The following is a 72,089-nucleotide window of genomic DNA, read 5'->3' on the forward strand; positions in this document are numbered from 1 at the left end:
ATTCAGGAGTGCGTGTTTTATTGAGTGCACTTTCTTCAGGGAAAATCTGTGAGATGGTGAGGAAGGTCAGCTGGATGAAGAGATAGAGCAAAGGTGTGGGCTCAGGTCCCAGGCAAAGTGTAGCCTGTCCCTGAACCACAGGCCACTCTGGAGCACTGATTATCCTCACAGAATTAACCACCCCTCCCAACCCTCCTCTGCAACTCTGGGCAAGGGAGAAAGGCTTGCTTTCTTGTGTGTGTGTCTGTGTGCATTTTTAACAGCCTTATCAGTACATCATAGGATTAGGCTGGCTACCTGGTCCAGGAGCAGAGTCTGCAACCTCCCACACAACTCTCTTGAGAGTGTGGGCAGTGAGTTTTTACTACCCAGTGCTCATGGCACGTGGAAGAAGGGGATCTGGGTGGACTCCCATTGTATCTAATGCATGATGGTTACTCAATAAACAGTCATGTGCTACAGAGCAACACCTTGATAAACAGATCTCATGTACATTGGTGTTTCAAAAGACTATAAAGAAGCTGCCCTATACAGGTCTACTACTTTTATCTTTTATATGGTACCTTTACTGTAACTTGTCTATATCTAGATACTCCAATACTTACCATCTTGTTCAAATTGTCTGCAGTATTCAGCTCAGTTACATGCTATAAAGGATTGTAGCCTAGTAGAAACAGGCTACACCATGTAGTCCAGGTGTGTGGCAGGCTGTACTGTCTAGGTGTGTCTAAGTACACACTATGAAGTTCCCACAACAAAATTGCCAAATGATGCATTTCTCATAACTCATCTCCATTGTTAAGTGACATATGACTGTATTTGGTATCATTTATTGGTCATATTTGTTAAAGAGTAAAAGGAGAAGCAAAATCCTATGCTTTCAATGTTGGCTGAATGTGTTACAATGTCGAATAAACACAGAGATTAATCAAATTAAGGATTTTAGCAGATATTGAGTGGAGAGTGCTACGCATGATATGTTCCCAAAGATATTAAGATGTACAAATTACAGTGGGTATTCTGGCTGCCTAAACATAGGATGTACACTAATGATCTTAATGCATAGATTTTGGAGTTTGTGTAGTTTATCCTCTACCAGTTCACTGCATTTAAATAAGGTGATAAAAGCACTATTGCTTTCGTATAAAACATCCTAGATATGCTTTAGTTACAACACAAAATAAAGCAGTAGGTGATTTCGGTTCATAAACTAGGAAAGAAGGAAGAGATAATAGTTTACCAAATATCTGTTCACCAATCAGTCAAAAAAGTAAATTGGACAGAGCTTTGAGTCTCCTAAAGAACAGATTGTCTTAGGCATTTTTTTTAGAGTGACATAAATACTTCTGACTACAGAGTAAGACTCCCCCAAGCTCTGTTGAGGCTGATACATTCTCTAGTGTATCCAAGAGATGTAGCTATTATACATAAAAGAGTGGGTACAGGGTAAGACATATTCTTATGTCTCTACCTAGGACAAAGAGTCAAGGGAAATCAAACTGATGAGTAGTTAGTGGACATAGAAAAGACTCAAAGGCAATGCTTAGATGTGGTAACTCCAACTAACAGAGCGCTGGCATTTGCAGCTTGCCATTTGAGGAACCTGTGGGTGGTCCTGGACAGCAGTTGATAGGAAAGGTAGGGAGAATATTACCCACTGCTCTCATGATAACAGCCCAGGTTTTCTGATGCACAAGACCATAATCCAATAACTACAGTACTTGAAACGACAGGAAAATTGCAAACTATCAGCTCTAATGACCAAACGAGTATAAAAACAAATTAATCAGATCTTTCTAGTTGAAATTCAGGTCAGGGGTAAACTTGTTTTTTAAGTGTTGAATTCATAAACTATCCATTTTTATGCTATTTCACTTCTTAAAAGCATACTAATTGATAACTCACTGATTGCAATTTTTATAACTTAAACACCTCATGCATTCAGAATGGGCACAGACTCAGTGGAATTACTCACTCCCACTCAATAGAATATTCTGTCAAAGTTTCAGAATATTTTACAACAGAATTAAAACAAAAACCCAGCATACGACTCACCCTTCACATTTTAGAGTTAACCTAATTAGTACCAGGGGGAGCACCTTACTTTTTTGACTGATAGGCAAACAGATATTTGGTGAACTATTATCTCTTCCTTCCTAGGACCAGGGGGAACACCCTAAAAGCCAGACCACTTTCAATGTTTCGTTTTTAGAAATTGATTTATGTCTGTATGAAACCAGAATATTAGTTAATGGAAAAAGTATAACCGAATTACATTTAATAGGGAATCTTCCTTTTTAATATTTTTTTTAACCTACTGGAATAAAGATTATGTCCAGACATTTTCAGGAGATCCCACAATAAATTCAAAATATTGGGTTATTTACATATCACCAAATCCATCTTCCTGTTGAATATTACCAATAATTAAAGATTCAATTGAATTCTGAGAAGTTAAAAAATAACGAATGCCAACCTATACGTAATAGTTAATCTTGGGTGAATGCGTTTGTTAAGAGGAAAACCTTGGACAAATTAAATTGAACAGTTTAATTGAGCAAAGAACGATTTGCTAATCAGGCAGCCCCTGAACCAGAATAGGGTCAGAGGCTCTAGTGCTACCACATGGTAGAAGAAAATTTAGGACAGAAAAAGGGAAGTGACATCCAGAAAACAGAAGTGAGGTTCAGAAAGAACCAGACTGACTACAGCCTGGCATTTGCCTTCTTTAAAGATTATTTTAACATTTGACCACCTTTGGCTAAAACTCGGTGATTGGCACAAGGTTATGTACAGCCTGTTTACACATCCAGTTAGGTTAGAGTTCACTACATACAAAGAAACCTTTAAAATATGCAAAGAGACCAAACTTAATGTAACACATCTGAATAAATATATATGGTTTGGTAAACCACTAGAACTCTCGTTTTATGTCCTTGCAACTCAAGAGGCCATGTAGCTTTCAAATGTTAATATTCCTCAGTGTTGACTAAGGGAATCTTAATTCTGTGCATTCAGAAGCTATAATACGCTGAGCATTTGCTATGTGTTTCGCCTTCTGGTAGGCATGGGATATTAAAAAAAAAAAAATATCCAGGCACTTGAAATAAGTAATCTATAAATTTATTGGAGAGAAAAACACATGGTGTGAACAAAAGACCATGTGATCTGCAGAAGAAAAAGGGAGAGCTTTCTTTTAATTCCTTTTTTTTTTTTGTCTTTTTTTTTTGAGACAGTCTCACTTTGTCGCCAGGCTAGAGTGTAGTGGTGTAATCTCCATTCACTGCAACTTCTGCCTCCCTGGTTCAAGCTTTTCTCCTGCCTCAGTCTCCAGAGGAGCTGGGATTACAGGCACGCGCCACCACGCTAATTTTTGTATTTTTAGTAGAGATGGGGTTTCAACATGTTGGCCAGGATAGTCTCCATCTCCTGACCTCGTGATCTGCCCGCCTCAGCCTCCCAAAGTGCTGGGATTACAGGCGTGAGCATGAGCCACCACGCCCTGTCAGAGAGCTTTATTTTCTATAAGCAATCTTCAGACTGGGGAAACAAAGCCTTCTGCACAAACCAAAACTGTGCTCCAAGGAGGGGTCAGGCAGAGTTAGGGATTAGAAAGGCAAAAACTTTAGGGCGGGGCGGGGAATCAGAAGACAGAGGAAGAGAGATTTTTGTGGGTTTTCTTGTTGTTGTTGTTGTTTGTTTGTTTTTGAGGCAGGGTCTCGCTCTGTCACACAGACTGGAGTGCAGTGGCACAATCACAGCTCACTGCAGCCTCGACCTCTTTGGACTCGAGCGATCCTCCCTTTCCTTTTTTTTTTTTTTTTTGTAGAGATGAGATTTCACTATGTTGCCTGGGCCGGTCTCCATCCCCTGTGCTCAAGCAATTATCCCACCTTGGACTCCCAAAGGGCTTGATTATAAGCATGAGCCACTGTGCCTCTGGTCCACATTCTTGATTAGATTATTTTTAAGCCCCCAAATCGCCTGTCTCTTTTAATTGGCTGGTTTCAGGTAGTTGGTGGTTTGACACAAGGCTGCCCATTGGTGGTCAGTAGGGGCATTTCCACCTGCAGTCTATTTCAGCACTGACAACAGGAACTGGTTTGGCTTGATTGTAGAAAGGGAGGTGCTGTGACACTTTTAGAACATCTTTTCGAGAACGTAGAGTACGTGACTGCTCCCTCATCCAGTCATGGCCGCCTGGTCCAGTTTAACCTCGAGCACCTCAGCTAGCCATGGGGAGTTCATTTTTTCTGTTGGCTAGGGTCATACTTTTAACAATGAAATTACTCAGCAGCTTGAAACAAATAATAAAGTGTGTCACAAAGAGAAAAACTCTGTAAATTAAGAAGATGTGGGGAAAAATGAAGGAATGGTCAAGATGATTTATTGAAATAAGTAAGATTTAAGGTACGACTGAAGGATTAATTCTTAGTAAGAGTAACTGGTGACTGTTGATGTAATCATTTAAGGGAGGTGGTACCAACAAGGTCAAAATTCCCACGGATTAATTTCAGTACAAAATGAGTGCCAGTAACAAATATTTCAAAAGCAAGATTAAAAAAAAAAAAAAAACAGCTAAAAGAGCAATTATATTTGTAATCAAGTAGTTTTCAATACAAATTGAGAATTTATAAAAACTCGGATTAATATTTCTTAAAACAAAACCCTATGTATTGACAAATAATGTTAAGTAATTTCCTTTTTAAGAAATACTTTTTATGATATTACGCATTATATGTATCAGAGGTCATGCCTCACTCTACTACAATTAAATTCATGAGTCCTAGGATTTCTCTACATTCCACACTATGTGGCAGATGGTTATTTCTTGACATATATCTGTTAAGTAGATAACTTAATGAACAATACAGTACAATTTTGGTTTGCAGACAAGGCTTTTTTTATAAGACTATCCATCAAGTAAATCCTCCATTGATTTTCTGTCCTTGAATTGTATGGTAATTATATAAGAAATGCACTAACATATTCTTTTTGCCTAATTTGAATAATAAATGATTTTTCAAAAGTGCATAAATATCAATGCAATACATTTGTGTGCAAATGCATATATACACATATATGTATACATAAAACTATCATGTCTCCATGATCACTGCACTAAAATCAAGTTCTTCAGAGAAGCGGAACCAACAGGATACCTGCCAAAGCACACACACACTATATATAATATAGTATATAATATATATTATATAATATATGTAATATATTAATATATTATGTTAATATATTATATATTATATTATATTAATGTAATATATATTACATTAATAATAAATATAATTTTTATGTATTATATATAATATATATAATATATAATATTAATTATATATAAATATATAAAAATATATAATAAATATAAAAATATAAAATATATATAAAATATATAAAAATATAATAAAATATATATAAATATATAAAAAATATTAAAAATTATAAAAAATATATAAAAATATATTTTAAAAATATATAAAAATATATTTTAAAAATATATAAAAATATATAAAATATAAATAAAATAAATAAATAAAAATAAATAAAATAAATAATTTAAAAATATTAAAAAATATTTAAAAATATAAAAAATATATTAAAAAATATAAAAATATATATAAAAGTATATAAAATATATATAATATAAAATATAAATATGATTATATTATATAATATATATAATATATATTATATATTATATAAATGTAATATATAATATATATTATATAATATACGTAATATATGTAATTATATAATTATATATACTGAGGGATTGGCTCATGTGATAAGGGAGGCTGAGAAATATCATGGTCTATGATATGCTGCCTGCAAGCTGAAGACCCAGGAAACCCAGTGCTGCGTTCCAGCTCAAATCAGAAGGCCTGAGGACCAGGGGACCAATAGTTGCAAATCCCAATTCAAGGAAAGAGAAGACCAATTTTCTAGTTTAAGCAAGAGTCAGGAAGAAAATGTCATGAATTCATCCTTTCTCTGTCTTTGCTTCTATCCAGGCCCTCAGTGAATTGGATGAGGCCATCCGCAATGAGGACCACGATGTGCTTTCCTGAGTCCACCAACTGAAATGCTAGTCTCATCCAGAAACACCCTCAGACACGGGTAGAAATAATGTTTTATGTGGGCATCCTCTAGCACAGTGAAATTGACAAACTGAAATGACACAAATTCAGCCCTTTTCAACTTGGCAACCATAACTATCTCCTTAAATTATACTTAATCTTCACATGAAGAAAACAAAAAGGTCAAAATTTCTCCTAATATTTTGTTCCATGTACAACAGAAAATGCGTTGTCTTCCCCAGAAGGTGTTATGAAGTACTTGAGTGATGTTTACTGCTCTTCTTGATATTCTGTACTTAATTTCTATGATGTAAAATTAACAGTATTTGAATACTGACGTAAAGTCAATATACCTAATACTGGGTGATAACATAAGTAAAGGAATAAGAGAGAAAACACACATGCGCACACACACACACACACACACAATTTCCAGAAAAATAAGGAAGTACTCATGACAGTTACAGATAATTCACCCCAGCCATCACAGTAACTCCCTTGTTTGATGCAGAGGTTGCAGAGAGCCAAAATCGTGCCTCGGCACTCCAGCCTGCACGACAGAGTGAGACTCCATCTCATAAACAAAAACAAAACAAAAAAAACAATACCTCCCTTGTTTGCCTGTTGATTCAGAGGCATAAGGAGCCCAAATGGTTGGGAGATAGTCTTAACTTCTAGTTTAATAGAATCACTGCTCTGTCTCTTTATGGAAATATTTCATTCTCTAGAAACAAGACCTCTAGGCCAGCAGACCATAAGAGCATGGGAACAGGAAGCAAAAATTTTGTTCGTGGGTACTGGAGATAATTCTGGGTAGAGCGACTCCCATTTTCACTTCCTGATTTCTGGACAAATGAATCTTGGCTGTGGGAGGAACAGTAACATATGTTGGATACCAATTCAGAGCATATAAAGCCTCTCGAGAACTTCCCCCAGCTCTGCAAAGTATTGTCACCTAGCTGGCACTGTAACTGAATCTTCAAAAGGCCACTGTACTGTTCTATTAGGTTGGTCAAGAATATGGTAAGGCCAGCGAACTCTGTGAGCACAGCTTCATTGATACACTCTTTTGCTGTGGTGTGAGTTCTCTGGCAGAAGCAATATTGTGTGGAGTAACCTGATCTTGCATGAGGCATTCTGTAAGTCCACAGATGGTTGTTTTAACAGAAGCAATGCATTCAGAGAAGGTAAATCTGCATCCAGAGTAAGTGTTTATGCCAGTATAAGGACAAAGCATTGCACATTCCATGATGGAAGATGCTCATGGTATCCAACCTGCCTCCGGAGAGCTGGCTGATTGCCCCGGAAATAGTATCTTTTCAAGGGCTCAGTGTTTCTCTCTGCTGCTGGAAGACTGGACACTCAGCAGTGGCTTTAGCCAGGTCAGCTTTGGCCAGTGGAAGTCCATGTTGCTAAGCCCATGTAAAAAGCTTCATCCCTGCCACAGTGGCCACACTGTTCATCAGCCCACCGTGCAATGCCTGGGTGGCTATGCAAGGAGGCTGGCTGGTATCCCCAGAACTGGGCATCCTAGTCACTTTATGGTAAAATTCCACCTCTGCTAAGGTCACTCCATGGGACACACATATCTATGTGTTTTCTGTCTAGTCAGTTTTTTGGTCCATCCACATGTCTCTCCCCCAAATTTCCTTGTCAACAATTTTCTGCTCATGTTCCTTCCAAGTCTCTGACTATCCAGCTAAATGATTGGCCTCAGGCCACCGACTGGTAATTATCCACATTTGGCCATTTCTCCTTTCAAGCAAAGTGAACACTCAGCTGCGCTTCTTGTATTTTTGCATCCAGGGAGTATTTCTCTTTATCCATGTTCTTTAGGGATGTCCCAGCAAGGGGCTGTGGTGTTGCAGCTGTCCACTTTTGGCTGGGGAACCGCATCTAATGCAGTGCCATCTGGAAGCCAGTCCCAAGTCTTTCCTTTCCCTGTAAACTGATCATAGGAAGATCCCAGGAGGCTGTGGGTGCAGCTGGGAGAGATAAGACAGTGCAGCAGGGGAAAAGGAGCTCTGGGCATTTGGGCCACTTCTTCTTTATGTAATTTCTTTGAGCTTCTAGGGCCTGCTTGGACCCAATCACATCCATACCACTTCCATTTAATAGCAGAGTGCCGCTGTGCATACCCAACTTTATGGCTCAATGTGTCAGATAATATCCAGTTGATAATGGATAATTTAGTGTCCCATAGTTAAGTACTAGTCTCCACTGAGGCTCAGAAGCAGGTCAAGAGACCCTTCTCGATAGGGGAGTAGTTATTGTCGTGGCTTTACTAAAAAATCCTAATCCTAAAATCTGTTTTGTGGTATGATGACAGCTCACTGCAACCTCGAAACTTCTGGGCTTTAGTGATCCTCTCACTTCAGCCTCCCAAGTAGCAAAGGCTACAGGTGCAAACCACCATGCCCAGCTAATTTTGTAAATCTTTTCAAGATACGGGATCTTCCTTTTTTCTCAGGCTAGTCTCACACTCCTGGCTTCAAGTTATCTTCCACTCCTGGCCTCCCAAGTCTCTGGGAGTAGCAGTATGAACCACCACACCCAGCCTCTGTGTCAGCACTCTTTCTAACTCTGCAATCTGTAACATTAAATGCAGAATCTCTACCTAGTGTGCCTCCTTTCAATAAATCAACCTGATTCAACTCTGTGCTCCTTCCACCATGATCCTACACCCTTCATGTTGGTTCCCAAACATGTTTCCTGGATTTCTGTCTGTATAAACTAGAAAACTCAAGCAATTCTTTTGTAGTGTAACACACCTCTTTACGTGTCACACATTGTATCTCATCTTAAGAAGCCTGATGAGACTTGAGTCTAGTTATAGATCGAGAAGCAAAAAGGACTGGTTGGGGTGGGACCTAAAGAGAATCAGCTTTGTCTTGCATGGCAACTTCCTCAGGCAATGCGGGGTTAATCCCTCAGATGGAAACAGAATGTCTGATACCACTCTGGATGTAAAAGCTGATATCACCGGAGGTAGGGAGACCTGGCAAAGAAGACTCATTCGAATTTAAGCATTCAACAGTTCCCAACTTCATCAGGGTCTTCCCAAATTTCCTTAGTCCAATTGTCAAGATCTTGTGCATGTGTGTGTGTGTTTTCCTAATCAATACACTCACTTTAACAGTAGGCACCCTCCAAAGCTAGAAGTTCAACTTGCATTTTAATTCAGCCAATCACAGATGAAATTTGGTGTTTAATTTTCTGCAATTTGAGTATTGTGCTACAGGAAATAAAAGTCTCTTTCAGGACACACATAGAAGAGCTTAGGTTATTTATATGGTGGGAAATCACATGGGTTATTTAAGCTGGGAAATCAAATCCCTGAGTTGATCCTTTTCTTGCACCATTCAGTCCAGGGACATTAACAGCAACAAACCCATGTCATTACATTCATTAATTTTCCAAGAATGTTAAAGATGTCATATATGGAGGCAACCAACTCCTTATTCCATGTAAGGATTTGAATAGGAGTAACAAATATAGATCTTTTGTGTGTCTCTATTGCCAGATCATGTCATGGACTATTAGTTAGTATCTTGAAATCTAATCAGACTGAAGACCCAATTTCAGAAACCCAGGAACAAATTCAGAAAACTTGTCTTTGAACTTCTATTGTTCTAAAACTACTCTCAGTGCCAAAATCTGTATTAGTCAGTATTCTCCAAAAAAACAGAGCCAATAGGATATCTATAAATCCATGTATCCAGACATATTTTTATATGTATAATATTTACACAGAGAGAGAGAGAGAGAGAGAGCAAGATTGAGAGAGATGCTGAGAAACTGGCCCACATGGTGATGGAGTCTGAGACATCCTACCATCTTCTGTCTTCAAAGTAGAGAATCAGGAAAGCCAACGGTGTAATTCCAGTCTGAGTTTGAGCACCTGAAAACCAGAGGAGAGGACAGTGTAAATCCCAGTTCAGGGGAAAGGCTATCATTTCAGCTTAAGCAGGAAGGCAGAAGAAAAAGGGACAAGTTTGCCCTTCCTGTGTCTTTTGATCTATTCAGGCTTTCAACATACTGGTTGACACCCACCTGTATTGAGGAGGGCTATCTGCTTTAGTGCGCTCACCAATTCAAACGATGAATTCATTTGAAAACACTCTCACAGACACAGGAAAAACAATGCTTAATCTGGGCACCCTGTGGTGCAGTCAAGTTGACACATAAAATCAGCTATCACTTATGCCTGTGATCCCAGCCCTTTGGGAGGCTGAGGTGGGCAGATCACAAGGTCAGGAGATCGAGATCATCCTGGCTAACATGGTGAAACCCTGACTCTGCTAAAAAAAAAAAAAAAAAAAAATACAAAAAAAGTAGCCAGGCATGGTGGCAGGGGCTTCTCAGGAGTCTGAGGTTCTCAGCTTCTCAGGAGGCTGAGGCAGGAGAATGGCGTGAACCCGGGAGGCAGAGCTTGCAGCGAGCCGAGATCATGCTACTGCACTCCAGCCTGGGTGACAGAGCAAGATTCCGTCTCAAAAAAACCCCCAACCAATCAAACAAAAAATCAGCTCTCATTCACCTGTGTAGGTCAAATAAGAATATGGACACAAATCAGTCTAATGAGCCCACACAGACGGGAGATCAACAACCTTGGGAGTTCAGCAACCTCTTCTGGCAGACAAGGTGGCACAGGCTTCCCATTTTCCCAGATCCTCACTCGAAGATTACATGATTCAGATGACAAAGTCTGAATGAGTGAGACTCGCATCAGACCCAAGAATCTGATTGTGGGTTCCTCATCCTCATCTGAACCAGGAAGTACTTTATAAATTCAGCCTTACAAACATAGTATATGACTATGGAAGGGCAAACAATACAGAACATGCAGACACAAATACGGCCCTCCCTTATCACTCTCCATCTCTCCAGATTAACACAGTCTGGTTCGAGTGCTTTCCTGAACCCAGAGCTGCTGAACAGAACAAAGGCCAGTTACCCAGAGGTCTCGGAGCATCATGCTAACCAGCCTTAGCACAGCTGTAAGATTTAACCTGCACTATTGAAACAAATTAAATAGCACAAGGGACAATTTCAGGGCATTGTTGGAGCAACAATGATGGCATAAACATTCTTAAACTCGCTTCTTTGGAGACAAACTGTAAATTAGAGCTAATTCCAAGAACTGTGACATAATTCCACATTGGGAATTAGAGCAAATGATATATAGCTCCCTCCTAATAAACTATTTCTGAAAAATAAATAACAAAGTCAGCAGGCATTCTAAGTGTATATAGGAACCACAAAATACAGTACTTGCTTATATCAACATCAGCTATTAAGGAGATTAAAAAATACAAATCCTTGAACCCATGTATATTTGTTCATATTAAAATTTGCATTTCTAAAGAAAAATATAAATTTAATGGGCAAAACAAAAACAAAACAAAATTTGAAAACAACAAAATTTCAAAACTATGGAAGAAATTTAAAAAGAGTTTAATTCCCAATCATACAGTTATCGTTGTGAACATGAGACTGAGACTATGTCAGTGCCTCTGAAAATGTAGTCAGCAGCCTGTTGCTGTTGTGCTCCAACATATGGACAGAAATTGAGAATGATCATGGGAAACTTTCAATGCAATTTGACCTTTTGGTGACCTCTGAGCATGTGATTTCATACATTACCAAAATATTAGGCTGCGAAGAATTGGAAAAAAAAATGCCTTATCACAGATATTTTGAGAAACACTGCTCAAGATTACTTCTTAGAAAGAAATTTGTTCTCATGTACTTAGAAAAATCTTTCTTTTGTTGGAAACACACATAATGATCATGTGTATCTACACATTACCTCTCTGAAGATTTTATACATCTGAAGATATTGATATGGGAATCATCAAGAGGATGATCTTTGTCAGCTTATCATCCTTCTAGGCATAAACAATAAAATTTAAGCAGGAAATAAAATTGTCTCCCATAACAAGACTTTCAAAAGCGAGGTAGTATGAGCAGTTAAATCAGGGGCACCATCGAGGTTCTTTTTTCCATTCACTATGATATCCACAAGAATCCAGTTCTTGAGATGGTTGCAGCTCTCGTCATGACTTGCTGACACAAAAGTAGGGAAGTCTCCTTCCATATGACCTTTTTAAAGAAAAGAAAAAACCTAATCAGGAAATTTTTAAGCAAACTTCCCTCATTTTGCATTACCGGAATTGGGTTATGTGTCCATAACCAAGGCAATTGGTGGCAAGAAGACTGGAATTATCGTGCTTGTTTTATGCTAATAAAAATTCACCCACCTTTTGGTTTGGAAAAAGGCCATCCATTCATGAATGATGCTAACATCTAATTTATTTTAAAGTAAAATGAGGAATGGTAGTGAAACAGACAACCCATATATCTCCAAGAAAGCAATTTAAATATTGACCATAGATAATATTTCTTCAGGGAGTATGTGATAACAACTGAAGACGGCCCAAGAACAAGTCCTGAGAATATTGAATATGTTGATATTGGGAGAAGAGAAAGATCCAGCAATAGAATATGAAAAGCCACCTCCCCAGGGGCACTAGTGTTACAGAAATAGCGGAAGAATTTGTTTAAACGTATGAGTAGTTCAATGTGACAAAAGATAATATGAAATCCAATAGAATGATCATAGACGTTCTAAAAATCACATTTAGTGAGAGAAAGTCCCTAGGGATTTTAGAATAACAAGTCAGGGGAATGGTGGGCACAAACCCAAAATGGAATGATCAGATTTGTGAATACAAAGGGGAAAAAGAGAAACCAAAAGGTGCTCAATACACAGAGAAAACCTGCTGGGAATTTGTGGTGGTCAGAATATGGGCCCCTCAAAGATGACCATGTGTCAATTGTTAAAACCTGTAAATATGTTACCTTACATGGTAAAAGGGTGTTTGCAGTTAATAATTTAGTATCTTGAGATACAAATATAATTCTAGATGATTTCAGTGGACTCAATACAATTGTAAGAGTTCTTTAAAAAAAAATTTTTTTTGATGAGTTTGGGTATATATATACACCCAGGAAACCATCATCACAGTCAAGGTAATAAAATATGCATCACCTCCAAAAGTTTTATTCCTTTTTCCTTCTTTCCTTTCCCCTTCCCTCCTTCCCTTTCCCTTCCTTTCCGTTTCCCATTTCCTTCCCTTACCCTTCCCTTCCCTTCCTTCCCCTTCCCTTCCCTTCCCCTTCCCTTCCATTCCCTTCCTTCCCCTTCTCTTCCCTTCCCCTTCCTTTCCCTCCCCTCCCCTCCCATTCCCCTTCCCTTCCTTCCCCTTCCCTTCCGTTCACTTCCTTCCCCTGCTTCCCTTCCTTCCCCTTCCCTTCCTTCCCCTTCTCTTCCTTCCCCTTCCCTTCCCTTCCTTCCCCTTCCCTTCCTTCCCCTTTCCTTCCTTTCCTTCACTTTCCCTTCCTTCCCCTTCCCTTCCCTTCCCTTCCTTCCCCTTCCCTTCCTTCCCCTTTCCTTCCCTTCCTTCACTTCCCCTTCCTTCCCCTTCCTTTCCCTTCCCTTCCCTTCCCTTCCCTTCCCTTCCCTTCCCTTCCCTTCCCTTCCCTTCCCTTCCCTTCCCTTCCCTTCCCTTCCCTTCCCTTCCCTTCCTTCCCCTTCCCCTTCCCTTCCCTTCCTTCCCCTTCCCTTCCTTTCCCTTCCCTTTCCTTTCCCTTTCCCTTTGACTTTCTTTTCCCTTCCTTTCCCTTCTTCTTTCCTTTCCCTTCCTTTCCCTTCTCTTTCTCTCTCTACCTCCTTTCCATCCTTCCTTTCTTGTAGTAGGAACAACATAAGAAAAATCACGAGGGTTCTCAAGAGTGAGACAGGAGTGAAAGTCAGAGAGCTTTGCCAATGGCAACCTGCTGACTTGAAGATGAAGGGATGGGCACCTAGCCCAGCAATGCTTGGCAGCTTCTAGAAGCTGAAAAGGCAAGGAAACAGATTCTCCCCTAAAGCTTCTAGAAGGAATCAGCCCTGTAGAAACTTAATTTCAGCTCAGTGAAGCTTATTTCAGACTCCTGACTTCAGAGGTGTAGCAAAACAAATCTGTTTTTGTAAACCATTAAGTGTATCATAAGTTGTTACAGTAGCAATAGGAGACTAATTCAAAATGCTTTCATTGTAAGGAGATATTTTCTGATGAAGATTTGATTTAAAACAATATGTTCTATTTCTCCAAAGGCACTTGCCAAAACTCTTCAAGCAGCAACAACAACAGAGTAGACCATTATGCCAATATGGAATAACGTCTGATATATTTGTATGGATCATTTAAATATTTATAAAATAAAGTATGTATGTTATGAATTTAAATAGATGCATACTTATGACAGAGAATATATTTATAAACATGTATTTTACTTTTATAAATATAACCTGACATGAAAATGAGTCAAGTACAAAATTCATATATATATAAAAGACTCCTAGACATACCCACTTTGAATGTTTAATTGTGTCTCAAAATCAGTATGTTAAATTGAAATTGCAATCCTTCCCCTTACGTAGTCCGACCTATTTTCTCTATCTTAAATATCACTGGTATTGTCCCCCAGTAAGCTTGCCCAAAACCCGAGAAAATTATCTTTGATTTCCTCTTATTCTTTCCCACTTCACAGTCAAATGTCACCAAATCCTAACAGATAGGTTTCCAAATATATGCCAAATATAACTGCTCCTTCTACCTCCAAACTACCACCATAGTATAAGTTAAGATAATTTACTACCTGCGCTACTATTATTCTCTCACCATTATTGTTTCTCTCCTTGGCCTCTACATTTTAGTTTTACAGTAGTTGGAATATAGACTGACTGCTGTTTTTAAATTTATATATTACTATTCTGGTTAAAATCCTCTGATGCCTTATGTTAGAATAAAAGATAGTTTACCACTGTGGCTTTCATTCAAAATTGTAATGTTTGAATAATGAATTTTTTTTATCTCTCCCACTAGGATTGAGCTCTCTGAGGGAAGAAATACTATATCTTTATTTTTTTTCATTATTTTATCAATAACAGTATAAGACAAGGACATAGAGGTTTCAATAAATAATAGTAATTAATAAATATTTGTTGAATATTGAATACATTGTTAAGAGGAAAATGAAAGTGTAGAAAATGTGTATAACTTGGGTTCAATAAACTGTTTATCTGTACATGCACACACACATAGAGATTTTGAGTGATTAAAATAAATACATGCTTAAAATTTATTTACTTATACCTTTGCTAAAATTTTAATCCTATGAAAGTAGGGATATATTTCTGTTTTGCCTGATGTATCTCAAATTCTAAAAATAAATCTAGAACCTAGTGGATGCTCAATAATAATTTTGCCAAATGAATAAACGAATGAATGAATGTATGTATACACATCCACATTTTTTGTACATAGACATTGTATGAGTTACATCTAGCTGCTGTAACTAATTACGAAAACCTTAGTGACTTAAAACAACACAAATATATGTTGTTATCATTGAGGAGATCAAAAGTCAATAATTGGTTCCATTGGGCTAAAATCAAGGAGTTGGCCAGGCTCCATCTTTTCTGGAAGCTCCAGGGAAGAATAATTGCCTTTTCCAACTTCTAGATGCCACCTATATTCCATTGCCTTTGCCATCAAAGCAGCATCATAACATCTTACAGTTCTCTCTCTTTTTTTTTTTTTTCTTTCTTTTTTTTGAGATGGAGTCTCGCTCTGTCACCAGGCTGGAGTGCAGTGGCGCGATCTCGGCTCACTGCAACGTTTCCCTCCCGGGTTCAAGCGATTCTCCTGCTTCAGCCTCCCGAGTAGCTGGGACTACAGGCGCAGGCCACCATGCCCAGCTAATTTTTGTATTTTTAGTAGAGATGGGGGTTCACCATATTGGTCGGGATGGTGTCCATCTCTTGACCTCACAAAACGCCCACTTGGGCCTCCCAAAGTGCTGGGATTACAGGCATGAGGCACCGCACCCAGCCCTTAATGGTTCTCTTGACTTTGACCACAATGCCTCCCTTTTCTCCATGTAATGTAGTTGTCCCTTCAAATAAAATACACCCACGTGGAAAGTCCAGGATAATCTCTTTATTTTAAGATCAACTGATTAGTAATCTGAATTTCATCTCTAATTTTTTTTTTTTTTTTTTGAGACGGAGTCTTGCTCTGTCGCCCAGGCTGGAGTGTAGTGACGCGATCTCGGCTCACTGCAAGCTCCGCCTCCCGGGTTCACGCCATTCTCCTGCCTCAGCCTCCCAAGTAGCTGGGACTACAGGCGCCCGCCACCTCGCCCGGCTAATTTTTTTGTATTTTTAGCAGAGACGGGGTTTCACCACGTTAGGCAGGATGGTCTCAATCTCCTGACCTCGTGATCCACCCACCTCGGCCTCCCAAAGTGCTGGGATTACAGGCGTGAGCCACCGCACCTGGCCTTCATCTCTAATCTTAATTGCCCCTTTCCAGGTAACATAATGTATTCATAGGTTCTGGACACTAGCACACCGACATTTTGGAAAGAATGTTAATCTGTGCGCTGCAGACATTTTCTGAAAATATAAACTGAAAGTTACCTACAGAGTTTGACTATGGGAAAAGTGATGAATATCCATGCTGGAAGGTAATTTAGTTAATGGTACAGACTTCAAAACATGGTGCCTAGAGCAGCAGTCGCATTGTCAGCAGAGAACTTAGGAAAAGTGCAGATTCTTAGACCCCACCCATACCTACTGAATTAAACATTCTTGTGTTTGGGCTCAGCAATCTGTTTTTTAAAAGCTCTCCAAATGATATGGATTCTTGCTAAAGTTTAAGAATCATTGGATCATACCACTCCATACCTGTTTTTTATACTAATGACGTATCTTTATTTACATTTAAAGTGTTTTAGTAAGATGGCATTCATTCAATTTACACAGCATATGCTTTTTAAAGAAGTATTACACTTTTGTAGGTCCAAGTAACATTAATAGTATAAACAGGTATAAAAGAATATGCTTGCCCAATATTAGTAATTACAAAAGTTATTTCAAATAGATATAAACTGAGGTAATTTAAAATCACTGATCTTTAGCCTTAGTAAAACTTGATTATTTATAGTTGCAATTTAAAATATATTAAAGTTCATTTCATAAGGCCTAAATTAATTACCCAATCTTAATTTCTGTATTTGAAGATCTATGAAAAATTTTTAAGCATATTTTAAAAAATAATATAAGCAACATTGAAATTTTAATTATTCTTAGCAAATGTGGCCATCTCATTTTATATACTTATTTTAATTCCCATAAATTTACTGGGGAACATAACTATAAGGCTTTAATGCCTTAAATGCCTTAAAACGGAACATAAAATCCATAAATCCATTACCTCTTTAGATATGACTCTGGATCATGGCCACATTAACCATGGTAAGGCAGAAAGAAATGCTGTGGGTTCAGGAAAAAGAGGAAATAGTTCAATGATTAGCTGTCGTCTCTTCCACCATCTACCAAATATCAGCTTCGGCAATCTTTTCACCTATTCAAGTCAGTGACTTATCCCAAGAGGACATAACCTTAGGTCCAATACAAAAATGTCATCCAATCCTAAATTGAGAATCAGTCACCAATGACCACTTCTCTCCACTATGCCTTTTTATGTCTCTGTAGCATCTGAAGACCTAAGGAGAAAAATATATCTACCCCACTGTCTGTTCTCACACTGCTATGAAGAAATACTCAAGACTGGGTAATTCATAAAGAAAAGAGGTTTGATTGACTCATGGTTCTGCTTGGCTGGGAAGGCCTCAAGAAACTTCCAATCACGGCAGAAGGTGAAGGGGAAGAAAGACACTTTCTTCACAGGGTGGCAGGAAGAAGTGCTGAGCAAAGGGGGAAAAGCCCCTTATAAAGCTGTCATATCTCATGAGAACTCATTCACTATCATGAGAAGAGCATGGGGATAACTGTCCCATGATTCAGTTACCTCCCACCGGGTCCCTCCCATGACACATGAGGATTATGGGAACTACAGTTCAAGATGAGATTTGGGTGGGGACACAGCCAAACCATATCACCCACCTCCATACCTGAACACTCTCTCTCTCTCTTTCTCACTTTTCAATGATGGACAGAAACCAAATAGAAGAAGAAGAGGAAGGCAAAGGAAGAGGAGAAGGAAGAGAAAAGGAGGAAAAGGGAAAGGAGAAAGAGGAGGAGGTGGGGAGCAGGAGAATTGGAACCACACAATACTCATGATGAATAACAATGACGAAATCCTGCTGAGTGAGGATTGAGAGATCCTTCTACCAAGCAGGTAAGGAGAGGTGCAGGGAGGGGATTGAGGGGGTATGCTTCATGATTAGACCCTAATGCTGATTTCTGGGAAGAAAACTCTTGTTCATTGATTTCCAGGAATCCTGATTCAGCAACCTATAGGATATTCTTATCTGATATTCCTCATGACTCTGCTTGAAGTAAGCTGCACAGTTTACACTCTTCCTCCTTCTGCAAAAGGGAGGACACAAAAAATCTCTTGAACAGCAAAAGTCTTTTGGAAGTGATGTTTTCTAGACAATAGAATTGCCTCAACTAAACAGCACTCATTTCTTACTTACAAAATTCTTTCTTGCGATAATCATACCCAAAGTCTCTCCCCTGACCCTGACATATATATAATGCCTCAGTCTGCTTTATTTTATTCTTCCATGACCTAGGCTTATCTTTCAACTTAATGCTTTAAAACTTAGGGTCATTTGAAAAATAAGCTTATGTGTAATCCTATCTTTGTTGCAGGGCTGAATACTGTGAAAGAGTTAATAAAGAAAAAAAAAAGGCAGGGAGCAGTAGCTCACACCTGTAATCCCAGCACTTTGGGAGGCCAAGGCAGGCAGATCACCTGAGGTCAGGAGTCTGAGACCAGCCTGGACAACATGAAGAAACCCTGTTTCTACTAAACATACAAAAATTAGCCAGGCACCTGTAATCCCAGCTACTCAGGAGGCTGAGGTCGGAGAATTGCTTGATCCCGGAAGGCAGAGGTTGCAGTGAGCTGAGATCGCACCACTTCACTCCAGCCTGGGTGAAAGAGCGAAACTCCATCTCAAAAATAAATAAATAAACAAGCAAACAAACAAATAAATAAATAAATCACAATTCTTTACCTAAATCTTATTCACATACTTGGCAATATAACTTAGAATTTCCTCCCATTAAGAGATGTGCATTCCGTGGGATCTGAACTGGCCTCGTGAATTGCTTTGGCTGGTGGAATGCAGTGGAAGAGTAAACATGTCAATTCCGAGCTTAAGTCTCAGAGGCTTTGTCTGTCTCTCCCTCCTGTTTTTCTCCCTCTCTATCTCTATCCATCTCTTCCTTTCTTTCTCTCTCCTTCAAAACCCTATTGCCATCATGTGTGAACAAACTTGGGTTCATCTGCTAAATATTTTAAAATACATGTTCCAGGCTTGACCTTTGTCCCAACTGTTGGCTAGTCAACCACCAAAATATGGGGCCGTTCTAGACTAGCCAAGCCCCGGTCAATGTGTCAGTCAACTTCAGATTCATAAGATAACCCTGCTGAGATAACCCACACCTTACCCAGATCAACAGGCTCACATAGTTGACCTACAGACTTATCAGCCATTAAAAGGGTAAATTATTTTAAGTCACTACATTTTGAGGTGGCTTGCTATGTAGTCAGTAAGTAATTGATACGGTTCTTTAAGAATTAGCAATGGGTGTATACCTTCAGGTTTCGTATCAGATTTATTTCTTGTGCTTTGGACTCACATTTTGGACTTTGGAATCTGCTTCATCAGAGTTGACCAGAAAAATAAAACGCCACTCCAGCTTTAGGTTTTTTGAGCAGGAGGGGTTTTTCATATTAATGAAAAGGTACTTACAAAAGCATGGATTTTCTGAAAGAAGTAAGACAGAAAATGATGTTTCAGTTTTACCAGTGGCTTTCTCTAAGAACCAGAGAAAACAACTTGTATTAATGACCATATTCTGAATATATGTATGTATACATGTACATACTATATATATATTTTTTACAAGCAATAACATGTCAAGCAAATGCATGTCATAATAATGCTAAGGCAATAGTATTACTAGAAAAGATATCAACTAGGAAATTCAGGCAAGTAAACAAATGTAGTATCTTCAGTAAGACAAACATTTTTGTCTCAATATGAATAAAACAAAAAAATCACAAATTTGTAAATATATGATTACAATAAGTCTACTTGCAGTCCTAAAGGACTTAAAGGACACAGATACTAAATTTATGTATCTAGTGTCAAATATGTGTAAGTTACATCCTCTGACTGCTATCTTAAACTGTGGTTTGTTAAAAAGTGGAAATAAAAGCAACTAACTCTCAATAGTGACACATTAAAATAGTAATGTCTATCATTTTTATTGAATTGACAGGTGTTTTATTGCAATTACTAAATCAGTTGGCTATTTCGGCATCAGTTATAAACAGACTGAAACGATGTTTACATTCAATCAGAGGAAACTTTTCAGTGCAATTCTGTGAGTAAAAGTTATTACAATTTTATTAAAGATGACATTATGATAAGAAGAGTTTAGGCAATTTAGCCAAGGTCAAGATATGAAACAAAAAAAACACAGACATGATAAACAACTTTGGTATTTGCAGACTGTTATTATTAAAATAGTGCTATAATTTTCACAAATGTAATCACATGACATATCACTTTTGCTTGTATCTTAATATAGAAATTAAGGAAATATTTACAACCTCTCTCTTCCTCTCCTTAATGTCACTCTTTTCATGGATGTAGCTACACCTTTCTTATTTATATTCCTTAAAGTATACCAACATCACTATTATCACAGTCATTTGTTACAAAATGACATTTTCCCCATTGTAGTCTTTTTAATGTGCTCTCATCTCAAAATTCTTTCAAAATTGAAATTTCGCAGTTAAATTTCAGTGATAAAATAAAGGTCAACGATGAACTAAAAGTAATCAAAAAGATTCACAAAATAATAATGGGTACATGCAATATATTATATTTTATAAATAAGTTGCACAGAAACCTATCTTTATTTTGAACTGCATGAAATGTTCATCTCTGATTGCTAAATACTATCACGGATATTTCCTATTTAGCATATTTGATATTGAACAGATTACTATAGGATTGTTTCAGTTTTGCTCATGTCAAGGTATTAAACCTGAACGTGATCTTCTCATTCAGCTGGGGCATCCATAAATAATACTGACCAACGTGTCATATTGCTAGAGGAAACCACATACATGCAAATACTTGTTGATGAAATATGAGGTTAGAAAAAACTTGCTGATTTAATTACCCGAGAACACAAATGCCCATGTGAATAAAAGTAGAAACAAGGGCCATAAACAGTGCAGTGCCTAAGGCCCTCCCTTCAACCTCAGTATCCCTAATGCAAAAAGGAAGGTCTTGTTGGATACCTAATCTCCTTTTGGACCATAAGCAGTATTTTCTGTCTCTCTCTCAATCTCTTCACATGTATATGTTTATATGTATTATTATATATAATTTATATACAATTATATATAAAGAGATGTAGTTATATAATTATATATACCATATAATTTAAAATTTTGACAATCATGTACAGTTTAAATATACAAATATATATTATGAAATTTTAATTATAAATATGCATTCGGTATAATTAATTATAATTATATATAACTACAGATTTATACATATTTATACTATATATCAATTTATGAATAATTCATATACGTAAATTTTATGTTTTATTTATATAAATTATATATAATATACATTTATATATCCATTTTGTATATATAAACATACATATAAATATGAACATAAATACTATAAATATAAATTTATAATTTTTGTATAAGTGAAAATATATAACTTTTTTTTTTTGAGATGGAGTCTGTCTCCATCACGCAGGCTGGAGTGCAGTGACACGATCTCAGCTCACTGCAACTTCTGCCTCCCAGGTTCCAGCAATTCTCCTGCCTCAGCCTCCCAAAAAAATATATAAATTTTTTTAAGAGCTAGTGTCTCTATATGTTGGCCAGTCTGGAGTACAGTGTCTATTTATAAGGTGTGACCATAGCTCACTGTAGCCTTAAACACCTGGCTTCCAGCAATCCTTCCACCTCAGACTTCTGAGTAGCTAGGACTACAGGAATGCACCAGTGCCCCCAGGGTTTAATTTTATTTTATATACTTTTTTATAACAGTATTCTACTCTGTCACCTAGACTGCAGTGCAGTGGTGCCATCATGGGTCACTACAGTCTCAACCTCCCTGGGCACAGGAGATTCTCCCACCTCAGTCTCTCGAGTAGCTAAGACTACAGGTGTGCACCTCCACATCTGGTTAATTTTTTTTATTCTTTGTAGAGATGGGGTTTTGTCATGTTGCCTAGGTTGATCTCGAACTCCTGGGCTTAAGCTATCCGCCCACCTGGCACTCCCAAATTGCTAGGATTACAGGAATGAGCCACGACATCTGGTCTTAAAAATCTGTATAATACTTTTATCGAAATATAATTCCAAACCATGAAATTCACCACCCCAGCTCTATTCCCTTCTCCAACTACTAATCCTAGGCAACTACTAACTATTTTTCTATTTCTATATAATATATGTCTATTCTGGATATTTCATATACTGCATATAAAATCATATAGTATGTAAACTTTCATAAATGACTTCTCTTACTTCGCATATGTTTTCAAGGTTCATCCATGTTCTAGTATGTATCATTACTTTATTTCATTTTATTGACTAATAATATTCCATTGTATGTATACACAAATTTTATTTATTCACTCATTCATTGACAGATACTTGAGGAATTTCTAATTTTGGGCTATTTTGAATAAAACTTCTATGAACATTAGTGTACAAGTTTTTGTGTCAATGTATGCTTTTCTTTCCCTTAGGTGTATACCTGGGAGTGGAATTGGTAGATCCTAGGGTAACCGTCTTAATCCATTTGCGTTTCTATAAAGGAATACCTAAGGCTGGGTAATTTATGAAGAAAAAAGTTTTATTTGGTTCATGATTCTGCAGGCTGGAAGATTGGGCATCTAGTGAGTGCCCCAGGCTGCTTCTACACATTGCAGAAGGTGAAGGGTGAGGCCAGTGTGCAGAGATCACATAACAAGAGAAGAAGAAAGAGAGAGACTAGGGAGGTGCCAGGTTCTTTTTAACAACCAGCTCTTGCAGGAACTAGTAAAGTGAGAACTCACTCACTACCAAGCCATTCCAGAGGGATCCACCACCATGACCCAAACACCTCCAATTAGGCCCCACCCACAATACTGAGGATCAACTTTCAACCTGAGGTTTGAAAGGGACCAATAAATAGTATCTAAACTATAGCACTAACTCTTTGTTTAACTCTTTGATTAACTGTCCAACTATTTTCCAAAGTAGTTGCATCATTTTATATTTCTAACAGCAATGTATGAAAGTTAAAAGCTTTCTACACCCTCAACAATACTTGTTATTGTTTGTCTTTTTGATCATAACCATCCTAGTAGGTGTGGAGTGGTACCTCACTGCAAAATTGTTTTGAATCTCCCTAAATGTCAATGATGTTGAGCACTATTTTGTGTACCTGTTGACCAATTTTGTATCTTCTTTGGATAAATATCTATCCAGATTATTTTTCCATTTTTTATTAGGTTGTTTTTTTTGTTATTATGAGTTTTTTATATCTTCAAGATACAAATCACATATTAGATATGTAATTTGCAGATGCTTTTTCCCATTCTATAAGCTGTCTTTTAACTTTGTTGATAGTATCCTTTGAAGTATAAAAAAACGTAACTTTTATTATGTGTCCCTTTTACTTTTGATGTCAAATGATAACAGCTTTGCCAAACCTAAGGTCACAAATGTTACTCCTATATTTTCCTCTAAAGGTTTTATAGTTTTAGATCTTACATTTAGGTCAGTGATCCATTATGAGGCAACTTTTGTATATGGTGTGAGGTATGCATCCAAGTTTATTTATTACACAGATTATCTTGGCAATTTTTTGTTTGTTTGTTTTTTGTTTTGTTTTGAGACAGACTCACTCTGTTGCCAGGGCTGGAGTACAGTGGTGCAATGATAGCTCACTGCATCCTTGATCTCCCAGACTGAAGCGATCTTCTCAATCTTTCTATAGGCATGTGCCACCATGACAAGCTAACTTTTTGGTTTTCTTTTTTTTCAGTAGGGACAAGGTTTTTTGTTGCCAGGCTGATCTCCTGAACTCAAGCTATCCTTCCTCCTGGGCCTCCCAAAATGCTGGGATTACAGGCATGAGCCATTGTGTCCGGCCTTAGTACCTTTTTAAAATAATCAATTAATCATAAACATGAGAGTGTATTACTTGACACTAAATTCTATCCCATGGATCTATATGTCTATCCTTACGCAAGTGACATACTGCATTAATTACTGTAGTATTATGGAAAATTTTGAAATTAAGAAGTGTAAGTCCTCCAAATTTGTTATTTTTCAAGATTGCTTTGACTATTCTGAGTTTATTCTTTTCTCATATCAATTTTAGAATCATCTTCTCAATTTCTGAAAAGAATCCTACTGGGATTTGGTTTATGATTGCATTGATTCTGTAGATCAGTTTGGGAAATAGCACCATCTTAACAAAATAGTCTTTCAAACCATGAATAGAGAATATGTTTTTATTCTTTTAGAATGACTGCAATTTATTTCAAAATGTTTTGTAAATTTTAGACTAAAATTTGGTACTTTCCTTGTTAAATTTATTCCTATGATTTTTTTTCTTTTGATGCAATTCCAAGATTCCAAGCAAATAGCATTGCTATTATAACTTTATTTTGATATTATTGTTCATTGCTAATATTTAGAAATGTCATTGTTTTTTAATATTGAGCCGTGTTCTGCATACTTGGTGAACTCATTTATTGATATTAATCAGTTATTTTTGTTTTTGAGGTAATAGATTTTATTTTTACAGCTGTTTTCCATTTATAGAAAAATTGAGCAGAAAACCCAAAGAGTTCTTACCCACTTTCTCACCCACTCTGTTCCCCACCAATTGCTAATATCTTGCATTGGTGTGGTACATTTGTTACAACTGATGAACCAATATTGACATATTATTGTTAACTAAATTTCATGGTTTACATTAGGGTTCACTCTTCATGTTGTATAGTTCTAGGGACTTTACCAAATGCATAATGGCTTTTATCCAGCGTTAGAATATTATACAGAATAGTATTACTGACCTAAACATTTCCTGGGCTCAACCACCTTCCCATCCAGCTCTTGTCAACCACTGATCTGTTTAATGTCTCTTCATACTGGCTTGTTTTGCTTAGCAATCTGTATTTAAAGCTCCTCCATATCTTTTCCTGGCTTGAAAACTCATTATTTTTTAACATCGAATAGATGTAGCACAGTTTATTCATAGAACTCACTTGCTGAAGAACCTTTCCAAGTTTTGGAAATTACGAATAAAGCTGCTATACATATTCATGTGTTATTCTTTGTGTGGATGTGAGTTTTTAACTCATTTGGGTAAATACCTAAAAGCACATTTCCTGAATCATATGTTAAGATTATATTTAGCTTTAAAAGAACTGCCAAACTGTCTTCTAAAATGGCTGTATCATTTTGCATTCTCACCAGGAATGAATGAGAGTTCCCATTGCTTCACATCCTTGCCAGCATTTGGCATTGTTAGCATTTTGAATTTTAGCTAGTCTAATAGGTAGAAAAGTATCTCATTGCTGTTTTAATTTGTAATTCCCTGTGACATATGGTACTGAATATCTTTTTATAGGCTTACTTGCATCTGTATATCTTCCCTGATGGGATGTCTGTTCAGATATTTTTCCCACTTTGTAATTGGGGTGTTTGTTTTCTTGTTGCTAAGTTTAAAAGTGTTTCCTTTATATAATATATTGGACACAGTCCTTTATCACATCTATGTTTTGAAAAGATTTTTCCTAGTCTGTATCCTGCCTTTTCACTCTCTTGTCTTTCATAGAGCAGAAGACTTAAATTTTCATGAAGACCAACTTATCATTTTTTGTCATGGATTTTGCTATTGTTTTTACATATGAAATCTTTTTTTGCCACATTCAAGGTCACCGACCTTTTATCCTGTTATCTTCCAGAAGTTTTATAGTTTTGCATTTTACATTTAGGTTTATGATTCCTTTTGATTTCATTTTTGTGAACTATCTAATGTCTGTATCTAGAATGAGGTTTTTTTTGTTTTTTTTTTGCACATAGATGTACCGTTGTTTCAGCATCATTGTTCGAAAGACTATCCTTTCTCCATTGAATCTCCTTTACTCTTTTGTGAAAGATCAATTGACTGTATTTATCTGGGTCTATTTCTGTGTTCTTTATTCTGTTCCTTTGACTTACTTGTCTATTCTTTCACCAGTACCACACTGTCTTGATTACTGTAGCTTTCTTGTAAGACTTGAAGTTGGGTAATATCAGTCCTCCTACCTTATCTTCTTCAACGTTGCTTTGGCTTTCCTTGGTGTTTCCTTTCCATATAAGCTTTAGATTTAGTTTGTTGATAACCAAAATTAATTTACTGAGATTTCAATAAGGATTAAATGGAGTTTATTGATTGAGAAGAACTGACGTCTTAAAAATATTGAGCTTTCCTATGCATTAATGCCATTGCATTTATTTAGACCTTTCTTGAATTCTCTCATTTCAGTTGTATAGGTTTTTCTAATATATATATATATAGTGCGTATTTTATTATATTGAGACTAAGCATTTCACTTTTTGCAGTTACATTAAATGGTATTGTGATTTTTTTATTTTCAGATTTCAGTTATTTATTCACGATATATAGGAAAGTATTTTACTTTTATATATTAACCTTACATCCAGCAACTTTAGTCTCTTACTCCTTCTAGAAGGGTTTTGTTGTTGTTGTTGCTGTTGTTGCTGTTGATTCTTTGGAATTTTCCACATAGACAATTAGTCATGTCATCTATGAACAAAAACAATTTTACTTCATTTTTCCTCAATCTATATACCTTGCATATCCTTCTCTTATTGCATTAGCCAGGATTTTACTATAATGTTTAATAAAAGTGGTAAGAGAGGGCATTCTTGGATTGTTCTTTATCTTAGGGGGAAAGCACCTAGTTTCTCGCCATTAAGTATAAAGTTAGGTATAGATTATTTTAGTTGCTATTTATCAAGTTAATAAAGTTGTTCTCTATTTCCAGTTTGCTGAGATTTTTTTGGGGGGGGGTATTTTGTTTTGTTTTCTCATACATACATGTTGAATTTTGTCAGATGCTTTCGAAAAATCTATTAATAGGATCTTGCGAACTTTTCTTCTTTAGCCTTTTGATGCGATAGACATTTATGAATTTTCTAATGTTGAAACAGCCTGGAATAAATTCCAGCTGCTCATGGTGTATAATTATTTTTCATACACTTGAATTTGCTTTTCTGATATTCTGTTGAGGAATTTTGCATCTGGATTTATGAGAGATGTAAGTCTTTAGATTTTCTTTTTTGGTGATATCTTTGGTTTTGGCATGAGGGTAATATAGCTGACTCTTAAACAACACAAGAGTTGAGGGTGCCGATCCTCAAACAGTCAAAAATTTTTGAATAACTTTTGGCTCCCCAACACTTAACTATGAATAACCCACTGTTACTGATAACATAAACAGTTAATTAAAACATATTTTGTATTCTATATTATATGTATTATATACTGTCTTTTTACAATAAAAATCTAGGAAAAAGAAAAGATTATTCAGAAAATCAAAAGGAAGACGAAGTGTGTGACTTTTCATTAAGTGGGAATGGATCATCATAGAGTTCTTTATCCTCATCATTTTCATGTTGAGTAGGCTGAAAAGGAGAAAGAAGAGTTATCGGTCTTACTGTCTCAGGGGTGGCAGAGGTGGGAGAAGTGGAGGAGGTGGGAGAGGAGGCAGGAGAGGCTGACGCCCTTGGTGTAACTTTATGGAAATACATCATAATTTCTGTCTGACAGTTTTGCTTTTTATTTTTCTAAAAATATTTTTGCCTGGATGCAGTGGTTCACGCCTGTAATCTCAGCACTTTGGGAGGCAGAGGCGGGTTGATCATTTGAGGTCAGGAGTTGTAAACCAGCATGGCCAACGTGGTGAAACCCTATCTCTACTAAAAATACAAATATTAGCCAGGCGTGGTGGCGGGCACCTGTTATCCCAGCCACTTGGGAGACTGAGGCAGGAGAATCACTTGAGCCCAGGAGGCGGAGGTTGCGGTGAGCTAAGATCACGCCACTGCACTCCAGCCTGTGTGACAGAGCAAACCTCGGGGAAAAAAAAAAAAAGCACAAAACATTCTATATGGTACCCATTCTTTTACCCCAGTTTGCTTTAGTTTCAGTATCAGGGTCTAAGCTTTAGAAGAAGTGAAAAGCAGTCCTGAATAATCAGAACGTTTCTGCCTGATTGTCTCATGTCAGTTTGTTTTCTGAACCTGCTTCTTCTACGTTATCTTCCTCATTGTGAAGCATTGGTTTGGAAGTGCTCATCTCCATCAAGTCATCTGTTAATTCTTTTTGTCTGGTGTCAATAAACTCTTGAATTTCTCCATGATCCATGTCTTGAAACTTTTCATAACCACCCAACCTTTTTTTTTTTTTTTTTGCCAAATACAGACTCATTTTCATGATTTCCTTTATTGATTCTGTCCTAAATCCTGTGAATTCTTCCATAGTATTGACAATTTTTATTTTCTATAAAGTACATTTTTATAAAATCCTTATGACCCCCTGATCTAGAGGCTGAAGTAGAGACTTTGTGTTTTAGGAAATTAGACCACTTAGACACCTTTGCTGTTGAACTCATGGTGTTCTGGGTAGCCAGAGGCATTATCCAAAATCAAAAGAACTTTAAAAGGCAGTCCCTCACTAACCAAATGCCTCCTGACTTCCGGGACAAAGCATAAATAGAAACAATCCAGAAAAAGGATTCTCATTGTCCAGGCCTTCCTGTTGTACAACCAAAAGACTGGCAGCTGGGGTTTATGTTTTCTCTTCATGCCTGGGGTTAGCAGCTTTATAGATCAGGGCCGTCCTGATCGTAAACCTGACGGCATTTGCACAAAACAGTAGAGTTAGCTTATCCCTTCCCTCTTCAAATCGTGGTGCTCACTTCTTTTCCTTATTAATACATGTCCTTTGTGGCACTTTTTCCAGAATAGAGCACTTTTGTCTTTGTGTTGAAAACCTGTTCCGTCAGATGTATTTTCTCCTCAGTGATTTTCTTAATGGCATCTGGAACATGTCTGCTGCCTCTCAGTTTTTAGAACCGGCTTCTCCCGTTATCTTGATATTTTTTAAGCCAAAGCTTTTTTCTAAAATTATGAAACCATCCTTGTTGGCATTATATTCTCCAGCTTGAGAGTCTTCATCTTCTTTTTTCTTTGTCATAGAATGACTTTGCTTTTTCTCAAATCGTATTAGAGTCTATAGGTATGCCTTTCTTACAGCAATCCTGCACCCACAGAAAGGCGGCATTTTCAATATGCTATGAAAAGGTATTCCATTAAAAGCGCAAGGTTTTTGTGTTTGCTGGAATAGCTACAACAATGGCTTCAGAAATTTTCTCTTTCATTTTTTCTGATGGTCCTTACGCTGGATTCCTTTATTTTGGAAGGGTGGCCATCTCAGCTACAGACCTCAATCTACAGTACATACCAAACAATTCAACATTTTTCTTGTACTGTCAGGACTCTTCTCTTCTTCTTGGGAGCACTTCCAGTATCACTAGTGACTCTTTGCATGGGTCTCATGATATTATTCAAGGTTTATGTTATTACACTAAGCCAGATGAAAAATACATGCAAGAACATAAGAGGTCACTTTTTATGAAATTCAAAATTTATTGGAGAGAGGAACTGCTCACATGGTAGTTAATTAGCTTCACACGGCATATCAGGCCTCTACTGGCAACACTTGAGCTCAGCACAAGAGCACCAAGAGGTGGCTACAAAATTATTACAGTAGTACAACATGCATAACTGTTAATTATATGCAGATATGATTTATTACAGGATCTTTATGTTTGTTTACATTTCTCAGGACGAAAATGGCACCATATACAGGTCTGTGTTTGTGTGTGCATCTTGATAAACTTTAACTCTTTATAATAGATGTGTGTAATTTTTATGGTAGTAAATGATAAAATAGACTAGTACCTACATACATTCTATACACTCATGACATATTCAACGATTCCTTAATCTTTTAGTGTTTCTAGGCTACTTGGTTCATCTGAGTTTTTTAAATCGTCCCAAATCTCCAAAACATTTTTCAGTGTATTTAGTGAAAAAAAATCTGCATTTGAATGCAATTCAAATTCATGTTGTTCAATGGTCAATCGTACTTTCCTCATACAATGAGTTAGAAAGCACTTCCTGTATTTCTCTTTTCTGAAACAGATTTCAGAAAATTGGTAGTATTTTTTCCTGAAATTTTGGTAGAATTCACCAGTGAACCCATATGAGCTTGGTGCTTTCCTTTTGTTGAAGTTCAATTTCTTTAGTAGATACAGGTCTATTCTAATTATCTATTTGTCCTTGTGTGAGTTTGAGTAGATTGTGTCCTTCAAAGACTTGGTCTGTTTTATCCAAATTATTAGATTTGTGGACATAGAGTTGTTCCTAATATTATCTTTATTATTAATATAATATCTATTAATATTGTGCCTTTATTAATATTAACATTATTAATATTAATATTGTTTTTAATATTATATCTTTATTATCCTATTAATATCTATGAAATCAGCAACAATGGCCCTTCTTTCATTTCTGATATTGATTATGCACTGTATAGCAATGTTTCAGTCACTGATGGACTGTATATGTGACAGTGGTCTCCTAAGATTATGTATTGTAATTTTACTGTACCTTTTCTATGCTAATGTATTTAGATAAAAAATATTTATCATTGTGGTACAGTTGTCACAGTATTCAGTAGAGTAACATGTTGTAGAGGCTTGTATCAGAGAAGCAATGGGCTTTACCACATAGCCTAGGTTTGTAGTAGGCTGTGCTATCTGGGTTTGTGTAAGTGCCTGCTCTCTATGACATTCACACAATAATAAAAGTGCCTAATGATGTATTTCTCAGAATGTCTTCCCATTGTTAAGTGATGCGTGACTGTATTCGTAATTTGTGTCTTCTTCCTTTTTCTCTTGCCTAGCCTGCTAAGGGTTTTCCATTTTATTGATCTTTTTGAGAAACAAGCTTTTGATTTCTTTGATTTTTCTCTATTGTTTTTCTGTTCTCAGTTTTATTGATTTCTGCTCTGAGTTTTATTATTTATTTCCTTTTGTTTGCTTTGGATCTAATTTCCTCTTCTTTTTCCAGTGGCTTCATATGAAAGCTTTGATTATTGATTTTAGATGTTTGTTCTTTTCGAGTGCATTCAATGCCACAAATTTCCCTCTAATCACTGTTTTTGCTGCATCCCACAAGTGTAGACAGGTTGTATTTTCATTTTAATTTAGTTTTAAACTTTAAAAAAAAATTTCCCTAGACTCTTCTTATTTGACCAATATGCCCTTTAGTGTGTGTTGTGTAATATCCAAATATTTGGGGATTTTTCCAGCTATATTTCTTTAATTGTTATACTTTAATTCCGTTGTGGTGATGGTATATACTTTGATGTCTCTACTGTTACATTTGTTAAGGTGTGTTTTATTTCACAGAGTGTGGTCTATATTGATGAATGTACCATGAGGCTTAAGGAGAATGTGTACTCCACCATTGTTTATTATTACAAAAGAGAATATAAATATGTATTTAGTCTTTTATTTATTTCTTAAAATTGTATAAAATAATATATATTTGTCAATTGCAGGGCAAATAAATGCACAGGAATAAATGAAAACAACAAGAAACGGTAAAGAAAGGTTAATGTAACAAAACCTGTAAATGTATACTGCTCTCCTTTCTTCTCTCGGCTTCTTTAGTAGACATAAAACTATATAAATAAAAATCATAACAATTTATTGTTGTGAGTGTAGAAGTGATATGCATAAACAATAATAGCATAAAAAGAGAAAAGATGTAACAGAGCAGCATGAAGGAGAGGTTGCTACCTCACTGGAATTTAGTCTCTATTAATCAGTCTTTAATTGTGTGCTGACTGACGGATTGTTTCCAATAACACCTTGTGGCATACATTTCTCCACAGTCTGACTTGATCAAATTTGGGCTCTTCTGAAGGAATAGTTTCACTGGCCAGCCTGTGTAGTGTATTCTGATGCTAGGAAGGCTCTTAGCTGCCTCTTCTCCTGGTTTGCTGTTGTGAACCAGATTGTTTTACAATTTAGCTTGTTGCCTTCTAGGAGCTAGCAGCCTCCTCTTAATTGTTTATCACCAAAATGTTCATTATTTTCTAGAGCACCTTTGGGCTTAAGCTTCCCCATACTCTTTTATGAAGTCTGTTATTTTGAGGAGAGATTCACAATTTATGTCTTAGGATCTGCTACTTCCTCTCGGAAAAATCTCTAAGCCACTTCCCTGGAACTAGGAGTTGGCCAATGGGCTGCTTCTCTCAGAGGAACTATGCTGTTTTATGAAAAGGGTGCTGGGTGGGGGCCGTAGCCTCTGGTGGTGGCTAGTATGGAACCACTGCCCTAGAAGCTGGGACAAGGGCAGAAGGGACCACCGAATTCTCAGTCTGCCGGGCCTAAGGTGGAGCATCCACCTTTGGGTGGATCAGGACTGCGGGGAAAAGGAAGTCTCATAAGTCCAGGCCACCCTTGCCTAGATTTTAGACTCTGATAAACAGAGCGTGGTGGGGGATGGGAAATGCGAAGACCTGCCCATACAGGGACTCTGTGGTAGCCAGTGACTGTGAGCTACGGTGGGGAGAAGAGTTTCCTCTTCTTGACCACTGTGCTAGAGCAGAATGTCCATCAGTCTGAGCTAGGGATTAGAGGGAAAGAGTATGCTGTGGCTTCATTGGCACAGAGTGTCACTGTTATTACAGAGATGTATTAGATTTTTTTAAAATGAATGTTTCATCACTTGCTGTGTGCCCTTAGGACAATTTTCAGAGACTTTAAATGGTGGTTATTTTTATAATTTCCACTGTTTGTGGTTATTTCACTAGGGATCTATTTTGCAGATGTCCTCATGCTGCCATTCAGCATGTTAAATATTTTTATATTAGAATTTTATATAATTCATTTCAAATAAGTTAACAGGTAATGTTCTATTGTGTCCTTAAGCATAGTAACTTCTTCCCTTGTGGGTAGATGGCATAAGAAAGGCAGAGTTAGTGAATAGGTGCCCTTGAACAGCACAGGTGCCTTCTGGGTTCCACATTCAATGAGATTTTACTCTCTGACAAATAGTGTTACCTTTCAGTTGTACACCTCCTTTAACATATCTGCTCATTGAAAAGTTGAGTAAAATTGTACTTCCTCAATGCCTGCTTTGTGTGGTCCATTACATGTCCCAACTATTTTGATATTCCTTGGTAAATAAATAGGAGAACTAATCTATATGTATGGTGAGATTTATCCTGTTAAGGGTCTTGGACCATTTAACCATATCTCATCTAAATCATAGAACACAACTTCTCAAATATTTCACTAAATCCCTAAATAATTCATTTCCAAATCCTTTGGTATTATTATTTTAATTTTTTATCTCGACACTACTCACTGTTCATCTTGGAGCATTATTAAACAAAATATAACTTATAATAATAATACTAAACTCTTCCACTCCACTCTTAAGTTACAAAACTGCAATAGAGTTACAGGGAAAGTTCATGGTTTAAAAAAAAAATGAAGTCCTCAGTACCCCTGCCACTCCTGTAATTTTTCCCGAGACAAGTTATGACTGCAAAGCTCTCTTTCTCCCAAAATGATCCCAATTATATGGCTCATAAGAGGTGAGCATTTTGTCAATACAAAGATACTGTGCTTAAGCTACCCAATGCTTAATAGTGCTTCTTAACAGACGTTCAGTACACATTTACCAAATGAATTACCAAATGAATGAATGGTCATCAACTAAAACTGTTCCAATACAAGGAAGGAGAAAAGGATGGCATATGCATCTTAAAAACCTGGAGGTGGTTTTCTTGATATGATAAAGACCAAACTGAAATAAATAAAGAACAGACTTCAATAATGCTTTCCTTTTGTGAAGCAAGAATCTGACTGGGTAGTAAATTAAGGAAACCTAGAAAGGCTCCACTCATATTCCAAGCCAACTGAAGAAAAACGTGATAGAAGTGGATGGGGGTGTCATCCGAAAGACCCCCAGGATGACTAACTAGCAGAAAATAGGGCTTTTTAGGCGATACCGGTTTGCAAACCAGGAAGAGAAAGTCTCCATTGAGTACTAAAGGTGTTATCTCTTCGAGGAGGAAAGAGGCAGATTGGTTTTCGCCTCACAGGGCTTCCGTTACACAATAGGGTTATACATATTCAGCAGGTTTGGGGGAAAAGCTATACATATTTATGAGGGGAGCTGAGCACATGTGCAATAGGTACACATATGTAACATACATTCCATGTTCTCTTTAACGTGGGGTTTTGACACTAAAACGAGGTAGAATTTGGCTCTTTATGTTCAAACAACTATAAGACAAAAAGACAATTTGTCCATAGTCTCTGTAAGCTGGCTAAACCTGGCTTTTTGTCTGCAGTTGCTTATCGGGAAAGAATGTTTATAAGGCCAGCTTCTCTTCAATCATAGCTATATTGTTCTGGGTTCAAAACCAGAGTTCGAAAAGGGCTGACAATTTTCCTGATAGCTCCTATTGTTAAGGAGGCTAGTAAAAGTGTGTTTTTTCTTGTAGCTGTAGGAATTTAGGAAGTTGCCATGCCAGCTGGGGCATGAACCCTCGACCTGTAAGCAACTTTTGTTTTCACAATTTTAGATTTCACAGTAGCTGATAAATGGGCCACTATTTTGTTCTCTCAGATCAAAGAGGCAATATATAAGTTTTACCCGTGCCTCCAGAGATCCACTGAACCACAGTGTAAGTGCAATGAATAATGGTGTGATGCATCCTCTGCTGTTTCTTAACAACTGGACCCCTCGGGCACAACACACCATTGCCTTAACTGGCTCTCCATCACAGCGACCATGCAGTCAAGGTTCGTAGGCACTGCTATCTGCAAAAAGCTCTGCTATGGCATCCAAATGTCTTTCTACGACTGTTTCCAAATCCAGACTTGACTGTTCTCCAACTTATTCATCTTCAGGTGGTAGAATGTCTGTAATAGCAAAGTAAAAGAAGAATAAGATGACTGTCTCCCTCTTTTACTCATATTGACCTCAACTCTTGTTTCAGATTTTTATGTGATTTCTGAAACATACCATTATAGTTTCCTACTGTATGGTAAGCACAAGAAAAAAAAATCCTAAATAAATTTAAAGACATTAAAGTAAAAATTAAGGTAACCACTAAGAAACTGTTGCCTATCATGGGCTAAATTTTGTGTTACCCTTTCCTCATTCATATATTGAAGCCCTAACTCCCAATACCTTCAATGTATTTGAAGATGTGGCCTTTAAAGAGGTGATTAAGTTAAATCGGGTTCTTAGGGTGGACTCTAATGCAATACAACTGGCATCCTTATAAGAAAATGTGATTAAGACACAGACACACACACAGAGGGATGTCCATGTAAAGACACAAGAAGATGATGATATGCAAGCCAAGGAGAGAAGTCTCAGAGGAAACCAAGACTGCTGATACTTTGGTCTCTCAGCTGTAGCCTCTGGAGTTGTAAGAAAATAGATTTCCATTGTTTTAGTCACCCAGTCTGTGGTATTTTGTTATGGCAGCCCTGGAAAACTAATATACTACCAACGTTTTCCTTTGAAATAAAAGTACAAGTCTACAGTCTTTGTTTTCAAAACTCTTGGAATTTAGTGTAATCTGCAATTATTTATTTATTTTTTGTATTTTGGAATGTGTGTTATTTATTACGTAAAACCCCATCAGTGGACTGGGGTAATACCATATAATCAAACTCCTGAGGATTCTGCAGGGAAATGTATGACTACACACACTAAGGGGAAAATATGCAATACAAATAGCTTTACATCAGCTCAGGTCAGGATTTGGTACCAAACAACTGGTCACAAACCAAGACAGATAATCATGGATTGCCCTTCCACCTTTTCTTTATCCATTCCTGACGTAAATATTAGAATTGAGTAGGACCCCTTGATAAGGAGAGGTTGTCTATTGAGTACATTATTTTATGATTTTATAAGGTGACTGTTTAATGATATTTTGGTTTTAGACTGCTTCTAAATGTCAAAGTGCCAGTCAGTACATCCTTGACAAAGGCTACTTTGCTGATATGAAGGAATCCCAGTGATGTGTCCCTCCCCCAAACCTGTGTATCTAGAAATACTAATATAACTTCACAAGGCGTACCTACTGAAACGTCAAGTGAAGTCAGATTTTTAAACATATCTCATTCACTGGTAGATTCAATTCTTCTTCTTCTTCTTCTTTTTTTTTTTTTTTTTTTTTTTGAGACAGAGTCTCTGTTGCCCAGGCTCGAGTACAGTGGTGTGATCTCAGCTCACTGCAGCCTCTGCCTCCTGGTTTCAAGCAATTCTTTATGCCTCAGCCTCCAGAGAAGCTGGCATTACAGGCACCCACCACCACGCCGGGCTAATTTTTATATTTTTAGTAGAGATGGGGTTTCACCATGTAGGCCAGGCTGATCTTAAACTCCTGACCTCAGGTGATCCACCCATCTCGGCCTCCCAAACTGTTGGGATTATAGGCGTGAGCCACTGCACCTGGCCTAGACTCAACTGTTAGTGTCTAGTTATCTTTGGTTAATTGTGGACTATAAGTTTTATTGTGATTTAATTTTTTTAATGTTTATACCCTTATATTCTGAACATAAGACTAGAGATTGAGATTTCACGATAAGAAGGCAGTCAGCATAGAATATTTAGTACCAATTGCCAGCATGTCTTGCCCAGTGATGATACTTTCTTGTGTTGACCACACATAGTCACTCACTGAAAGGAAAAGGAGGATGCAGGTTCTCATGTAGCAACAAGAATTCTCACCCAGCTCAAGTTTCTTCCAATTACTTTGTTGATATGGTAAATTGAGAGTGTAATTCTGACCATCAGGGTGCTGTCAGGGATTGTTTCTGGTAGGACTTCCTATGCACCATTGAAAACCCTGTGGATACAAACTCATGGAGATAGGTCAGAGTGCAGAAGTATCTGTGATCCGCCCTCCAGGGGCAACCAATCTACATTCTTTGATTGATTGTTTCCACTCCCCACAATAAGAATTCCAGCCTTGGGAGGAAAAAGTATATACAATGATCTCTCTTTTGAGAGGGGTCCTGTGTTTCTAAGACTAAACAGTGTTTTAAGTTAAATACAGATTATTGTACCAGGTAGCCCTCCTCTCAAACCTCACATCCACAGGAATCTCAATGTGTGATCTCATTTGGAAATTGTGTATTTGCATCTCTAGTTAGTTAAGGTTATTTTAGATTAGAATGGATGACTGGTATCCTTATAAAAGGGCGATGTCAAGACCCACACACCAAGAGGAAAACAACATGTGATGACACAGACAGAAATTAAACTGATTGAGCTACATGCCAAGGAAATCCAAGGATCGCTGGCAACCACCAGAAACTAGAAGTCAGACAAGGAACAGGTTCTCCCTGAGTCTCCAGAAGGAAGTCACTCTACCAACACCTTTGATTTTAGACTTCTAGCAGCCTGACCTGTGAAAGAAGGCTTTGCTGTTGTTCTAAGCCATCCAGTTTGCGGAATTTTGTTAGGGCAGCTCTAGAGAGCCACAGATAATTTCAAACTACTCTGTGGTATGCACAGGGAAAAAAAATCCTGAATAAATTTGAAGACTTTAAAGCAAAAATTAAGGTGAACCACTAAGGAATTGTTGCCTATTAGGGGCTAAATTTTGTGTTACCCTTTCCTTATTCATATGTTGAAGCCTTAATCCCCAATACCTTCAATGTATTTGAAAGTATGGTCTTCAAAGAGGTGATTAAGTTAAATGGGGTTCTCAGGGTGAACTGTAATGCAGTATAACTGGTGTTGGAGGAAGTATTCCTATCATTTTTCAACTAAAATACAGTGAAACAGTCTTCTAGTCTTTATCGTTTCCAACAACATTAGTTTATCAATAACTTTAGGACGATAAGAAAAATCTAGTCAATGAAGTGTCCACCTTCAGCTTTTGGGAGGAAAAATACATAAATAAAAATTTTTCTGGCTGTTATTTTCCCTGCACTCTTCATTGAGCAAAGTCTTGCCCTCACCTTAGTCTATTTCACTCTCTTGGTTCTCCCCTGGCCCACTAAATCCTGTCCTGCCTACTTTGGAGTATATTTGTCTATCCAAAGATCCATAGTGAAAACAAATTCAAAAAGTTTAAAATTTTTTAAAAATCAGGTATTATGTTGTATACATGTAGATGAAAGAAGGAGGTAGAGTAGGCTTAATTTAGTATATTTCTCCCATGTGTTACTTGATCAATATGGGAATTTTTTACCAAAATAAGATTTTTTTTTTACAATAAATGTAATATAAATGGCACTTTTTGCATTGAACTTGACAAAAAAGTTCTACTTTCTTTTCAGAATATTTAGAGTTTATTTTATGAGAAATTTTTAATATAGCTTCAAAAATGTATTGAGGGCAAGAAGGCGATAGCCAACCCGAGGGCCTATTTTCTGTGAATACATTTTCAACACAAATTTTGTGTGAACCTCAACACCAACTTTATCCTTCAGTGCAAGTAACACAAACACAGTTTTCCTTATGAAGATGCATTTATGACTAACTTGTGATTCAGTGTCATTTCCATGGATTTGTACCTTCAATAATTCTAGAGAGAATTCAGAGAAATTTATTAGCAGTTTTCCACTTTAATTTTCACTTGATTATGAATTTGTCTCTGCCTTAGAGCTGATGATTACTTAAAATAATATTTAAGAGTCACGTGTACTTGTTTTAAGAATTGTTTCCCATATTCAGGCTGTTGCACACACGGGCCAGCTTTCGTTTACAAATGCCTTCTGACAAAGCACACAAGATATTAAAACGAAACGTTGTCAAGAAGATGGAGTTTTGTTTTTGCTTACTTTTTGATGTTTTTTAGTTTGTGTTATTTGTTTGTTTTTTAAAGAGGAAAGACACTGGCTTTATCTATCCCAGATCTTACCTCTTAAATGAAGTAATTGAATCTTCAAGGAGCCAAATTTCAGATGAAGATGTCGCTATGATCAATAAAACATTATTAATGGTTCCTGATTCAAAACCTTATTAAAGACAGGAATCCTCCGGTGGTTTTGTGGCCAGTGTTACCCTTTTGAGAGTTATGAGGCAGTGGCAGCTCCATCCCTCTGGAGCCTTTCTTGGCGTCCCCATCCTCTGAATGTGTGAATGAAGCACAATAGGCATTTGCTGTAATAATCTTCTTAGGTAAAGCCCACCGGCATTTCAGTAAATCAAACCACAAACAAATTGCTCCGGAAAATTTGCGATCCTTCTGCTGAATACATGTTTTCATTTAAAGTAGGAAAGCAGTAAATTCTCATCATGCAATTGATCCACACTATGTTGGCTGTTTCAACTGTACCTGTTACAAGTATAATTTAACTCTGCATGAACAGCATTTTGCCATGTTGTATATTACTAGTAACACAAAATTACAGTGTTGCTACATAAAAAGGAATATCCTGAAAAAGATAAACTTAGCAACATATTCAAATTCCTGGCTTTAAACTAAAGTTTAGAAGCAGTCCCCACTTTCATCAGCAGGAACATGTGCTGGGTAAGCATAAATGAAGGAAAAAAGGGACATATAAATTATACCAAGAACAAGTCATGAGCCTTTTGCTCATTTGTGGATCTCCGAGCTGCGGCATTCGAGCCAGCCCACAGTTCTGGTATCTAAATGTGTGGCACAGGTTTAGCCTTTAGCTTTGCCTTGGGAAAAATACTTTAACAGCTAAATCTGTATAAAAATTCATACCTTTCAATTATCCCTGCCTGAGAATGGCTTTGCAGCAAGGTGCCCAAGATCAGAACAAGGTTAATGCATTTAACATTTTTCCAAAAAATGGTTTTTAAGGATAGCTATGGGGAGGTATCATGAGTTGCCTTCTTTTGACAGGCACATCTCCAAGTAGCCTTCATATCTCAAATGCCTACAACAAAGAAAGGTGATAAAGCTTAGAAGGGAAGATGCAAGTGTGTGCTCTAGAAGTAGACAGTCGTGTCTTTTCTTCAGGAATTTTAATTGCAAAATAATAAGAAAATATTAAGACTACTGGTGATAAATTAGTTTCTATTGTTTTGCGTTTTTATATGTAAGGATTTATAAAATTGAATTCTGAGAATAAAGATGTGTTATATTATTATAATGACATTTCTCTCTTGGAGCTGGAAGCTTAAGGAAATACTATACAGATAACAATAATATGCCAAATATTCACATTTTTTGCATGGCTTTAAATATACTTTTTTCTTTTACAGTCTTTGGTAACATACATAAAACCTGTATTATTCACAACATATACTCTGTATACATAATAAAACACATCTTTGTGTGACAAAGACTTATAAGGGGAAAGAGAAAAGACCATGGGGTCCAATTTTAAACTTGCTGTTGGTGATAGTTAGAAGTCATCGAACATCAAGTACAATATATGAAAGTAACTGCACATAACCTAGAAATCTACTGCATAGTTATTCTATGCTATGAAGTAGAAATACTGAAACAAAATTATAAAACTTTGAAACTCTATGTCAACAGAGGAATGCTCTTTGTGCCTTAAACACAAATTCTTTTCTACCCTAACCCTAAGAAAATATCCAAATAATTGAATGTTTACAGGGCAGTTTGGGGCCAGTGTAAATGTAGTCTTAAAAGTAAAACAATAGCAACAACAAAAATAACAAAAGACCTTAAATATGGCCACCTAAGTTTCTAATGTAGAATCCAAAGTTGAGCAAGATTCACCGAGCCGGGTCCTCACCATCGTTTTCACTTTTGTAAACCAGAATGTAAATCAGGCAAGAAATTTACCACAGAGAAATCATTTAAATATCTAGTTCTTGTAATTAAAATATCTTATCGGAGGATAAGATCATCAGCTTGGTATAATCAGATTTGTTAATTATGTGTAGATTTTGTGTTTATTCATTTTTTGCTCATTTCTTTACATCTCCTTATCCCTATTCTCCTAGTGATCATGTAAATATTAAACAACGTTTAGTATTATTAACTGTTATAAATCATGAAATCTTAATAACAACTAAGTATAGAGCTATGTATACCCTCTTTAAGTGTATCATTTTACATCCATAAATAATAAAATCCCACAAATGTAAAATATCTACTCTGTAAAATTATTTTATCAAGAGATATGCTCCATTTTCACACTGTTAACAAAGGTTTGATTAAATTAGGTATTTAATATTAATATTTTTAAACCGATCATGATTAAGACTAATTCAACAAAGTATATATTTTATACTACACAGAAAAAATGAAAAATCTGACAAAAAATTTCCACTCTGGAAAGGATTGTATAGAAATACTTGAGTAAAATTAAGAGCACATATGTGTGATGTAGGAGTATGTGTGTGTGTGTGTGTGTGTAATGGGAGGATATGCGTGTGTGTATTGGGAGGATATGTGTGTGTGTGTGTGTGTGTGTGTGTGTGTGTGTGTGTGTGTATTGGACTAGCAATCTGATGGCCCATGATCTTCTAGTTGAATGACTTTATATGAACATTTACCTTCCATCTGGGTCATATTTTGAATCTAAGAAATTGGGACTCTAACATGGGCCTCAGTGGCCTCACAAAGTCCTCATGATCTGAGGTATGTGAATGCACAGTGAAAATTATAAAGTGCTTTACAATTCATTAGCTGCTTTTAAAACCTGATATTAAAAAGATAGATGGAGAGTATTAATGAAAAGAGAGAGGGAGAGTTAACCAAAATGCTCCACCTGATTTAATTGTGTTTTTCACAGTATTAAACTGGTCAGAGGTGGCAATCTCTGTCAATTGGTTGCTACCTAATAACAAATAAATTATCTAGCTGATTTTTTTCCCCTAAATTGACTGAAAAGATGAGTTGTTTTGGCAATATGTAAACACAGCCAGAGAGAAATTTAACCTTCCCTAACCTCCATTATCTATCTGAATTTGAAACCAAATGCAGATGGAGAACTCATTATTGTAGTGACAAGCTTGGTTGTAATTAAAAAACATGGGATCTATTGCTAAAGGAGGAGTATAGCAAAGGGCAAGGAAAGGTCTGACCCTTTTCATGCATTATCCCCAGGCTTCTTACCACGAAAATGTCTCAGCTGTTTTGAGCAGATATATTGACCTATGACTGACTAGCTAATACAACTATGACAGAAATTTTTAAGTGCTATTAATTAGCCACTGGAGTACAATAATCAAAAGGTGAACACTGGAATGCCAGGATATCTGTGGCTTCCTCTCACAAAGCTGCATCAACTTCAGCATGCTCTGTTAATGGATACGTTTGCACCAACACAGTATGACTGCATTAAATCCATGGTGCTACTTATTTGTTTGGTTTTGTTTGCTTTTTGCTGCTTGAATGTATCTATTGAGTTCACATTCAAATAATAGAGGCTTTATCTCTCATTTTGTTGCCCAATTGATTAGCCAAAATCTCATCCCTTTCACTTACGTTTTCTTAGTGCTGAATGGCAATTTCAGACTGGGCATCCAAGTTTTTAGTACAAGGATGTGGTAGAGCACATTTCATAGCAGATAACCTGGATACTAAAACAAACACCAAGTGAAAAAATACTTTAAAAAAATATTAGGTTTATTTTGAAATAAAAACTATGACAGAATACAGATAAAAAGGAAAACAGTAAAACCAACAGAAAAATAAACTCTCTATTGTACTGAATTTCTCTATATTGCAGTCTTTGCTCTATCAGATTTCAAAATCCCCTACATAAGTAATTTTTTAACAGCCTATGCTTCTGGTCCCCTATAATATCAAATCCTCTAATTTATCTGGTTTGTTTACACAGGACATATTATTTATATCTACTTAAAACTTATAAGCTATAGTCATAGAAATTAATTACATTTCCTCTCTCTTAAAATAACATTTTAAATTCATCTTTGTACAAGTTGGATTTTGGTGCAATGTGGACACTATCTTATTCCTCATCTTCACATGCCTCTCATTTTCCCTGTTGAATGGTAATTCCAGGATCCAGATGCCAAACTGCGAAAATATTCTTCCAGCAGCAGCATATGGTTCCTTGGCAAGCTTATCTAGCATCTGTACAAAAAGCTTATCGTTTCCTCTGGGTTGTAATACTTCTGGTTGCTAAGAGGCTCTTTGTGCAGTCTTTTTCTCACAGACACCATTTCTCTTGACAAACCTTTGGTTCTAAGCAAATTTTGCACATTTTTTGTCCATTTGAGAATCAATGATATACATAAGCTTTCTTTATAACCAGGCAGCTAGCCAAATATTCTCACTCTATGACCAGGGGGTGTATCTGGCACTGACACAAATTGGTTTAAATATAATAAGAGTTTATTTAGCTACCTTGATAAGCAACATTTTGATACTAATAAAATATGAAGACTATCTACATTTTGGTAACTATTTACAATGATTATCAAGGTCAAGAGGAAGAGCATTTGAAATGAAAGCTGCACAAGGTAGCAATATTTGAAAGCGTACTGGTGCTCAGCGTACACTGTTGTAAATGGTGTGTGTGATGTGTAGTTACTCATATGTAACTTTTCCCTCACTGGAAATTCAGCTTCTGCGCAGCTGTTCGCAGGAATCCCCCGGTGGCTTATAGTACCAGTTTCTGCAGCACTATTACTGTGGGGAACAGTTTCATTGGTCACCATTTTATCTAAGCACTAAAAACAACTCTTCTGCTAGAATTAGAGATTGTTTTATACTGAAGAATTTATCAGTTAACTTATGGCAGATTAAAAACCAAATCTTTTGTGGTTTCTCATAGCCTTCGTATGCTATTACTCTTAAGTTTTGGGGTATCTTCTAGGAAGAAAGTGACTAAAATTTGCAAAAAGAAAATATCTTCCCACAAGATTCATGTCCCTTGTTGAAAAGCTAAGGCACAGTAAAATGTATCAAAGCATATCAATACCTAAGTCTTTGTACCATGTATTTCTGGAAATTAGCATTCTTAGTAGTCTTCATTCCATAGTATTTTTAAGAATTTCTCTTAAAATGGGGCATCAGGAATAGAGAAGTGAAGCATATTGTTACTCTGTATCATCTCCTTCTGAATGATTACATGATCTGAGATTTCTGGCTAATATTTTAATGAACTTGAGAGAAAAGTAAAAGGAGATGGATTGATAGATAAAGCTTTATTAAAAGATGTCATGCACATGTATCTTGAATACTTTTAAAACGTAATAGTATTACTGACACAATATTTTACAGAGGCCATTCAAAATAAGTGAAGAATGCCTTAGTCAGGTAAGCAGAAATGAATTTAAACAAAGTTGAACAGGTTGATTTACTGGGAGGCATCCTATGAACTCCACGATACTGATGTGCATTTACCTAAAAGGAGGATATGTTCCACTCACACCCTTAAATTTGGACTTTTTCTTTTTTTAGCAATTTTACTGGAATGATGATGTACAAAATTCATCTTGAAAAGATCTAAATCTGCATTTTAAAAATAAATTATACAATATTATTATGTTGGCAGCTTTAAAAACTCCAAAATAAGGGATCTATGACAAAATGCACTTAATACAAATAATATGGGAGAATCCTTATGTAAATTTAGCATATTAAAGACTTTTAGAAACCTTACAGTGAAAAACATATCTAATGTTATCAGGGCACTATGGCGAACTAGATTGATGTCAAACATTTACACTTTCCAGTTCCAAAGACAGATACGTACTGGATACTATGAAACAAAGACATTGTTTAATATATAAAATAACTGAAAGAGAAGAGAAGGAAATCCCAATATGTGGATGTGAGCATTAAGCCCCTAAAAGAGATAGGAAAAAATAGTCCACGGAGGTTTGCAAAGCCAGATATGGGTAGAAGTGGATATTTTAGATCATTTAATTTTTGTTTTTTATTATTGGTTTATTTCACCTTTCAAATTATTATTGAGTAAAATTTTGCTAATGTATAATTTTCTTTTAAATATTGTCTATTTATATTCAAGTTTGCACATTCATTAGTACAAATTTATTCAAATATTCAATTTTGAGTTTGTAAAATCTCCACTAGGATGAATAATTTGGAGGCAACAGAAATTCATTGAACAACTTAGAATGGGCTTGGCAAAAATGTCCTGATTCTAAAGATTAACTCTGAGAAAATAGGAATTTGAAACATGTCCTCAAACTGTAGCAACAATTTGAAATAGTATTTCAGAAGGGTTGGACTTCTGAAGTCCAACAATGAAGTTGAGACATCATTTTCTATTTTATAGTTTAGGGATTAAAAGTCAGAGAGAACTGGAATTGTACTTAAGGAATTAGTTAGGACCAAGGGAGGGAACATTTCTCGGTGTTTCAGTTCTTGTGACTAGGCCTATTGGAGCCAAAAAGTAATAGGTAGGGCTCTAATCTAAACTTATCTGAATCCTTCGTGGTGACCAAATTATAACTGATATCCAGTCTAATAGGCAGGGGAGTTGAGTGGAGAAGGAGATCCATCAACCAAGACGGGCTACCAGCAGCAATATTGTGTCAAAGAGCATGTGAACTCGAGTGAACTTTTGGTCTCAAATCTCAGCCCCTGCATGCACACACACATCTGTGGGACCTTAGTCAAGCATGTTTTCCTTTCTAAATTTGAGTTCAGGCTTCATAAGAGGGAGATAATGATTCATGCCTTGTAACATTGTTGTAAAGAGTAAATTAGATGATGCATGTGAAGTTCTTGTCAAAGACATAGAAAACGTTAAATAAATATGAAGATTATTGTTGTTATTAGCATTATCTGTGGTCTGAAAACCACCTACTGCTAGCTTTCAGCAACGGAGGGCACAGTAGAGAAAGAAGCAGAAATGGATTCTATGAACACACGTTCTAATACTGCAACATTTGGTTTCTATAAATGAACCCAACAAATAAACCCAGGAAGACATAGGTACATGAAAAAAGAAAGGAAGCGATGCAGATCACTTTTCCTTTGTGCCCTGCATGACCCAAGATATGCCAACATTGAGGCCAATAAAAAAACTGTGCCTAATGATTCTGAAGAAAATTTAAAGAAAAAGAAGATTTAAAAGTTTTTGGCTCAAAGCATCAAAATCAAAATCTTTGGGATAATTTGCGATAATAACTTATTTCCATTGAATCATGATTTCATCTACAAAAAGAAAAATGCAGTCTGCCAAAGAAAATATGATTTCTCAGGCTATTGTTTGTTAGTACTTAAGTGGTATAAAATTCCAATATCATAGATGGATTATTGATAATAGATATGTGGGTAAAACTAAAATGTCTAGCTGTGTAGGCAACTGTATTACTCTGTTCTTACACTGCTAATGAAGATATACCTGAGACTGGGTAATTTATAGAGGAAAGAAGTTTAATTGACTCATGGTTCCACATGGCTAGGGGGTGCCTCACAGTGACAGCAGAAGGCAAAGGAAGAGCCAAGTCATGTCTTACATGGCAGCAGGCAAGAGAGAGCTTGTGCAGGGGAACTTCCATTTATAAAACCATCGGATCTCTTGAGACTATTCACTACCACAAGAAAAAGTATGGGGAAAATTGCCTCCATATCCAATTATCTCCACTTGGCCCCACCTTCACGGTGAATTATTACACTTCAAGGTGAGATTTGGGTGGGAACACAGCTAGACCAAGTCAGCAACCAACAGTTTGGACAATCAGGCTCAATTAGCATGTATCTCTGTTAATTCATCCTCACTCTTGGGATAGGCATTGTGCCATTTAATTCTTCAGTTTGCCCAGATTACCCATAAGGGATGAGAGCAGAGACTCTTGGTTGCCAACCTAATATTCACTGCCCTTTTCTTCTAGCCCCAAGGTTAATGATAATAATAATAATGATAATAATTAACTACTATTCAGTTATTCTATGTCATTTTGTCCTTATACTTCAGTATGCCTAGCCCCATTCTCAGTGGTGTAGATTCTGAATATTCAATAAGATCTAATCATTTCACAATATAGTTTATATTAATTTACTGTTTGCTCTCTAAAGGGGCAAGCTTATGATCATTCTACTTCAATTTGCAAAGTTTAAAAAAGTTGGTCATATCTACCTTCTGAACCATCATTTGTTTTTTGCTGTTTCTTTTAGTTTATTTTTATTCCAGGTTCTCTTCTATTTTTCATTTGCCTTTGGCAGCTTTCATTTTCTAGATCTGTGAGAGCTTTTTGAGAAAGACTAACCTGTATTGTGGAGTACTGATATGCAGTTGTGTTTTGTTTAATTTATAATTGTAGCAAAATGTACACAACAAAACATTTTCTTTTTTTTTCTTTCTTTTTTTTTTTTGAGATGGAGTCTTACTCTGTTGCCAAGGCTGGAGTGCAGTGGCGTGATCTCGGCTCATTGCAACCTCTGCCTCTGAGGTTCAAGCAATTTTCGTGCCTCAGCCTCCTGAGTAGCTGTGATTACAGGCACCCACCCACCATGCCTGGCTAATTTTTGTATTTTTAGTAGAGACATGGTTTATCCATGTTGGCCAGGCAGGTCTTGAACATTTTCTATCTTAAACATTTTTAAGTACACAGTTCAGAAGTGTTAAGGACATTCACATTGTCACACAATTGATCTCTCGAACTTCTTCCATCTTGCAAAATTGCAATTTTATACCCATTAAACAACTCCACATTTGACCTTCTCCCCAGCCACTGGCAGCAACCATATGCTACAGTTTGCACCAGGCAGAATTTTAGTGTTATTTATTTTTCTAGTTTTATTCCCAAGACATCTGGTATTTATTGGTTTTTTAAGGCAAAAAACAACAACAACAACAACAAAAAACTATTAACATTTGGCTATGATAGACTGGCAATAGTTCTTGGAATCACAGATTATTTTTGTAAATTGTAACTTTTAGCTTAATATACATAACTTTAGAAATGTGTTTTATGGAATTTCTGGCCCTTGGACAATTTGAATAAAAATTATCAGGGTGATTTTAAAACTCGTAGATGTTTAGCTATATCCCAAGTCAATTACAACAGAATTGTCTGTACAATCTATTTTCTCCCAGGAGAAGCTAAACAATATGCAAGTTTATTAATAGTACCAGATGATTCTTAAGCAAATTAAAATGTGGTCATTTTCCTACTTTATTTACTTTTACTATTTACTATTTATTTACTTCACCATTTTATTACTATATACTTCAACAGTCCATATTCTACTATTAAACATGCAATTAACCAGCAAACTTTTCATAATACTTCATAATATTGGTTCATCCATAAGTTTGAGAGGGGGACATTGAAACTTGTGAGTAAAATAACCTGAATCCAGACACAAGCCTTGGCAGGCAAAGTTCCGTGGGTAGGGCCTACGATCATAGGTTCTCTCCTTTGAAATTTGGGGTAATGGCCAATTTAGTTAGCTGTTCAGCTTTTCTCTTCTTTGTTAGAATTCCATTTTGTAATTACCCCAACCTATAGCAAAATATTTACCTAACCCTTTATGTCCTGGAGTTATAATTTGAGTTTGACTGATGGGATTGGATATGAAGGGGAAGGGAGACAGTTTTCACGTCATCTCTTTGGCTCCAATGGGAATGAACTTCAGTCTATCTGGGTTGAAGATTGAGTCTCTGTTAGCGACTTAAGTTCAGAAGAAAGCTCCATATAGAAATTATGACATTGACAGATTTGTGAGAGATATATACCAAATCTACTTCTTACACTTACAAATAAGAAAGAGAAAAGGCAAGATAGATATACTTGGAATAAATATTGAATTAAGCACACGTGCAACAAAGTGTTCTATCCAGATGGTTTAACTTATTAGATCACTCTATTCATAAGAATTAAATGCAGGGGAACTTCAAAGGGTTCATGGAAAATGTAATTAAAATAAAATACATAAACTTTATTTCTCAATACAAGCTCCGTCAAGTTTAAGACACTTTTGTAAGCGATGTTGCCAGACATTTATCCCATCCCTAGAGAGCCAAGAGTCCTGGGAACGTAGCCATGTCAATGTAGTCATTTTTATATTATTAACTGAAGCAAAATGGGTGCACTTTAGGAAACAGAAGAAGTCATAAGGAGCCAAATCAAGGCTATTAGACAGATGCCTAATGATTTCCCATGGAAATTCATAAAAATTGCTCATGTTTGATGCAAGAAATGAGCAGGAGCATTGTCCTGGTGGAAAATGTCCTGGGCATTTTTCTGCTGAAGCTTTAGCTAACTTTCTCAAAACACACTCATAATAAACACATGTTATCATTCTTTCGCCCTTTGGAATATCAACAAGCAAAATGTATTGATAACCCCCTCCCCCCCAAAAAAAATACTGTTGCCATGAACTTTGCTTTTGACCAGTCTGCTTTTGCTTTGACTGGACCACTTCCACTTTTTGGTAGTCATTGCTTTGATTGTGTTTTGCCTTCAGGATTGTACTGGTAAAACCACGTTTCATCTCCTGTCATAACTCTTACAAGAAATTCTTCAAGCCCTCTATTCCACTTGCTTAAATTTCCATTGAAATCTCTGCTTTTGTCAGCAGCTTACTTGTGGTGCAATGGTTTTAGGACCCACAGAGTAGAAGGTTTGCTTGCCTTTCATTTTTGCTCACCTTTCACGTTAGATTTGTGTAAGCTGAACCACTTGAGACATCTATGGTGTGAACTATTCTTTCTGCTGGTAATCGTGGGTCCCCTTCAGTTAGGGCATGAACAAGATGATGCTTCTCTTTCTCACAAATTGATGTGGTTAATCTGCTCTTGTGGGTTTCATGTTCCATGGTCTTGTCCCTTTTTAAAATGAGTTATTCATTTGTAAACTGCTCATTTCTTTGGGGCATTATCCCAATACGCTTTTTGTAAAGCATCAATGATTTCATCATTTTTTTCACCTAAGCTTCACCATAAACATGACGTTCGTTCTGCTTCAATTTTGGCAGAATTCATGTTGCTCTGATGGGGGCTCTTTCTGAACTTATGGCTTATCATTCTTAGAGCCTCAACTTAGATCCTGTTCAGACCTGTTATAACAAGTTAGTATGAATATATTTTAGTATAAAAAATTGTTGAAATTCATCCATAAATGTTTCATAATACACATCTTTCATTAACATTTTGAAGATTCCTTGTATCCTTTGCACAGGTTATACAAAACTTACTACATAGGAATTACATAATGTAGTAAGTCTTATATAATCATGAAAATTGAGCTAAAATATATTATTTTTCCAAATAAGTGGCTGAAGAAAACCAATCTTCATGCTAAGAAACATTTAGCCATGTCATGACAGGATTTTGTCCTTATAGTTTCAATGATTTTGTCTTAGAAATTCAATATTAAAACTTAGAAGAAATTCACCCTTTACTTACCAGTTAGCATGGTTATACTGTATTCTCCCCTAATGCCTAACTAGGGTGACTTGTTTTGCCTGTGCCTCAGTGGTTTCAATCTCACCCTTCCAATACAATCAAATGGAAATTTTTTTCCTAAACCTTCCTCTGTAAAGAAAAATGTGGCCTAGAGCAGTTTGGCTGTGGAGTTACATTCTAAGGCGGCCCAGGCTCACACTTAGTCACCTCAGAAGCCACTTTCAAGCTGTTATTTTGGACTTACATGTAGTGATTTAGTTGCAGGAATTTAGAAAAGAGTATATAATTCTGAGGGCTGTCAAATTATAGCGTTTCATAGAATACTTAAATCGTTATTTACATAAAATGTTTAAAAGTATATAACAAATATGTTTTAATTTTATTATATTTGAAGCAATATATTGTATAGTTGTATCTTTGTGAGTGCGTTCATATGTAATTACATTGTGAAATTAGAACTTTCACTCTATAATTATTGCAGTTACCTAGTAGTCCTCGGAAACACTAAGTAACAAAAAGCTAAGTAAAAATATTTTATTTGAATAAAGATATTCACGTTTAGTATTAAATGTCTGAAGGAATTTTTAAGGAAAACTAGACATATAATCATGGTTTGGATAAGGGAGAGCAAGCATGGTATTAAAACTGAGAGGTCACCCTTTCATGTTCTACAAAGGTGTATATACCAATCAAATATGATCTTCGTTTAGGTAGGCTTATAACATTATTCCTATGTAGTATAATTCAAATAGATTTTTTCCAAGGCATTCAGGCAAGATGGGTAACCAGAAACAGAGGCATAGGAAGATATTAAATATTTTGACACACCCACATTCCATTTTCCAGTTGAACCTCTTCTGACACAGTGATTTCAAAGCATTGTATTTTACCTGAATCAGGAAAAAGTACAGTGGAATGTAAATAATGTATACTTATTTAGAAAAACAATGTAAATACTTTATAGACTGTTCAGTAAATAATGTATATACTTAGAAAAACATTATAAATATTTCATGGACTGCTGGGCTACTGTTAAGGTTCAGATTAAACCTCTGGGTTTAGAGATCACTGTGTTTATCAAAACTCAATTTCTTCTACCCAATAGAATTCTGCCAGGTTTTGGATAAATTGCCATATATAAATGATGTATTTATGATACAGTTCAACTATAGTCACTGTATTAACTGTACATTATATTGTCTAGCTGCTGCACGCTAAAATCCTATGAACTTCACAGTTTCAGCTATGTTTTATTGTTACAAAACATACGGAAGTGTACTTCTTATCAAGTCCTTGCTAACCTTGCCAATCTCTTTATAGATTCATGTTATATTCTTGATCTGTTAGGATTACAATCTCAGTTACCTATTTCTAATAATAATGATTCCTGTTCTCAAGCTTTAAGTCCATTATAGAAATTATTTTATTCCTTTCTCCTAGCAAAATTGCACCACGCTTTATGTGCGTATGTTGGCTAATAAGGCTTTAAAACAATCTTTTCATTTTTGCTTTCAGTTAAATCACAGCTAAAAATGTGCCTCACATTTCTCTCTTTTTCATATTTTGGCAATATAGCACACCATTGCAGTCCCACATTTAATATTCAATATCTATTGTTAAATTCCTTATAAAGTGCCAGTAACTGCTCATATGTTCTAATTAATAGGCATAGTGTGAAGGCCATAACCAGCTTCACAGAGGAGAACAATGAGCTCACAGATCACAGCTGCAATCCACCAGAGGTTGGATGTGAACATTCCCTCCTCAACTGCTGAGTATTTCAAGCAGGAGGAGCAGCTGGCAGGCGAACAGAGCCCACGATGCAGTAACAGTTTGTTGGAGCCATGAAAAACTGTAGATGTCAAATGCATATCAAATAGTTCTCTATACCAACTGGTTAACATTGTTTGGACCAAAAGATACTGAATATAAAAATGGAGATTTCCTAATAAATTACACTAGTGTTTAGAGGGATAAAAGAATAACTTATTGGAATGCTTAGAGTCCAAAGAGTAGTCTTAAGGTATTCGCAGTAAGAGTGGAAAGAAGTTTAAAGACTAGAATATGTGATTTGTTTTGTTAGCATACTAAACAATGATGATGCAAATTGTATCATAACATTGGCCAGTTATTTGGGGTACAGAAGAACTAGGTTCCAAATTCATGAACATACATGTTCCTGAAGCCAGATGGAAATCAAAGAAATGCGTAATGACGTTGAGCCATCACAAAGGCTACGTGTGTTTATTCTATTCTATACATATTACATGAAAACAATTCACAGTGTACACTCTTACCAGCGTCATCTCTGTGTCATGAGTGTAACAGACTTACAGTTGACCTCCTGATAAAGCTTTTTAAATTGCACCATGAGGTGTGAATTTATAAACATATGAATATGTTCTAAGAAATCACTGGATATAAGATATGAGAAAAAGAAAGTAAAAAGGACGCAGTGATCAGAGATTAAGAATGATGTTATAAGAAAATTTTTAAAAATTACAGAGCGAAAGTATGAAAAAAACTATAGAAGACAAAACAGTCATTTCAAATGTACAAGATGAACTTACATTTTAATAAATCTCTTGCTTACTGAGTAGAAATACAATATTTTAAAATTTTTATTTCTATTGTTCAAACTGTCATGCATTTGAAGAGATGCTCTAATTGCTAGAGTCTGATCCAGGGTTTCCCATACACCTGGATCAGATTAGCAAGTTACTAATTCAAGGTAGTCAGTGACAGACCAGGGTCAGAGCCACATCTGGAAACTAGGCCTGCTGGAGGATTTTTAAACTATATTATCTGCATCTTATTGGCCAAACCTATGCACTTTGCACATTTTTCTAAAACAAGGAAGTCAGTTCTGATGTACTTAAAAGTTGCACATTGCTTTGGAAATTGCAAAATGTTAATACACATGTGATTTCATCTGATTCTCAGAATAACCTTACAAGATAGATAGGTGTTAGCTCCGTTTTAGAGCTGATGTAATGTATGTAACCCCAGAGGGATTACATAATTTGTGTAAGGTTTCCATCTAGAAAAAGATAGTAATGCTACTCAAGCCTAAAGCTGCTTCTTCCAACTAAAAGAATATCTTTGCTAAAATTCTAAAAGAAGAAAAAAATGCAGAGGGAGCAGAAGCATAAGTAGAAGGAGAAGGAGAAAGATTGGGGAGGGAGGAAGGAGGCATAGAAGGCGAGAAAGAAGGAGGGAAGAGAGGAAGGAATGAATAAAGAAAAGAAACCAAACAAAATCCTCAGAGTGCAAAGAAAGTTGCGTGTGTCAGCACTCTGTACCATAACACTCAGGGCTCAACATTTATTAAACTTTTGGGTATCAAAATAATATAGGAACTAAAGTAAAAATAAAAATGTTTTTAACATACAATTAAGATCTAAGAATGTGTTTCCAAATTATATTCCACTAAATACTAAAGGCCAGAGAAAACACAAAACTGGAAGTTACACAGCATTTTTAATAATGACCTGAACTCAGAAAAACAATGATTTCATATCTTAAGAAGTTTTTTACCTGTAATCACAAGCATGCCAATATTTAATTTCACTTTATTCCTTCTAGAACATCCACTTAAATATATTCCTACTGCAAATCAGGCAAGCAAGAAACAGGATTAGCCAGTTTTAGTTAAGCAAGACCTATTTAAAATACAATCAGTGCTTTTTTAAAAATCAGATTATTTTCTTTAAATTCCGATAATGGGAGTAAATGGAAATGTGTCCACTCATGACTTTTGCATCAGCAGCAGTGGAAGTTGGCAATGACCACAAACAGATCAGTATCCCTTAGACCCAAAAATGTCTCTGTTGGCACTCCTTGGCCCATTTAGGTGCTGGCTCTATTTGGCAAATTGTTTAGGTTAGCCACATTTGAACCAAATACATTGTGTACAACCCTGAAAAGACGCGTGCACGCGTGTGTGTGTGTGTGAAAATCCAGTGTATTGTTCCACATCTACCCAATTGTATTCTGATTGTTTTCTAGTTTTAACAGCACAGATTAGAAACTGTGTCTGGCTCAATTATTAGAATTTGTTAATTACTTCAATTAAGTAAATGTTGAGAGCTGCTAATATTTTTATAAGTTTTAAGCAAAATTTCCCAAAGGTTTTTCTTTAAGGAACAGTTAATGGAATCAGAAGATATTAACAAAATCTTTGCCCATCACTTACTAACTATGCAGGTCATGTAAAATAACTGTTTCTCATCCGTAAAGTGGGTTTACTAAGCATCAATTGCTCTCTGCACTGTATTGTAATTAATATAAAATGAGGTGGTATCTGTGGAAACAGTCTCTAAACAATACAATGTTTGTCAACATTTGTTACTATTCTGTAGTGTATGCATTTGCATGTATATCCACCTGTCAATCGATCAGGTTTTTGCATATCACTTTATTTGTTTTGTGGAAAGAAGATTTCCTCATACCCCTTGACATTAAGAATATCTTTGATGGTATCTGGCATGCCTGAACCCTCCTGCATCCTTTTTTTAACAGCTGGCCTTCCTTTTTGCCTTCAGAGTGAAGAAGACTGCTTAAGAATTCTATCACAGCTTTTCATTGCTGTTACTGCTGATGCTAAACTCTTTCGTTTTTGTTTTTCTCTTTTTTTCAGCCTTCTGGCTCTTTTTGTGGATGTATTGCCTTTCAAAGATCAAAGGACATAATCAAGTCAGAATAATAGCCATGAATTACCTCTGATACACAATAAGGCGTTGTACACATATAAGATAGTGTTACCTCCTATCAGAACATGCTTTGCGTCAGGACTTACGGCTTCTAAGTGTTTGCTACCCATGGTCTCTTGCTGCTAGGTGCTCTGGGCCTGCCTCATTAATCCTGAAGAGAATTTGAGGACAGGGGGAGGGAGATATCTTTAAATTCCACATGGCTGAGGACTTATTATGTAGCCACACTCATGATTTTAATGGGAATGTACATGCACATAGTGGTACATATCTGTACAGACACACACACATAATAATGTCCATCAGCAAATACTAGCTATAATACCAACAAATTCATTATTTATATTCTCCACATGGCTTTGTTTATTTAGGTAATGTTTCCTTAGGAGCTATTAGCTTCTACTTTCTAAATTTAGATAAGAAATAAATTATAAGTTTGTATTCTTTGAAACATCGATTTAGTTTGTTTAGTATCTGACAAGGATTTTTAAATTAAATGTTTAGTTATTAAAAGAAAGCACAAGTAAAAAGTGGATTTTGAAATTCGGTTTTGAAAACAGAAAAACGTGCCGGGCACAGTGGCTCACGCTTGTAATCCCAGCACTTTCAGAGGCCGAGGCGGGCGGGTCACGAGATCAGCAGTTCAAGACCAGACTGGCCAACACAGTGAAACCCCATCTCTACTAAAAATACAAAACTTAGCTGGGCATGGTGGCGGGTGCCTGTAATCCCAGCTACTCAGGAGGCTGAGACAGGAGAATCTTGAACCCGGGAGGTGGAGGTTGCAGTGATCTGATATGGTGCCACTGCACTTACTCTGTCTAAAAAAAAAAAAAAAAAAAAAAATTGTTGAGTATCTGAGAGGTCAGTCAAGGAGTCTACCATGAAACTATTAGGGAAGAAAGGAGAGAAAACAAACAGTGAAATGGAATACACTAGATTCCATGATGGGAATACAAATGGACAGTGATGGAAAATAAAGGAGACAGGTCAAGTTTATCTGAATGAGTGTCCCCAAAGGCAACTCAAAACATGGTATTTTTGGTTTGAATCATTAAATGAGTGTTTTCCAGGCTACCAAGAGAATGAAGAAGGTTAATTTTGTAAGAGAAGAACAGAAAGCAAAGGTTCTGAAGTGAAACCGAGTACACCTGCCTGTCCAGTTATAGAAGTCTCTCTTGTGTGGTTAGAAAATTGTCATTGTAAGAATTTATTAATAGATATTGAGCCCTTTCGATTTGCCTAACATTCTATATGGCATGTTACATATAGAATGCCACATGCATCTTACAGTCACACATGAGTTAGGTCACTTATTTATTATTTCCATTTTACAAGTGACAGAAGTGAGGACAGCACTGATAATAACATGCCCAGGATTGCATAACTAGAACATTGCTGAACAAAGACTTGAAACCATGCAGAGCAATCCAGAGCTTATACTCTTAACCACTAAGCAAACTAGGAAGATAATTGCAGGTTCTTAAAATTATTATTACCATTATGCAATCTATTAAATTAGTTAATATTCAAGATTTCTTCCTAGATAATAAATTACCATTCTCTCCACATGAACATTTCAATAATACTTTCAAACATATATGATAAAACACTTTTCTGATTGGAAAAATTTTGCTGAGAATTATCATGGGCTTATTTTATTGATAAATTACCACCTGAGGAAAGGCAAACACCAAAATCAGAAATGGACATCTTCTTGCATTACTTGCCAAGCTAAGTCTTTTTGAGAAAGTCAATTACATTCCCTGTACCTGTGTATGTTTGAAAAACTTTTGTTTTCCTGGGGAGGAATAGGAATTTGGTTTCAAGAGAGGCTTGTTCAGAGCTATCATGCTCGGTGGCATTATGTAACTGCACATTTTTCTATATGAAATTAGAGATTGCCCCAATGCAGAACACACTATTGATTTATCAGGAGATAGAGAAGCAGTTAGGCCGTCGAGGGTATCACTTGGCACATCCCTTTCATGTAATGAAACTTACAGTGAGAAAGTCAAGGATCCAAAAGGAGAAGTCTAGGTGTTGTGGCCAGGGGGGAAAAGACTCAGTTCAAACTGCATGTTAATTCCTGCTGAGTAGGTCATTGAAGTGGTAATACTGTAGAGGCCTTGCCTCTGGCCTTCACATTTGTAGCTCTCAGCCTAGATGTTCACTACCCATCAAGGACATTATTCAGCCAGGCAGGCTGCAGCCTCTGTGCTGGCACCTTCATCTCTAGCAGAACTTTGACAGTTATAGACTCTGAATACTAGTTGAGAAACACCAAAATATCTTCTTTGTGCCAAACGTTTCTGTATCTTCCTTAATATTGTTTCTCTGAGCAAAACTTATTTTGAATATCATTATTATCCTGGAGTTTTTTTTTTATTTCAAGTCCCCGAATTATCACTTTGCTATGACTGAAAAAATAATAGAACATTGTCTTTTCTCTAAGTGTGAAAGTCTCAATTCAGCAGTGAATGCTTTGAAAGCAAAAGCAGTAGAAAGTAAAGGCTTCTTGATCATGTTCATATTCCAAGAATCTAAACACAGGTCACATTTTCCTTTAAATATAATTTCAGAAAAAAAAGAACTTCATTTAGCCTCTAATACCTGAATCGATGTAGTTCTTAGAAAGAATCATGGACCATACAGTAACGCTCAGAACAGAGTTTACATCTTGGCCAAAATATGTTAGGTAAATTTTAATGGGGTAAAATCACTAGACAAAAATTCTGTAATGTGATTCTCTAAAATTTAAACTCCCCAGATTTGATTATTCAATTAGTTTATTTCTGAGAAAAATAAGTATTAATGTTTTAATATGCTTACTCTAAGTGAACACTCAGAAACCCAGGAAAGGGGGGAAAAAAAGGACTAACAGATTTTGTTCCCTGTTTCTCACACAGCAGTTTGATGCCAAAATCAAAGCTGGAGTCTATTTCTTATAATTTTTACAGCAGTGTTTTCACATCTGTACATTTCACTTCCTCGCCTTCCTTTTGAGTAAACCAATCTCTGATTGCATGAAAGATCTTACGGCATATTAGTAAGAGCACTGATACGTGAAACTCCATGTCCAGTCTTACTCTGGTGCTTATTAGTAATCAAAAATGGCACATCACTACCTTATAGATAATACACATGTTTCTGTATTTTTTAGGTTGTTTATTTATTTGTAGATGTATGGAAAAGTCTTTATAGACTTTGAAGTGTGCTGTACTTTTGAAATAATATAATTATGTGAAATATTTATATCCTTTTATAGTCCCAGAGTTAGGGCAATGAGGTTTTTCTCTGATTGTCAACCTCTTTTTTCTCTAGGTTTCTGTGTAGACAAAAAGAGGACTGAAGGATGTTAGAGGTCATCATTCTTTGCATTTCACACCTGGCCTTAGGGCTCTGCATTAACCTTCTGGCTCATTTCTTGCTCAAGAAATATTTATGTCCTCGTTAAGTAGTGAGAAATTAATAGAATAAAAAAGGAGGTACAAAACAACAACAGCAGTCTTCATAAAATCAAACTTTTATTCAGTTGTGTACAATCTTACGGAATTCTCATATATTTTAATGGCTTATGGTAGACATAATAGAATATTAGATTTCATTTCATATTGGAATGATTAGCAAGTGACTCCATGGAGTGACTTCCCTAAGACATTGAACCAGGTTCCATGCTGTGCTGCACAGAAATAGTTTTATAAACCATAGACGATTGACAACCCATAAGATCGTGATACAATGGCCAAATGATGAACATGAAAATACTGTAGATGAGTTGACTTCTCAAGGTTTCCTCCAGTGCTAAAGCCCCAAGGTTCCTTCTATAGTCTACAAAATATGCAAAATAGCAAAATAAAAGAATGAATGCCCTAAGGTTATCTCAGTGTTTGAAAACACAACTCGTAGATAGCAAAAGACTTTGGGGAATACATAAAATACAGAGTGGGAAGATGAAAGAATTGGTAAGAACAAAGAAGTGGAAAGAAGGAAAACCATGGCAAGTTTAATCAAAAGGGAAAATGCTAAATATTTAAGTGACAAAAGTGGTTATAGTACAAAACAGAAAACAAACATTTTAACAAGGTTTAGTAAACATCCAAAAATGACAGAAAAAGTGTGGAGAGATGATATGTTTTAACAAATCATAAATATTTTTCACAGTTGTTATTTTCTTTCTAAATTCTTTAGAGAATAATGATATAATTGATGAATAAATGTAACCATTATATCTTAAAAATCTCTATATTATCAATCTACTATTTAGTTAAGAGGTTCAAGTACACAATACGTATTTATTCCAAACCAAACATTTAGTCATTTTAGGGTATGAAGGTCTATTAGAGATCATATAACTCAATCTTTTAACTATGCAAATGAGCAAACAGTGACACAGATAACTTGAAAACTTTATCCAAGAATCCACACACTGGCAGTAGAAGAAATACATCAAGAATAAAAGACTTAAAACCTCTGGCTAAATCTCCTCTTTCTTTCTTTGAGTTCAGTTTCAATACATGGTTTTATTTTTAAGAGCCTTCCTTAATATGTGTGTTTTATAGAATATTAAGTACCTGTCTTAGAGACTAATGGAAGAGAGGCAAAAAACCAAGATAGTCCAGAAGCAACACACACACACACACACACACACACACAAACAAACAAACAAAAAACAGAGAAAGTAATGATCTTTCATAAATTTATCACATAAACAAGGAAAGAAAATGGCTACATGATACAAATCTTGGCACTTGGCATGTTAATCCAATTTAAAGACTGTCAAGATTTCTGCTTTCTTGAATTCTGTCAAATCTCTTCACTGCTTTCCTCTTTAGACAAAGAGCAGTATAAAACTAGCACATGAAAGCGGTTACATTGTGGCAGTCCTAATCACCAGATCTGTATCCTTCAAATAATCACAAAAGAATCTCCCTGTAAGAGTCAAAGAAGTGGTCTGAGGTTATATTTGACTTCAGGCACAGGACTCAGTGTGAGTGCTCAATAAATACTTTTTCACGGGTGATTTATGTTGCAGAGAGTTAAGTCAAAAGGAATTTGGGAGTTTTGAAATAAAAGTGTGTTGCAATATAAAGGAAACAATATATATTTACTTTTTAAAAAGACATATACAATCTGTCTTAAAATATACTCTGCCATGGCATTTACATTAACAAAAGAGATTGAATTTTAAAATGAAATATTAATAGGAACAAATTTTTTAAATGGGTAGTTGAGAATTCAAAGTGCAATGCTAAATTAAATGGATTTGCAAACATTTGTGGTTCTTAAAAACTCTTGGTAGTTTTAAGTGTAGCATAAGTATTTTATAAAGTATTTAAGTTTTAAACTATAAAAACCAGTGAATCACAAAGCTGTATGGAGTCTATGGGGAATTTCGGTATCATATTTTTATCCATAAGCTCTTGTTCATATTTTCCCTGCCGGCTCAGGAATATATCAAGTCTGTGCCTAACTGGTGAGCTTAGTATCTGATTCACAGCAGGTACTCAATACATGCTAACTTCTCTGTTTTTTTTTTTTTAAGTCAATTTCAAGTCAAATTCACACACAGTAAAATGCATTCCATTCATGTGTTGAGTTTGATAAGTTTTGTCAAATGTATGCTATCTCAAAACCATCACCAGGCTCAAAATTTGGATCGATTCCATCACCCCCACCCAACCACCACAGCTTCCTGACACTCTTTGCAACTTCTCTCCCCTTCCAGCATCCTTCGTCCCAAGCAGGCATGAATTGCTTCTATCTCTATTGCTTTCCCTCTTACAGAATGTCAAATAAAGATAATCGTATTGCCTGTAGTCTTTTGTGTCTGATTTTCTTTACTTAGCACAATGCTTAGGAGATTAATCCATGTAATTTGTTCCTTTTTATTGCTGAATACTAGTCCATTCTATGAATGTACCACAATTTATTTATCCATTCACCAGTTAACAAGCATTTTAGGTTTCTCTCAGTTTGAGGATATTATGAACACAGCTGTGATGAACATCCATGTATAGGTCTTTGTCTAGACCTGTACAACTTTTAATGCAAGAAATTATGGCTTATAAAATGCTGGATACATTACAGAAAAACACTGGAGAGAAAACCAAAAGAGCATTTCATATTTCTGTGTGGGGCCAGGAGTACTAGCAATGTAGTCAGAGGACACGATTCCAGAATATTCTTACTATTTCCTTTACTTAATTATGTGATGGAAATTGTGAGGGAAATTAGAAAAGTAAAGAGAGTGGCCAGAGCCGTCTTAAATCTTTTAGCCAACTGCTCTATTCACTGTAGCTCTGTCTTCTCATAATTGTGTAATAGCGAATAATGATAGCAGCAATATAATCAGGAATAGGAAAATAACTAACATTAGCATAATGCTTAGTATGTGCCAAGAATTAGTCTAAGTTTTCCCCTATTAAATCAATTCATTTTTTATCAGCTCTTAGTAATAAATTAGCAATGTTATTATCAGTTACAGAACTGTATCAGTTTATAGGACTAAGACCCAGAGAAGATGAGAGCTTTGGCCAAGTTCACATGCTAGTCAGTTGGGGAAGGGCATTCAGAAACAGGTAGGCTGACTCCAGAATTCAAGTTCTTAAATCCATTCAATACCACTTCAATGAAATAACTATTTTATTAACAAATTGAGAACTTTTTAAAGAGTACCATTTAAGAGACACAAACAATTCTCACCATTAGGCAAAGCACAGGAAACAGAATCCAGCTAAGATGTGAAAATGATACTAGCTTCATCCTGTTGTCTCTATATATACTCGAGGAAGCTCTATCACATTTCTCAGGCATGGCTACATGCAAAAACTAAAGCTATAACTCTTTCTATAGAGGAGAAAAATTTATCTAAATGAAATTCAGAATTAAAACTTTCCTAGTTGTCTGAATAAAAATATATTATATGAATACTACTTCCTTTGTTTGTATCCATGTAAAACTCCATATAATATAGCCAAGAAATCAGTTACCACCAGAAAATTATTTTTATATTTAATATTAACAAATAAGTTTATATTTCTTTTCTATTTGCTTAAAAATGCAATGGGAAAATAGCTTAAACTAGGCTTGGAGATTTTTTTGCTTGAACTCAAGAAAAATTGAAATAAGTAAGACTCAATATTATTTTATCAAACACAAAAAGATAATTAGCAATTGATAAAAGAGGAAGCTGGTTTTACAAGAATCAGGAAATTCTTATATAATGAAAAGTGATTCAATTCTATAGATACCTCTTATAAACAATTCATATTATCTCATCGTTAACATTTTCAATGCAGAATGATAGTTGCCCTTAGTTCATGAAGGAAACTCTTTAATGTGTTTACAATGACTTTTATTTGCAGTTTATCTGTTTATTATCTAGATAAGCAAATGAACTTGGCTGGGCAAAAATTAGAGCATGTCACTACATAAAATCAATACTGATTGTTAAAAGTGGTGTGCCTTAAAATGATATGTTGAAGTCCTAGCCCTGGAATCAAGGAAGGTGACTTTATTTGGAAATAGAGATTTTACGGATGTCATCAAGTTAGGATGAGGCCATTCGATTGGGCCCTCATACAAAATGACTGCTGTTTCCATTGTATAAAAATGGGGAAATTTGGGCACACACACAAGAGGTGGAGACACGGAGGGTGAAGACACAGTTGCACAGGTCAGATGGCCATGTGAAGACAGAGGCAGGATTCCAAGGGATGCTGATGCATCTAAGGAATCCTGGGGTCTCCAGAAACTGGAAAACAGAAGGAAGTGTCCTCCCTGAGCAGCTTCAGAGAGAGAATGTCCCATCAACATCTTGATGTTGGGCTTCTAGCCTCAGGAATTGCAAAACAATAAATTGCTCTTGTTCTAAGCCCCTCAGTTTGTGGTACTTTGTTATGACAGCCCTTGGAGACTGATAGAATGACAGATAACATGATGAATATCAAAAGTTTTAAAGAAACATTCTAAAATCCCTGCTGCTTCATACTGGTGATCGTTTAAGTGACCATCAACATAGCAAATCATCTAGAGAAGTTCAGCAATGTTATTATAAATAGTCAACCAAGCAGCAGGGCATCACATAAGAGTCATATTCTTTTGAAGGAAAGGCAAGTATTTTGATTTCTGGATCTCTTATTGGATTTACATTAAGGTCCTTGAATTTCTATGCAAGCATTTTCCAATTTTCTGTAACAGGAATTGTCTTGTCTGATCTGTGCTGACATCGTCTGCTCATTCCAAGGTTATACACCACTCGATTGTGTCAAACGAAGGTAGAATTGAAGTTGTATGCAAGAGAAAATCATTTACTAACGAACAAAGAAGTTGAAGAGGTTGTAAGAGAAAAAAATTTCCCATCAAAATCTTTGTTTTGCCCTTTTACTTAAAGAGCTGGAGGAAACAGTAATATCCTGAGGGTTTTCCAATACCTGATGAAAGTAAAGAAGGTGAATATCAAAATTATCCACTAAGGCCCCTGTGCATGTACTTAAAACTCTGTTGGCAAAATTGCTGAATATCTAAAATATTCCATTCAGCAATCACTCTATGTGAAAAAAGCAGTCATTGTATTTATGTTCAATATTCTGTGGCTTATTAACTTGGCATCACTCATCTCTACCTTTCCCTCTGCCCAAACTTAGAATCCCAATGGAATAAGCACCTTCAGATTCTAACAATCAATAGCAGGTTTTAAATATACTATAGTAATAAACTTGGAAAGCACATCATCAGATTGGCTAATTCAGGGAGACTATTTTACTTGCAGATGAGCTAGATTAGATTTGTTACCTGCCAAGTGCAGCAGCTCAATACTGGGCTGGTTATTCAAGGATCAGGGGGAAAGCGGTGCTAAATGAGCCGAGCTGTCAACACATTCTCTCAATGCAACATCATCAGCCTTTCCTGGCTTGAACCCTCTTATCCCAAGTCCACACGCACATCGTTCTTCCATCTGCTAGCACGGCAGGTTGATGTTACAACAAACCAATTCCACCCCATGTATTGATTTACATTCTTGTTTCTCTAGACATCAATCTCCGTTAAATCTCTCCTTCTGCCTTTTTATCTTCAGTTTGGGCTTAGGTCCTTTTATTTGTCATTTTTATGAAAAGAAAAATTTAAAGGAGCAGGAAGAGAAATCACTTGAAAATATGTGTTTGAATATGCAAAACACAGCTAGTTTTTAAGTGAACACATTTTTTTAAGTCTATATAGCTAACAATAAAATGATTTACTTTTTATTCAATGCCTTCATGTAACTTTCCATACATGGATGGAAGCTCTAAGTGGAGAATAGATTCCATAGTGGAGATGAAACCTGAGCTGACATACTAGAACTACTGGAATCATTGGGTATGTCATTTTCCCCATGCACAATACTCTGCAACGATATAATAACACAGGCACCCACTGACATGAGATTTCTGTAGCACCTGGACTCAAAGCTATAAGAAAGAGGGTAGTAATGACAGTTCCATGATTATTCCCTTTCTGGTCAATTTCAATCAGTTCGTTAATGTGACTTTAATGATGTTTTTTAGTGTTCATTTCTTTTTATTTTTTTTAACATTATACCAATAGCAGTTCCCTTCAACCACTGTTTTTTTTTTCATTAGGATGATTATAATGGAAGATGACTCTCAGTGGAAATGTATGAGACACTCTTGTTATCCATGCACCATTGTCACTATACACTAATTGCTCCAGTCTGTCATGTGAATGAGTATTTAAGGAGATTTGAATCCCTGAACCACCACATTCATTGTAATTCTGTACGCTAAAGATCCTTATGACATTACAGTGATAAAATTGGTAGCATTGCACACATGCCCAGATCGCCTAAATTTAAGCGTAAAACATTTGGATGCATTTTAATGTGTAAATAATTGCTTTTACAATAAATTGATGTGTGCTAAGTTAGAGTTTGGAGTAAACTTTCCAGTTAAACTTTCATGAATACAGCTAAAGAGAGGACGGAATTCTTTGGTTGATTTCTGACTCTCATTTGCAAACCATGCTTCAATTAAGCTCCTGGTATGGGTAGGGAGATATGAGTAATGTCCAGCGATCGCAGTTCCCTGCTCCTATGAGAAAGATGTCAAATGCGCTGAATGCATCAATACAGAGATTTAGGTCATTAACTCAACCATAGATTTGAAAGCATTTCGAAAACTGGGTCAGTTTGTCAAAGGTACAAACACGACATGACAGAGCCATTTCCAAAACTGAAGTGCACAATTACAAATCACATCAAAAGTAATCAATGCAGTTCATTATAAAATCTGTTGTTTAGAGCAACTACAGCAAAGTTCAAAGTAAAAGGTATACTTGTCTCTATCTAGGGATGATAAAAAGGTTAGAATGATAAGATGACAACATTATCAAAGAGTTGTAAATATATGACATACTGTGTTGGCATTTTAAAAGTTTTTTTTTTTTTTTTTCCAGCCCAGCACTTTTATCACCATAGCAATGGATTTTAAAAAGACTGTATTAATTAGATGCAAATGGCTGCAAGGAAAACAGAACCTTTTAGTTTTTGAGAACCAGAGCTTAAATCTGATATATTGTAGGGTATGATATGGAAACCATATTGTCAGTTGCAAGTAGTGAATTTGATGTACAATTTCTCAAAGGAAAGGTCATTTGAATCATCATGATTGCAATTGTTTTGAAGCAACTATAATGCTGCTGGTGCTAAATAGTTGCGATGATAGGACTTCAAGCATTGAAACATACAAATGCAATAAAGAATGAGTGCCAGAAGGACAGAAAATATACATATGGAAGCAGAGTCAAGTTCCAAATTCACCTTGAATGAATGACTGATTAATTGTGAAGATGATCAAATGAAATCATTCTACAACTATCTTAACCAAGAGTTTAAGCAAGGACCATTTTTAACTTTTAGAACAACTTTAGATAAGTTGATAATTATTTGCATATGTTAAAGTCTATTGTTTTGGGAATAGCTTGAGTGGCAAGAGCTCAAACTCACCTTGAGCTCTGTGGATAAATGAAGAGACACATCAGGATGACTTTGAAGTGTCATTTCTTCCGCTTTTCAGCAGTTTATCGGAGAAAGCAGGTCAGAGTTAGCTTAAGGAAGCAGAGTCTATTGCTAAACCCTTATCTACGAATGCCTTACCAACAAGGCCTACCCTTCCAGAATACAAAACTTCTATGACTGTATAGTTATACTGAAAACTTCTCTGTTACAGTAGGTAGCAAGTCAGGCATGAGCAGGGCAGGAGAGAGCCCCCCACCACACCCCCACCAGGAATATCAGGCGACCATCAGATGATGGTCAGGCAGTTGTTAAGCTGTTTCTCTGAAATGAAAATTGGTCACAGCCAGCACCAGGGAAAGGCAGTCTCCCAATAGATAGAAAAAAACCTGAAACCTCTGATCAGCAGCTTCCCAATAAGATCTCAGGAGTTGGTTGAGTGAGCTCAAGCATGCCCATGAAGAGGCAAAATGGCAGAGTTTCACTGGTGTATGACCTTCTTCTAGGAATGCTAGACTGTTACGGAAGAACGCCTCAAGTGAGCATGCCTACAACTCAGTAAACACACTGAGCACGTGGCCCCTCCAAGTGCTGGAAGGCCACTGTGCATGCAGAATGTTAACCTATAAGACCCCAAGTCAAAGGTCCGACTACACAAGAACAGAAATCATAACAAACAGTCTCTCAGACCACAGTGCAATCAAAGTAGAACTCAGGATTAAGAAACTCACTCAAAACTGCACAACTACATGGAAACCGAACAACCTGCTCCTCAGTGATTACTGGGTAAAAACGAAACGAAGACAGAAATAAAGATGTTCTTTGAAACCAATGAGAAAAAAGAAACAATGTACCAGAATCTCTGGGACACATTTAAAGCAGTGTGTAGAGGAAAATTTATACTACTAAATAACCACAAGAGAAAGCTGGAAAGATCTAAAATTGACATCCTAACATCACAATTAAAAGAGCTAGAGAAGCAAGAGCAAACAAATTCAAAAGCTAGCAGAAGACAAGAAATAACTAAGATCAGAGCAGAACAGAAGGAGATAGAGACACGAAAAGCCCTTCAAAAAATCAATAAATCCAGGAGCTAGTTTTCTGAAAAGATCAACAAAATAGGTACACTGCTAGCCAGACTAATAAGAAAGAAAAGAGAGAAGAATCAAATGGAAGGAATAAAAAATGATAAAGGGGATATCACCACTCCACAGAAATACAAATTACCATCAGAGAATACTATAAGCACTTCTACACAAGTAAACTAGAAAACCTAGAAGAAATGGATAAATTCCTGGACAAATACACCCTCCCAAGTCTAAACCAGGAAGAAATTGAATCCCTGAATAAACCAATAACAAGTTCTGAAATTGAGGCAGTAATTAATAGTCTACCAACAAAAAGAAGTCTAGGACCAGACGGATTCACAGCCAAACTCTACCAGAGGTACAAAGAGGAGCTGGTACCATTCCTTCTGAAACTATTCCAAAAAATAGAAAAAAAGGAAATCCTCTCTAACTCATTTTATGAGGTTTGCATCATCCTGATACCAAAACCTGGCAGAGACACAACAAAAAAGAAACTTTCAGGCCAATATTCCTGATGAACACCAATGCAAAAATCCTCAATAAAATACTGGCACACCGAATCCAGCGGTACATCATAAAGCTTATCTACCATGATCAAGTTGGCTTCATCCCAGGTATGCCAGGCTGGTTCAACATATGCAAATCAATAAATGTAATCCATCACATAAACAGAACGAACGACAAAACCCATATGATTATCTCCATAGATGCAGAAAAGGTCTTCAACAAAATTCAACAGCCCTTCATGCTAAAAACTCTCGATAAACTAGGTATTGATGGAATGTATCTCAAAATAATAAGAGATATTTATGACAAATCCACAGCCAATATCACACTGAACAGACAAAAACTGGAAGCATTCCATTTGAAAACTGGCACAAGACAAGGATGCCCTCTCTCTTACCACTACTATTAAACATAATATTGGAAGTTCTGGCCAGGGCAATCAGGCAAGAGAAAGAAATAAAGGGTATTCAGTTAGGAAAAGAGGAAGTCAAATTGTCTCTGTTTACAGATGACATAATTGTATATTTAGAAAACCCCATTGTTTCAGCCCAAAATCTCCTTAAGCTGATAAGCTACTTCAGCAAAGTCTCATACAAAATTGATGTGCAAAAATTACAAACATTCCTATACATCGATAACAGACAAACAGAAAGCCAAACTATGAGTGAACTCCCACACACAATTGCTTCAAAGAGAATAAAATACCTAGGAATACAACTTACAAAGGATGTGAAGGACCTCTTCAAAGAGAACTACAAACGACTGCTCAAAGAAGTGAGAGAGGACACAAACAAATGGAAAAACATTCCATGCTCATGGATAGTAAGAATAAATATCGTGAAAATGCCCACAGTGCCCAAAGTAATTTACAGATTCAATGCTATCCCCATCAAGCCACCACTGACTTTCTTAAAAGAATTGGAAAAAACTACTTTAAATTTCATATAGAACAAAAAAAGAGCCTACATAGCCAAGACAATCCTAAGCAGAAAGAACAAAACTGGAAGCATCACACTACCTGACTTCAAACTATATTACAAGGCTACAGTAAGCAAAACAGCATGGTACTGGTACCAAAACAGATATACAGACCAATGGAACAGAACAGAGGCCTCAGAAATAACATCACACATCTACAACCATCTGATCTTTGACAAAACTGACAAAAACAAGCAATGGGGAAAGGATTCCTTATTCAATAAATGGTTTTGGGAAAGCTGGCTAGCCATACGCAGAAAGCTGAAACTTGATCCCCTCCCTACACCTTATACAAAAATTAACTCGAGATGGATTAAAGTCTTAAATGTTATACCTAAAAACATAAAAATCCTAGAAGAAAACCTAGGCAATACTATTCAGGACATAGGCATGTGCAAAGACTTCATTACTAAAACGACAAAAACAGTGGCAATAAAAGCCAACATTGACAAATGGGATCTAATTAAACAAAAGAACTTCTGAACAGCAAAAGAAACTATCATCAGAGTGAACAGGCAACCTACACAACCGGAGAAAATTTTTGCAAACTATCCACCTGACAAAGGGCTAGTATCCAGAATCTACAAATAACTTAAACAAATTTACAAGAAAAAAACAACCCCATCAAAAAGTGGGTGAAGGATATGGACAGACACTTCTCAAAAGGAGACATTTATGTGGCCAACAAGCATATAAAAAAAAAGCTCATCATCACTGCTCATTAGAGAAATGCAAATCAAAACCACAATGAGATACCATCTCACTGCAGTTAGAATGGTGATCATTAAAAAGTCAGAAAACAACAGACGCTGGAGAGGATTTGGAGAAAAAGGAATGCTTTTACACTGTTGCTGGGAGTGTAAATTAGTTCAACCACTGTGGAGAACAGTGTGGAAATTCCTCAAGGATCTAGAACTAGAAATACCATTTGACCCAGAGATCCAATTACTGGATATATACCCAAAGGATTATAAATCATTCTATTATAAACACACATGCAAACGTATGTTTACTGTGGCACTGTTCACAACAGCAAAGACTTGGAACCAGCTCAAATGCCCATCAATGACAGACTGGATAAAGAACATATGGCACACATACACCATGGAATACTATGCAGCCATTAAAAAGGATGAGTTCACGTCCCTTGCAGGGACATGGATGAAGCTGGAAACCATCTTTCTCAGCAAACTAACACAAGAACAGAAAACCAAACACGGCATGTTCTCACTCATAGGTGGGAGTTGACCAATAGGAACACATGGACACGGGGAGGGGGCATCACACACTGGAGCCTGTTGAGGGGTGGGGGTCTTGGGGAGGGAGAGCATTAGGAGAAAAACCTCATGTAGACGATGGGTTGATGGGTGCAGCAAACCACCATGGCATGTGTATACCTATGTAACAAATCTGCACGTTCTGCACATGTATCTCAGAATTTAAAGTATAACAATAATAATAAAAAAGTCCAACCACACACTTGATCTCTCAAGGCACTGCTTGGCCCTCTTCCAAGTGTACTTTACTTCCTTTCTTTCCTGCTCTAAAACTTTTAAATAAACTTTCACTCTTGCTTTGAAACTTACCTCCGTCTCTCATTCTGCCTTATGTCCCTTGGTCAAATTCTTTCTTCTGAGGAGGCAAAAATTGAGGTTGCTCTAGACTCATACAGCTTTGCCGCTGCTAACATACTTTTGCTTATTGCTCACTCCCACAAAGCAAACTTTGGAGTAGAACCTCTTTCTCCACTGGCCACTGACCACCTGATATGCAAAGTTTAGGCCCAGCCTAACACATTTCTTCATGAAATAACATGGTCTCAAGGAAGTGTGTTTACTTTGCTATATCTCTGCTATTTCCCCAAAACCCCTTATTTTATATACTTCTCTTGTGTATAGTTTGTGTGTGTGTGTGTGTGTGTGTGTATTCTCTTTGCCAGGCAAAATTTAACCATTTCTTCATCCTCTGACTCTAGGCTACTGACATATGAAAACATCAATACTTCAGTGTAAGTGTAGACACGTTTAGTCAAACTCTGCTTAATCGCTTATAGGCTCTTTTCCTCATTGCTTAAAAGTGGATCTAAAATGGCAAGTGTCATGAATTCTCACAATGGCACTATAGCAATTTTTGTTTCTGACATTCTCTCTTGTCTAGAGTTCTTAAGCCTGAGCGATATTGATCACAAGCTGTTGGAAGTGAAAACCCATCTGTAACGAGAGAGAATGAAGAGGAAGAGAAAAGACTTTGATGATTCCTGGATTCAGTTTTCTCCAAAGCGAATCTCTCTCCTTCACTTTCTGTTTGTTATTTAAGCCAAAGAGGTGTGATGAAAATTGAGATATGCAAGAATGCTTGAGATGCGTCCTGCAAGAGTAGTAGAAAATGTCCAAGTCTATGTGCCATGTATGTGTAGGTTGGGAAGAGTGAGGGCCAGAAGAGAAACAGCAGTGGTCCCGGGATCGGAGAGAAATTTGACACTGAAATGCGGGGAGCAGCATGTGCAAGGGGAGCCACAGGGAAAGGCACACCACATTCAAAGAACCACGTATAATTCATTCAGTGGAACTTAGGCATTGGGGGGCGGGATATATGGGGTAGGAAACCAATGGGTGCAAGATTGCTTACTATGTACCAACACTGCTCTTAGCATATACATATGTTATGTTCATTTTCTCTAATCATCATAGCAACACTATGAAACAGGCACCACCACGCTCCCTCTGTTTGGGATATTCCGAGGGGTACGACTTAGTAACTACATAAATAGAGTGAAGACAGATGTGCATCTGCTTTTTAATAAGCTCCACTCTTGTGAGATTTAAATTAACAGAAGTTTACATAATTTCATTTTTAAAAGCATTATAGAAAGGTTGCATTTGTTTAAACACAAATAACAGCAATTATGATGTGAAAGATGCTTACTCTTGTTTTTCTTCTCCATCCCTCTCTTCCACGCGCACTGCATGGACACCCTGCCTGACAAAATCCTTCCACAGTTAGACAACATTTCTAGTTTTTCATCATGGTTAGCTAATAATGTGATTATTCAAAATAAAAATTGCTTTTATAGAATTCTACATTAAATTTTTAAACATTTTACTCACTCAGGGG

This window comes from Macaca mulatta, chromosome 5 (assembly GCF_049350105.2).
Source record: "Macaca mulatta isolate MMU2019108-1 chromosome 5, T2T-MMU8v2.0, whole genome shotgun sequence".
Taxonomy (NCBI): Eukaryota; Metazoa; Chordata; class Mammalia; order Primates; family Cercopithecidae; genus Macaca; species Macaca mulatta.